This window comes from Eleutherodactylus coqui, chromosome 6, assembly GCF_035609145.1.
Source record: "Eleutherodactylus coqui strain aEleCoq1 chromosome 6, aEleCoq1.hap1, whole genome shotgun sequence".
Lineage (NCBI taxonomy): Eukaryota > Metazoa > Chordata > Amphibia > Anura > Eleutherodactylidae > Eleutherodactylus > Eleutherodactylus coqui.
This window is the reverse complement of record NC_089842.1, coordinates 208093642-208165730: the sequence shown is the minus strand read 5'-3', so window position 1 is coordinate 208165730 and position 72089 is coordinate 208093642. Positions and strand designations below refer to the sequence as shown.

General features: G+C 44.5%; 1 protein-coding gene across 2 annotated transcripts; it reads right to left on the bottom strand.

The window, feature by feature from the left end:
* Positions 1 to 17944: 17944 nt before the first annotated feature.
* LOC136631582 (embryonic protein UVS.2-like) lies at positions 17945 to 59095 on the bottom strand. 2 transcript variants are annotated; one of them, XM_066605864.1, is made up of 13 exons: positions 58990 to 59095; positions 57341 to 57368; positions 37206 to 37265; positions 31988 to 32122; positions 31783 to 31900; positions 29869 to 30047; positions 29713 to 29794; positions 29451 to 29578; positions 29194 to 29309; positions 27019 to 27244; positions 26097 to 26215; positions 25170 to 25377; positions 17945 to 18517 (listed from the first exon to the last, which is right to left on the bottom strand). In XM_066605864.1, the coding sequence occupies exons 1-13, from the start codon at positions 59068 to 59070 to the stop codon at positions 18513 to 18515; spliced, it is 1485 nt and encodes a 494-aa protein (XP_066461961.1). In that variant the 5' UTR covers positions 59071 to 59095; the 3' UTR covers positions 17945 to 18512. The 2 variants fall into 2 exon arrangements, with proteins under 2 accessions (XP_066461961.1, XP_066461963.1); XM_066605866.1 differs by lacking the exon at positions 31988 to 32122.
* Between the last annotated feature and the right edge of the window lie 12994 nt (positions 59096 to 72089).

The following is a 72089-nucleotide window of genomic DNA, read 5'->3' as shown; positions in this document are numbered from 1 at the left end:
TCTCCACACACCACACACGTACCCAGAACGCTGAGGACTGTCAGAGGCAGGCCAAATAGAATGTTTCCCTTTTTTTTTTTAAAGGGAAGGCCCACTGACTATATTAAATCAGATAAGATTAGAAATGTGTTCCACAGAACTGCAGTGTTATATGAAGTGCAGCAGAGCGGTGATTTTTCCCAGGCAGGAAATAAATTGGCGCAAGCCTGCAGGCCAAATAGAATGTTTCCCTTTTTTTTTTAAAGGGAAGGCCCACTGACTATATTCAATCAGATAAGATTAGAAATGTGTTCCACAGAACTGCAGTGTTATATGAAGTGCAGCAGAGCGGTGATTTTTCCCAGGCAGGAAATAAATTGGCGCAAGCCTGCAGGCCAAATAGAATGTTTCCCTTTTTTTTTTTAAAGGGAAGGCCCACTGACTATATTCAATCAGATAAGATTAGAAATGTGTTCCACAGAACTGCAGTGTTATATGAAGTGCAGCAGAGCGGTGATTTTTCCCAGGCAGGAAATAAATTGGCGCAAGCCTGCAGGCCAAATAGAATGTTTCCCTTTTTTTTTTTAAAGGGAAGGCCCACTGACTATATTCAATCAGATAAGATTAGAAATGTGTTCCACAGAACTGCAGTGTTATATGAAGTGCAGCAGAGCGGTGATTTTTCCCAGGCAGGAAATAAATTGGCGCAAGCCTGCAGGCCAAATAGAATGTTTCCCTTTTTTTTTTTTAACCCCTTAGTGACCAAGCCTGTTTGCGCCTTAATGACCAGGCCAAATTTTGCAAATCTGACATGTGTCACTTTAACATGGAAAAACACCAGAAAGATTTTGCATATCCAAGCGATTCTGACATTGTTTTTTCGCCACATGTTGTGCTTCATTTAGGCGGAAAAAATAGACCGATAGAAATTGTGTTTATTTATTAAAAGCGCCAAAATTGGGAAAATTTTGAAAAAATCGTCATTTTTTCACATTTCCAACTGCAATATCTTAAATATGTGCAAACATAATATAGAAATTTTTGCTAAGATTTATATTTCCACCCGTTTACTTTATTTTGGGCGCACATTGGAAAAACTTTTGTTTTTTTTTAACTATTTAGGAGACGTACAAATTTAACATTACTTTTTAGCATTTTGAGGAACACTTTGTTTTCCTATACCAAGCCGAGATTGGAAAGGCTCATGAGTGTCAGAATAATAGATACCCCCCCAAATGACCTCATTTTAAAAACTACACCCCTTAATGTATTCACTGAGGGGTGTCATGAGTATTTTGACCCCACAGTTTTTTTTCAGGAATTAATTCAATTTAGAGGAGAAAAAGTAAAATTTCATATTTTTGCAAATCTGTCATTTTAAAGACATATTTTTTGCCTATAGTTTACATGAAAATCAGGATTTACACCCCAAAATGGATACCCCTATTTCTCCCGTGTTCAGAAATATACCCATTGTGGCCCTATTGTTATATCTGAGTCCACAACGGGGCCCAAAATGAAAGGAGTAGTCAGTGTCTTTCAAAACAGAAATTTTGCTTGAAGTCCTTTTAGGCCCCATAGCACACATGTAGAGTTCTTGAGCGCCCAAAACCATAGAAAACCCCCACAAATGACCCCATTTTGAAAACTAGACCCCTTAAGGAATTTATCTAGGGGTGTACTGCATATTTTGACCCCACAGTTTTTGAATGAATTCAAACCAAGCAAAAGGAAAAAATTGTGATTTTCGTTTTTTCGGCAATTCTGTCATTTTAAAAACAGCTTTTTTTGTACAGCACACATATGAAGGAAGACTTGCACCCAAAAATGGATACCCCTGTTTGTCCCGTATTCAGAGACATACCCATTGTGGCCCTAATCTTATGTCTGGATACACAACGGAGCCCAAAATGAAAGGAGCGACCGGTGGCTTTCGGAACACAAATTTTGCTTGAAGTCCTTTTAGGCCCCATTGCCCACTTGTAGAGTTCTTGAGCGCCCAAAACCATAGAGAACCCCCACAAATGACCCCATTTTGAAAACTAGACTCCTTAACGAATTTATCTAGGGGTGTACTGCGCATTTTGACTCCACAGTTTTTGAATAAATTCAAGCAAAGCAAAAGGAAAAAATTTGGATTTTTGTTTTTTTGGCAATTCTGTCATTTTAAAAACAGCTTTTTTTGTACAGCACACATATGAAGGAAGACTTACACCCCAAAATGGATACCCCTGTTTGTGCTGTTTTCAGAAATATACCCATTGTGGCCCTAATCTTATGTCCGCATGCACAACGGGGCCCAAAATAAAAGGAGTAATCGGTGGCTTTCAGAACATAGATTTTGCTTGAAGTCCTTTTAGGCCCCATTGCCCACTTGTAGAGTTCTTGAGCGCCCAAAACCATATAGAACCCCCACAAATGACCCCATTTTGAAAACTAGACCCCTTAACGAATTTATCTAGGGATGTACTGCATATTTTGACCCCACAGTTTTTGAATAAATTTAAGCAAAGCAAAAGGAAAAAAATAGGATTTTCATTTTTTGGGCTATTGTGTCAATTTAAAAATAGTTTTTTTTGTACAGCACACATATAAATGAAGGCTTTCACCCCAAAATGGATACCCCTGTTTGTCCCGTGTTCAGAAACATACCCATTGTGGCCCTAATAGACTTACAGGACCCATGGCTAGGCCTACAATGAAAGGAATACCCGTTGGATTTCAGGGTACCACTGAATAAATTTCAGGCCCCATTGCCCACTTATAGAGCCATTGAGCGGCCAAAACTATAAAGAACCCCCTCAAATGACCCCATTTTGAAAACTAGACCCCTTAACGAATTCATCTAGGGGTGTACTGCGTATTTTGACCCCACAGTATTTGAATGAATCTAAGCAAAGCAGAAGGAAAAAGTTACGATTTTCAATTTTTTTGGCAATTTTTTCAATTTAAAAACAGTTTTTTTGTACAGTGCACATAGGAATGAAGACGTTCACCCCAAAATGGATACCCCCGTTTGTCCCGAGTTCAGAAACATACCCATTGTGGCCCTAATCTACTTACAGGACGCATGGCAAGGCCTATAAAGGACGGAACACCTGTTGGATTTTAGGGCACAACTGAATAAATTCCAGGCCCCATTGCTTATTTGTACAGAATAAAGATTGACTCCCTAAAAATTCCCCCCCTCCCCCTCCGCGCCCTTTTTGGCGTTCGCAAATCTTAGATAAAAGTAAAAATGTGAACTGTGTAGTATTTCCGAAGACAGGGGTAATTACGGAGGCTGGTTGGAATGGGCCCATGGGGCAATAAAACCGGGTATCCCCCCCCCCTCCTCTCATGCTTTTTGGGGGTATTTCATGACCTCAGTGGCGGGTATGGGGTGTAAAAAGTGGTGTTCCGTGAGTCTCCGTAAGCTTGATGAGGTGCGGCGGTCTCACACAGAAGGCGCTCAACAAGGTGCTCCTGGAACTGCAGGAAAGCGAGCGTTCCCGGGGCTTCTTGTAAAATACGTATCACAGGTAGCGGTCTCAATAACGCCGGGCTCACGCGGGTGCAGGCGGAATCCGCTTGCGGAGGCCCACAGCGGATCCCATCTGTGAGCCCGGCTGTGACCCTGCGTACGGCTGCGTAATGTACAGCGCATAACTGCGTACTCACACAGGCGGTCATGCACAGTACACCTTTGTTTGTATTTCCCGCACCATCGCTTAGCGATGACATGGGTACCCGCAGCCCGTATACAATGTAGTTGCGTATGGACTGCGGGTATATCCGCGACCATGGAGCACAATGGGCTCTATGTTGCCAATATCCGCAGTAAAATAGAACCTGCTGTGTTCTCTTTTCTGCGAGTGGATTACGCAATTCTGACCCGCTAATGTGAGCGGAATTGTGTAATCCAATGCGATTGATCTGCGTATTACCGCGGATCAGACGCATGCGGAATCCGTCATTCCTATCCGGTCATGTGAGACCGGCCTAAGGTAGATCGCTACCTTTTTATCACGTGACTGGGGACCGCTCAACGAGGCCACCCGTCACTGCTCCAGGCTCTCTGTGACCGTTGGTCGCCTGGGAGCAAGGAGATTTTAAGTTTCCTGGGCTCCCCGACTCCTGCGCATGTGTCCGGCTTTTTGCCGGCAATCGCATGTGCAGAATCCTGGAAGGTCCACGGAGGAAGATCGCGTCGGGATTCAAATACGCAGGCCTCCGGTAAAAAGATTCATCTCCTCTCACCGATCGCATCAGTGAGGGGAGATGAAACTTCAAATTTTTTTTTTAACTTTTACGTGATTGCCATTATTGGATAATGGCGAACACGTGACCAGGAACCGCTCACCGCGGACCCCCATTAAATCTCCATGCTCTTGGCTACGTTTTGTAGCCAGGAGCAGGGAGAATTTAAATTATCCTGGCAATCCACAGCTTTTGCGCATGCGCCCGCCATTTTGGCGACGGCGCGTGTGCAGAAGCTGTGGTAAGGTCCGCGGATAAATCTGGGGGCCTTAGGTACGTACTTTCATCCTCCCTCACGGATATGATCCATGAGGGGAGATGAAACGTACGCTTTTTAAACTTTTAAAAACTTTTTTTTACTTTTTTTTTTTTTTACTTTTTTACACTTTTTTCTCACTTTACATGATCACTGTCATCCATTGGATAACAGTGATCATGTCCCCGGTATAATCTCTCTGCTCCTAGATACACATGGCAGCCAGAAGCAGAGGGATTTTAAATTTCCCGGGGCTCGAGCCCGTCTGTTCACGCGCCCGATGTCAATCATCGGGCGCGCATGCGCAGACGGGGATTCGGGTCCCGGGACATCGGGACACCGCTGAGGACTGGGGGTGAGTATTTTCACCTCCCCTCATGGATCCGATCCATGAGGGGAGGTGAAACTGACTTTTTTAAAACTTTTTTTTAACTTTTTCGCGATCGCCGCTAACCATTGGATAACGGCGATCGCGGTACCGGGGACCGCTCACCGCAGTCCCCGCTGACATCTCCTGCCTCCCGGCTACCTACAGGAGCCGGGAGCCAGGAGATTTTAAATCTCCCGCGCCGCCGGGCCTTCTGCGCATGCGGCTGACGTAATGCCGCCTGGCGCGCATGCGCAGAAGACCGGCTTCGGGCCCCGGAGCGGCAGGAGAGCGGGGAGCAGCGTGCCAGACCTCGGTGAGTAATTTCAGCTGCTCCGATGGATCCGATCCATCAGAGCAGCTGAATCTTTAACTTTTATGTACTTTTATTTACTTTTTTGCGATCGGCGCTATCCATTGCATAGCGCCGATCGCAATGCCGGGGGGGGCTCCGAACAGCCCGGGATGACAGCTCCATGCTGTCAGCTACCTGCGGACACCGACAGCATGGAGCTGTCACGTCCACAGCCCGAGGGGCACTATTCTCTGCAGGAAGCATGTTTTTACGTCCTCAGAGAATAGAGCCCACTTCGGGAGGACGTAAAAACACTATGGGCTGGTCGTTAAGGGGTTAAAGGGAAGGCCCACTGACTATATTCAATCAGATAAGATTAGAAATGTGTTCCACAGAACTGCAGTGTTATATGAAGTGCAGCAGTGCGGTGATTTTTCCCAGGCAGGAAATAAATTGGCGCAAGCCTGCTGTTAAACGTAGCTGGCTGCGTATGATTTCTTTTTGTTCTCCACCCACCACACACGTACCCAGAACGCTGAGGACTGTCAGAGGCAGGCCAAATAGAATGTTTCCCTTTTTTTTTTAAAGAAAAGGCCCACTGACTATATTCAATCAATAATATATGTCTTCTGGCCCTGCCTACACAATTCTGTCCCTGTAGTATTACTGCAGGGCGCAATGCTCTGCACAGCCGATTTTGAAAAAAAAAAATGCAACACTGCTAACAGCAGCCTGCACAGTACTGCACACGGTTAAATGTGGCCCTAAGAAGGACCGTTGGGGTTCCTGAAGCCTACACTCACTCCTAACACTCTCCCTGCCTAACCACCACTTCTGTCCCTGTAGTATTACTGCAGGGCGCAATGCTCTGCACAGCCGATTTTGGAAAAAAAAAAATTGTGCAACACTGCTAACAGCAGCCTCCACAGTACTGCACACGGATAGATGTGGCCCTAAGAAGGACCGTTGGGGTTCTTGAAGCCTACACTCACTCCTAACACTCTCCCTACAGCAGCTCCAACACAACAGCACTTTCCCTCAGCTAACTCACAAGGCATCTGAGGCGAGCCGCGGGAGGGGCCGACTTTTATACTCGGGTGACATCTGATCTCCCCAGCCACTCACAGCAGGGGGGTGGTATAGGGCTTGAACGTCACAGGGGGAAGTTGTAATGCCTTCCCTGTCTTTCAATTGGCCAGAAAAGCGCGCTAACGTCTCAGAGAGGAAAGTGAAAGTAACCCGAACACCGCGTGGTGCTCGTTAAGAGTAACGAACATCCCGAACACCCTAATATTCGCCCGAGCATCAAGCTCGGACGAGTACGTTCGCTCATCTCTAGTTCAGAACTGTTGATTTGTTAAAGTTGATTTTAAAGTTTGAAAGGGTCCCAAAATGTTCCAAACTTGCAATCAGTTTGGGTATACCTCTCTCGGGGTTAGTGATTAGAAAAATGATGTCATCTGCGAAGGCTGTCGCAGAAAGCGTGCAGCCGCCAGCATTCAGTCCCCGTATCTCCTAATCCATCCTAACGCTCTGAAGTAGGGGTTCCAGGGCCAGTATAAACAGAGTAGGGGATAATGGGCACCCCTGGCGCATGCCATTTTTTATCTCAAAGGAGGGAGACAGGATATTATTTATTTTTAACCTGGCATATAGAGAGAAAATGGCCTCGACAAAGGGGGGAGGGAAATTGAAGTGGAGCAGGACAGATCTCATATATATTCAATCAACTCTGTCAAAAGCCTTTTCGGCATCGGTGCTTACTAGGGCTAGTGGGATTCCTTTTACATTCGCATAATGCATTGCATGTAGGATACGCATGCAATTGTCCCTCCCCTCCCTATCAACCAGATGCCGAATGTATTTCTCCATATGCTTGGCGAGTAGTTTGGCCCATAACTTAACATCGAGATTTATTAAAGAGATGGGCCTGCAACTACCGCACATCTCCGGGTCCTTGCCCTCTTTGTGTATTAAAGTAATATGGGCCTCTTGGGCCTGCTTTGGAAGAGAGCCGCCTTTCAGAAGATTACTAAACGTTTCCGTTAGGTGCGGAACTAGAGTGGAGCGAAAAGATTTATAATATATAAGAGAAAGGCCATCTGGGCCAGGGCTCTTTCCTGGGGGGGGGAAGAGTCGAGGACCCTGTTCACCTCCTCCTCCGTCGCCGGGGCTAAGAGTTCTTTGGCTGATTCTGTCTCTAGACTTGGGAGGTGGAGCTTGTTTAAGAACTCTGTTATCTGGCCGCTGGCTTTTGCGATGTCGTCTCGATCCCTATGGGGGCGCAAATTATATAGTTGGGAGTAAAATTGCTGAAATTCCGCCGCAATGTCGGGAGAGGACGTGACTTTCGCCCCTGCGCAGGTTTTTATTGCGTTAATCTGATTCTTGGTGTGGGCTTTTTTGATCATTGCTGACATATATTTACTGCCCCTGTTACCTTGGACAAAAACTAGATGTTTAAGATGGAGGCATCTTTTGTTGAATCTTGACTTCAAGCATAATTTCAAGCTTTTCCTATTTATGACATAATCAATACTTGTGCCAAATTTCACGTTTCTATGAGACAGGAAAGTGAGAAAGTTACATTCCGTACGTAAAATTTGGACGATAATTCTTTTGAATAATCGAGTTGAGACCCAGTAACTTTTCCTATTTGGGACATAATCAATGCTTGTGCCAAATTTCAAGTTTCTATGACATCGGGAATTGAGAGAATTAGATTATGTACGTAAAATTTGGACGCTAATTCTTTTGCGCATAGAATTGAATAATCGAGTTGGGACCCATTAGCTTTTCCTATTTATGACATAATCAATGCTCATGCCAAATTTCACGCTTCTATGACACCGGAAAGTGAGAAAATTACATTCCGTACGTAAAATTTGGACGCTAATTCTTTTGCGCATAGAATTGAATAATCGAATTGGGACCCATTAGCTTTTCCTATTCATGACATAATCAATGCTCATGCCAAACTTCACGTTTCTATGACACTGGAAAGTGAGAATACATTCCGTACGTAAAATTTAGACGCTAATTCTTTTGCGCATAGACTTTAATATTCGAGTTGGGACCCATTTGCTTTTCCTATTTATGACATAATCAATGCTCCTGCCAAATTTCACGTTTCTATGACATCGGGAAGTGAGAAAATTACATTCCGTACGTAAACATTGGACGCTAATTATTTTGCGCATAGAATTGAATAATCAAGTTGGGACCCATTAGCTTTTCCTATTTATGACATAAGCAATGCTCGTGCCAAATTTCCCGCTTCTATGACACCGGAAAGTGAGAAAATTACATTCTGTACATAAAATTTGGACGCTAATTGTTTTGCGCATAAAATTGAATAATCGAGTTGGGACCCATTAGCTTTTCCTATTTATAACATAATCGATGCTCGTGCTAAATTTCACATTTCTATGACACCGGAAAGTGAGAAAATTACATTCCGTATGTAAAATTTGGACGCTAATTCTTTTGTGCATAGAATTGAATAATCGAGTTGCGACCTATATGCTTATTCTATTTATGACATACTCAATGCTAGTGCCAAATTTTATGTTTCTATGATAACGGAAAGTGAGAAAATGACATTCCGTACGTAAAATTTGGACGCTAATTCTTTTGTGCATAGAATTGAATAATCGAGTTAGGACCAATTAGCTTTTCCTATTTATGACATAATCAATGCTCCTGCCAAATTTCACTTTTCTATGACACCAGAAAGTGAGAAAATTACATTCCATATGTAAAATTTGGACGCTAATTCTATTGCGCATAGAATTGAATAATCGAGTTGGGACCCATTAGCTTTTTCCTATTTATGACAATCAATGCTCCTGCCAAATTTTCACGTTTCTATGACACCGGAAAGTAAGAAAATCACATTCCGTACGTAAAATTAGGATGCTAATTCTTTTGTGCATAGAATTGAATAATCCAGTTGGGAACCATTAGCTTTTCCTATTTATGTCAATATCAATGCTCGTGCCAAATTTTAAGTTTATATGTGAGAAAATTATATTCTGTACGTAAAATTTTGACGCTAATTCTTTTGCGCATAGAATTGAATAATGGAGTTGGGTCCCATTCGCTTTTGCTATTTATGACATAATCAATGCCCGTGCCAAATTTCAAGTTTCTATGACGCCGGGAAGTGAGAGAATTAGATTCCGTACGTAAAATGTGGACGCTAATTCTTTTGCGCTTAGAATTGAACAATCGAGGGGGGACCCATTAGCTTTTCCTATTTATGACATATTCAATGCCCGTGCCAAATTTTAAGTTTCTATGTGAGAAAATTACATTCCGTACATAAAATTTAGACGCTGATTCTTTGCGCATAGAATTGAATAATCGAGTTAGGACCCATTCACTTTTCCTATTTATGACATAATCAATGCTCCTGCCAAATTTCGAGTTTCTATGACACCGGGAAGTTAATTTGATTCCGTACGTAAAATTTGGACGCTAATTCTTTTGCGCATAGAATTGAATAATCGAGTTGGGACCCATTAGCTTTTCCTATTTATGACATAATCAATGCCCGTGCCAAATTTTAAGTTTCCATGTGAGAAACTTGCATTCAATACATAAAATTTGGACGCTAATTCTTTTGCGCATAGAATTGAATAATCGAGTTGGGACCCATTAGCTTTTCCTATTTATGACATAATCAATGCCCGTGCCAAATTTTAAGTTTCCATGTGAGAAAATTGCATTCAATGCATAAAATTTGGACGCTAATTCTTTTGCGCATAGAATTGAATAATCGAGTTGGGACCCATTAGCTTTTCCTATTTATGATATAATCAATGCTCGTGCCAAATTTCACGTTTTTATGACACCGGAAAGTGAGAAAAATACATTCCGTACGTAAAATTTGGACGCTAATTCTTTTGCGCATAGAATTGAATAATCGAGTTGGGACCCATTAGCTTTTCCTATTTATGACATAATCAATGCCCGTGCCAAATTTCGAATTTCTATGACACCGGGAAGTGAGAGAATTAGATTCCTACGTAAAATTTGGACGCTAATTCTTTTGCACATAGAATTGAATAATCGAGTTGGGACTAATTAACTTTTCCTATTTATGACATATTCAATGCCCGTGCCAAATATTAAGTTTCTATGACATTGGGAAGTGAGAGATTTAGATTACGTACGTAAAATTTCGACGCCAATTCTTTTGCGCTAGAATTGAATAATCGAGTTGCGACCCAATTACTTTTCCTATTTTGGAGATAATCTATGCTCGTGCCAAAATTCATGTTTCTACAACATCGGGAAGTTGGAGAACTTTTGGCGAGTCAGTCAGTCAGTGATTCAGTCAGTCAGTGAGAGCTTTTGTCTTTATATATATATATAGACTAGCTGATATACCCAGCTTCGCCTGAGTTAATTTGGTACTGGTGTTTATCTGGTGTTCACACGGAAAATCTTATGAAGTCGTGGTTACTTTAGAGATACTGAGGAAAAACATATGTTCACCATTTTGCATAGTTCTCTGCGTTACCCAGGAAACACCACGTGGAGGTAACCATGCGACGTTTCCTTCATTGAAAATGAGATCAGGAAGTGAGAGAATTAGATTACGTACATAAAATTTGGACACTAATTCTTTTGCGCATAGAATTGAATAATCGAGTTGGGACCCATTAGCTTTTCCTACTTATGACATAATCAATGCCCGTGCCAAATTTTAAGTTTCTATGTGAGAAAATTGCATTCCAAACGTAAAATTTGGACGCTAATTCTTTTGCGCATAGAATTGAATAATCGAGTTGGGACCCATTAGCTTTTCCTATTTATGACATAATCAATGCCCGTGCCAAATTTTAAGTTTCTATGTGAGAAAATTACATTCCGTACGTAAAATTTGGACGCTAATTCTTTTGCGCATAGAATTGAATAATGGAGTTGGGACCCATTAGATTTTCCTATTTATGATATAATCAATGCTCGTGCCAAATTTCACGTTTTTATGACACTGGAAAGTGAGAAAAATACATTCCGTACGTAAAATTTGGACGCCAATTCTTTTGCTCATAGAATTGAATAATCGAGTTGGGACCCATTAGCTTTTCCTGTTTATGACATAATCAATGCTCCTGCCAAATTTCGAGTTTCTATGACACCGAGAAGTGAGAGAATTAGATTCCGTACGTAAAATTTGGACGCTAATTCTTTTGCGCTAGAATTGAATAATCGAGTTGGGACCCATTAGCTTTTCCTATATATGACATATTCAATGCCCGTGCCAAATTTTAAGTTTCTATGACATTGGGAAGTGAGAGATTTAGATTACATACGTAAAATTTTGACGCCAATTCTTTTGCACTAGAATTGAATAATCGAGTTGCGACCCAATTACTTTTCCTATTTTGGAGATAATCTATGCTCGTGCCAAAATTCATGTTTCTATCACACCGGAAAGTGAGAAAATTAGATTCCGTACGTAAAATTTGGACGCTAATTCTATTGCGCATAGAATTGAATAATCGAGTTGGGACCCATTAGCTTTTCCTATTTATGACATAATCAATGCTCCTGCCAAATTTTCACGTTTCTATGACACCGGAAAGTAAGAAAATTACATTCCGTACATAAAATTTGGACGCTAATTCTTTTGCGCAAAGAATTGAATAATCGAGTTGGGATCCATTAGCTTTTCCTATTTATGACATATTAATGTTCCTGCCAAATTTCACGTTTCTATGACACCGGAAAGTGAGAAAATTACATTCCGTATGTAAAATTTGGATGCTAATTCTTTTGCGCATAGAATTGAATAATCGAGTTGGGACCCATTAGCTTTTCCTATTTATGACATAATCAATGCTCGTGCCAAATTTCACTTTTCTATGACACCGGAAAGTAAGAAAATCACATTCCGTACGTAAAATTTGGACGCTAATTCTTTTGCGCATAGAATTGAATAATGGAGTTGGGACCCATTCGCTTTTCCAATTTATGACATAATCAATGCTCCTGCCAAATTTCACGTTTCTATGACATTGGGAAGTGAGAAATTTAGATTATGTACGTAAAATTTTGACGCCAATTCTTTTGCGCATAGAATTGAACAATCGAGTTGGGACCTTTTAACTTTTCCTATTTATGACATAATCAATGCTCGTGCCAAATTTCCCGTTTCTATGACATTGGGAAGTGAGTGATTTAAATTATGTACGTTAAATTTTGACGCCAATTCTTTTGCGCTAGAATTGAATAATCGAGTTGGGACCCAATTTCTTTTCCTATTTTGGAGATAATCTATGCTTGCGCCAAATTTCATGTTTCTACGACATCAGGAAGTTGGAGAACTTTTGGCGAGTCAGTCAGTCAGTGAGTGAGTGAGTGAGTGAGTGAGTGAGTGAGTGAGTGAGTGAGGGCTTTCAGCTTTATATATATAGATATATATTAGAGATGAGCAAGCACCTAAATGCTCGGGTGCTCGTTACTCGGGACGAAATTATCGCGATGCTCGAGGGTTCGTTTCAAGTAATGAACCCCATTAAAGTCAATGGGCGACTCGAACATTTTTGTATATCGCCGATGCTCGCTGAGGTTTCCATTTGTGAAAATCGGGGCAATTCAAGAAAGTGATGGGAACGACACAGCAACGGATAGGGCAGGCGAGGGGCTACATGTTGGGCTGCATCTCAAGTTCCCAGGTCCCACTATTAAGCCACAATAGCAGCAAGAGTGCCCCCCCCCCCCAACAACTTTTACTTCTGAAAAGCCCTCATTAGCAATGCATACCTTAGCTAAGCACCACACTACCTCCAACAAAGCACAATCACTGCCTGCATGACACTCCGCTGCCACTTCTCCTGGGTTATATGCTGCCCCCCCCCCCCCGTACGACCCAGTGTCCACAGCGCACACCAAATTGTCCCTGCGCAGCCTTCAGCTGCCCTCATGCCACACCACCCTCATGTCTATTTATAAGTGCGTCTGCCATGAGGAGGAACGGCAGGCACACACTGCAGAGGGTTGGCACGGCTAGGCAGCGACCCTCTTTAAAAGGGGCGGGGCGATAGCCCACAATGCTGTACAGAAGCAATGAGAAATATAATCCTGTGCCACCGCCATCAGGACCTGCACACGTGGGCATAGCAATGGGGAACCTATGTGCCACACACTATTCATTCTGTCAAGGTGTCTGCATGCCCCAGTCAGACCGCGGTTTTCTATAAATAGTCACAGGCAGGTACAACTCCACAATGGGAATTCCGTGTGCACCCACAGCATGGGTGGCTCCCTGGAACCCACCGGCTGTACATAAATGTATCCCATTGCAGTGCCCATCACAGCTGAGGTAATGTCCGATTAAATGCAGGTGGGCTTCGGCCCACACTGCATACCCCAGTCAGACTGGGGTTATTTAGAAGTGGACACATGTAGTTACAACTCCGTGTGGACCCACGGCATGGGTGGCTCCCTGGAACCCACCGGCGGTACATAAATATATCCCATTGCAGTGCCCAACACAGCTGATGTAACGTCAGCTGTAATGCAGATGGGCAAAAAATTAATTGGATTACACTGTAGGCGAGGGCCCCAAAAAATTGGTGTGCCAACAGTACTAATGTACCTCAGAAAAATTGCCCATGCCCAACCAAGAGGGCAGGTGAAACCCATTAATCGCTTTGGTTAATGTGGCTTAATTTGTAACTAGGCCTGGAGGCAGCCCAGTTAAAATAAAAATTGGTTCAGGTGAAAGTTTCAACGCTTTAATGAGCATTGAAACGTATAAAAATTGTTAAGAAAAATTATATGACTGAGCCTTGTGGGCCTAAGAAAAATTGCCCGTTCGGCGTGATTATGTGAGGTTTCAGGAGGAGGAGCAGGAGGAGGAGGAGGAGAAATATTATACACAGATTGATGAAGCAAAAATGTCCCCGTTTTTGATGATGATAGAGAACGATGCTTCCATCCGCGGGTGCAGCCTACGTACTGCTTAAGTATCGCTGCTGTCCGCTGGTGAAGAAGAGAAGTCTGGGGAAATCCAAGCTTTGTTCATCTTGATGAGTGTAAGCCTGTCGGTTGACAGGCGGGTATGCTTATCCGTGATGATTCCCCCAGCTGCACTAAACACCCTCTCTGACAAGACGCTAGCCGCAGGACAAGCAAGCACCTCCAGGGCATACAGCGCGAGTTCAGGCCACGTGTCCAGCTTCGACACCCAGTAGTTGTGGGGGGCAGAGGCGTCACCGAGGACGGTCGTGCGATCGGCTATGTACTCCCTCACCATCCTTTTACAGTGCTCCTGCCAACTCAGCCTTGACTGGGGAGCGGTGACACAGTCTTGCTGGGGAGCCATAAAGCTGGCAAAGGCCTTGGAGAATGTTACCCTGCCTGCGCTGTACATGCTGCCTGATCTCTGCGCCTCCCCTGCTACCTGGCCCTCGGAACTGCGCCTTCTGCCACTAGCGCTGTCGGATGGGAAGTTTACCATCAGTTTGTCCACCAGCGCCCTGTGGTATTGCATCATTCTGGAACGCCTTTCCTCCTCGGGAATGAGAGTGGAAAGGTTCTCCTTATACCGTGGGTCGAGCAGTGTGTACACCCAGTAACCCGTAGTGGCCAGAATGCGTTTAACGCGAGGGTCACGAGAAAGGCATCCTAACATGAAGTCAGCCATGTGTGCCAGGGTACCTGTACGCAACACATGGCTGTCCTCACTAGGAAGGTCACTTTCAGGATCCTCCTCCTCCTCCTCCTCAGGCCATACACGCTGAAAGGATGACAGGCAAGCAGCATGTGTACCCTCAGCAGTGGGCCAAGCTGTCTCTTCCCCCTCCTCCTCCTCCTCAACGCGCTGAGATATAGACATGAGGGTGCTCTGACTATCCAGCAACATACTGTCTTCCCCCGCCTCCGTTTCCGAGTGCAAAGCATCTGCCTTTATGCTTTGCAGGGAATTTCTCAAGAGGCATAGCAGAGGAATGGTGACGCTAATGATTGCAGCATCCCCGCTCACCATCTTGGTAGACTCCTCAAACTTTCCAAGGACCTGGCAGATGTCTGCCAACCAGGCCCACTCTTCTGTAAAGAATTGAGGAGGCTGACTCCCACTGCGCCGCCCATGTTGGAGTTAGTATTCCACTATAGCTCTACGCTGCTCATAGAGCCTGGCCAACATGTGGAGCGTAGAGTTCCACCGTGTGGGCACGTCGCACAGCAGTCGGTGCACTGGCAGATTAAACCGATGTTGCAGGGTCCGCAGGGTGGCAGCGTCCGTCTTGGAGTTGCGGAAATGTGCGCTGACCCGGCGCACCTTTCCGAGCAGGTATGACAAGTGTGGGTAGCTTTTCAGAAATCGCTGAACCACCAAATTAAAGACATGGGCCAGGCATGGCACGTGCGTGAGGCTGCCGAGCTGCAGAGCCGCCACCAGGTTACGGCCGTTGTCACACACGACCATGCCCGGTTGGAGGCTCAGCGGCGCAAGCCAGCGGTCGGTGTGCTCTGTCAGACCCTGCAGCAGTTTGTGGGCCGTGTGCCTCTTCTCTCCTAAGCTGAGTAGTTTCAGCACGGCCTGCTGACGCTTGCCCACCGCTGTGCTGCCACGCCGCGCAACACCGACTGCTGGCGACGTGCTGCTGCTGCTGACACATCTAGATTGCGACACAGAGGTTGCGTTGGAGGAGGAGGAGGAGGAGGAGGAGGGTGGTTTAGTGGAGGAAGCATACACCGCCGCAGATACCACCACCGAGCTGGGGCCCGCAATTCTGGGGGTGGGTAGGACGTGAGCGGTCCCAGGCTCTGACTCTGTCCCAGCCTCCACTAAATTCACCCAATGTGCCGTCAGGGAGATATAGTGGCCCTGCCCGCCTGTGCTTGTCCACGTGCCCGTTGTTAAGTGGACCTTGCCAGTAACCGCGTTGGTGAGGGCGCGTACAATGTTGCGGGAGACGTGGTCGTGCAGGGCTGGGACGGCACATCGGGAAAAGTAGTGGCAACTGGGAACCGAGTAGCACGGGGCCGCCGCCGCCATCATGCTTTTGAAAGCCTCCGTTTCCACAAGCCTATACGGCAGCATCTCCAGGCTGATCAATTTGGCAATGTGCACGTTTAACGCTTGAGCGTGCGGGTGCGTGGCGGCGTACTTGCGCTCAAACAGTGGCGCTAGCGACGTCTGGACGCTGCGCTGAGAGACATTGCTGGATGGGGCCGAGGACAGCGGAGGTGAGGGTGTGGGTGCAGGCCAGGAGACGGTAGTGCCTGTGTCCTCAGAGGGGGGTTGGATCTCAGTGGCAGGTTGGGGCACAGGGGGAGAGGCTGTGGTGCAAACCGGAGGCGGTGAACGGCCTTCGTCCCACCTTGTGGGGTACTTGGCCATCATATGCCTGCGCATGCTGGTGGTGGTGGCTCCCCAGCTGATCTTGGCGCGACAAAGGTTGCACACCACTGTTCGTCGGTCGTCAGGCGTCTCTGTGAAAAACTGCCACACCGTAGAGCACCTTGACCTCTGCAGGGTGGCATGGCGCGAGGGGGCGCTTTGGGAAACAGTTGGTGGATTATTCGGTCTGGCCCTGCCTCTACCCCTGGCCACCGCACTGGCTCGGCCTGTGCCCACACCCTGACTTGGGCCTCCGCGTCCTCGCCCGCATCCACGTCCTCTAGGCCTACCCCTACCCCTCAGCATGCTGTATTACCAGTAGTGCAGAAACAGAACGCTGTAATTAAATGTGCCACTTATTGGACTGTGGTTGGAGGCTGACTTCGCTTACGGAACGCACAGCAGAGCCAGGAAATAATTTTGCGCAAGCCTGCTGTAACACTTAGCTGGCTGCGTATGAATTAGGAGGACAACTACACCCAGCACAGACCCAGTACACTGAGGACAGTCACAGGCAGCCCAAATAGATTTTTTTTCCCAAATGTTTTTGGAAAGGCCCACTGCCTATATTCAATAAATATGTCTTCTGTCCCTGCCTCACCACTATTGGCCCTGGAGTATGTAAAATAACTGCAGACTCTTGCACTGTGGACTGGAATACAGCGGTGATGTAACAGCCAACACAGAGCCAGGAAATAATTTTGCGCAAGCCTGCTGTAACACTTAGCTGGCTGCGTATGAATTAGGAGGACAACTACACCCAGCACAGACTCAGTACACTGAGGACAGTCACAGGCAGATCAAATAGATTTTTTTCCCCAAATGTTTTTGGAAAGGCCCACTGCCTATATTCAATAAATATATGTCTTCTGTCCCTGCCTCACCACCACTACTGGCCCTGGAGTATGTATAATTACTGCAGGGTGCAATGCTCTGCACGGCCGTTATACAAAAAAAAAAGTGCAACACTGCAAAAAGCAGCCTCCACACTACTGCACACGGTTAGATGTGGCCCTAAGAAGGACCGTTGGGGTTCTTGAAGCCTAAAATACTCCTAACACTCTCCCTATAGCAGCTCCGGCACCAGCAGCACTGTCCCTGAACTATGTCAGAATGCATCTGTGGCGAGCCGCGGGAGGGGCCGATTTATATACTCGGGTGACACCTGATCTCGCCAGCCACTCACTGCAGGGGGGTGGTATAGGGCTTGAACGTCGCAGGGGGAAGTTGTAATGCCTTCCCTGTCTTTCTATTGGCCAGAAAAGCGCGCTAACGTCTCAGAGATGAAAGTGAAAGTAACTCGAACATCGCGTGGTACTCATCACGAGTAACGAGCATCTCGAACATGCTAATACTCGAACGAGTATCAACCTCGGACGAGTACGTTCGCTCATCTCTAATATATATACATTCAAAATAATTAAAATAAAACATGAGATACTGCATTAGAAATTTTATTTTTTTTGGCATACAAAGCAAGTGCACAAGAGAGAGAAAGAGATGAAAATAATTTCTTAATCTATAGACTGATTACATACAACGAATGGTAGGATAGCTCCTGGGGACTCGGGGAAGTACACAATAATGGCACCTCGCAACTGATCAGCAGTCAGTCATGCCCACACGGGACGAGCTGCTGGCTGCCGCAACCAACCACCAGAGTGGGGGAACCACGGGCAGAGCCGCCAGCTCGGACGTCTGCAGCTCCAGGACGAGCAGCCTGCACCAACTGGACACTGGCGCCCCCAGTGCATACATGGCCTTCTTGGGCATCCAGAGGGCAGAGAGTAACCTCTGTATCTGCTGATCTCCCTCCCTTCTGCCTGGTGAGTCCTTCTCCTCCCTCCTTGAGTTTGTGTCTGAGTGCAGTTACTTTATTTGCTTAGACTGATTAAATGTAATTTTCTAAAGTAAAAGAAAGTCAAGAGATTTAGGTTGTCTTCTGCTATGATTTTAAGTCATTTCCAGAATGAACTGATAGAATTATATTGCATTCCGGTCTGCTGAGCTCCAGTTAAACTGTAGAGAGAAACAAATAAAAGATGTATTTAACAACAAAATATATGCAAGGTTATTAAGCAATTGGGATGCTTTTCTGGATTTGGTATCTGGGTTTTAATTTCATAGGTGCGTACTAAACCGCGTTTCCAAGTACGTACCTAAACACGGATGGATGAAGGTAAGTTCCCATTGCTTTTAATGGGGCCGCAGTTGCTGCCGACAGCCCCATTGAAAGCAATGGGCTCCTGGCAACCCCTGCTGTGATTTTTGGGGCTTAAAATATAAGCCCTTCCCTTAAAATCACCCCTAGCATGTGTAAAAAAAAAAAAAAAAAAAAAATTATATATATATATATATATATATATATATATATATATATATATATATATACACATACATACTCTGCTCTGTTGCCGAGGCTCTGGGCGTCTAGCTGCTTCTCTCCCTGCACTGCTCTGAAGCACTTTAAGCAGCTGGGGATTTAAAATCCCTGTTTGCTGAAAAGGCTATGTCTGATTGGCTTAGCGCTGAGCCAATTAAAGGCAGTGTTCAGCCATTCATTAAATGACAGCTGAGCGCTGCCTGTGATTGGTCACAGTGTTCAGCCAATCACAGGCTGCACTCAGCCATTCCGAACACTGCCTGTGATTGGCAGAGAGCTGTAACCAATCACAGGCAGTGTTCAGCTGTCATTCAATGAATGGCTGAGCACTGCCTGTGATTGACTGAGTGCTCAGCCATTTTAAATCACGGTCTGCTGAAAGAGCTTCAGAGCAGCGCACCGAGAGAAGCTGCAAGACGCTCCAAGCCCCGGCAGTGGCGGAGAGGTGAGTATAATTTTTTTATACATACTAGGGATGATTATAAAGGAAGGGTTTATATTTAAAGCCCTTCCCCGAAAATCATTGCAGGGATTGCTGGCAGCTCATTGCTGTCAGTGGAACCATCGGCAGCAGCGATGGCCCCATTGAAATGAATGGAAGTACATCACAATCCTTTGCCACAGCTGTCACAGCTGTGACAGGAGATTCCTTACTCCCCATGGGGAGGGTCATCAACACTGAACACTGTGACAGTCACAGTGTTCAGTGATGAGGGGACTCCCAGCATGGTATATTTACAGGCACCATGGAACTATGCGGTGCATACATGTCCTATCTTTTGCAGGTGTGCATATTTCCATGCCTGTAAAACATGGACATGTGAACACATCATAGGGAGACCAATGGTTCAAATAAATGTGCAGTTTTGTGCGCACCTATGTGCACCCAAACACACGCTTATCTGAATGAGGCCTTAGGATATAGGTAATTTATGCGTGAGCTATTTATCTGTATTAAGCCCCAAAGCTTCCTTTAATTATTTTTTTGTGTAGATTTTAACCAATGTACCTCTTTGAAAATGTTACCCTTTTTAGAGAAGTATAAGAAAGGTAAAGATCTGGTGCAATGTTGGCTTGTCTATGGCGGCACAAATAAATCTTATTAAGATGGATATTCTTCCCAGGTCTATTCCTTGGTCCCCAATAGCTCTATTTGGATGGGGAAAGAGGTATTCAAAGTTTGTATTGTATTTGTAAAAATTTGATTTGTAAATTTAAGACACCACAAACTAAAATCAAGAATTTTTTTAGATTTGTTTCTAAATATTTTATTTAGTCTTAAATGTTGTATAGCTTAATGGGTAAAGAATAGAGATGAGTGAGCGTACTCGGAAAAGCACTACTCGCTCGAGTAATTTGCTTTATCCGAGTATCGCTGTGCTCGTCCCTGAAGATTCGGGTGCCGCTGCGGCTGACAGGTGAGTCGCAGCGGGGAGCAGGGGAGAGCGGGCAGGAGAGAGGGAGAGAAAGATCTTACCTCCGTTCCTCCCCGCTCTCCCCTGCAGCTCCCCGCTCCGTGCCGGCACCCGAATCTTCAGGGACGAGCACAGCGATACTCGGATAAAGCAAATTACTCGAGTGTGTAGTGCTTTTCCGAGTACGCTCGCTCATCCCTAGTAAAGAATATGATTATGTTGGATGATTGGCAAATCACTATCATAAAGCATATCACAGGGATCTATTCTATGTTCTGAAAGTAGGATATGGGAGTTTTGACTCTACTGTATTTTAGCCCACAAGTAGATAGTTATGACTTCATTTATTTTATAAGGATGGTGATGTCAAAATTTTTCAGAACCTCCAAAGAAAATTTGGTGTAAGGGATCAGGATTACTTATACTATATTTATATATTTCATATGTAAGCAAATGCAAGGATTGTCATATTGAGATGCACCTTCTTTTCATTGGGGATTTCTGTCACAAGAGAATAATCTACGGTAGAAAACTTTGCCTAAAGTGTATACTAAAGAACCTTTCCCAGGTTTTCAAATTAAATAAAATTTGGATACCGGGGGCTGTAGAGTTAATTTTAGCTATAGAATTTCAGTTATTTTTCGTACACAGATAGAATTATACCCCCTCAAGACTTTGCCCGATAGGTTATAGATCTTCAGATTTAGGTCACAAATGTAAAAAAAGTGAACTGGTTCATTTGTATTTAATAACTCATTTAAATTACAGAACTCTCTTGTTCTAGGAAAAAAAGATCTCTATACCTAAATCTCTTTTTTTCCCCCAAGTAATTTAATTCTGAGAAACCAGATAAAGATAAAGTCCTCATGCTTACTTAGAGTGTGGGTCAAAAGCATGGATTGGGTAATTCTCTTGAGATGTATTCAATATCATGGAAATTACAAACTTTGTAAATCGTATATATTTCGGGCATGTTGGCCTAAACTATGGAAAATTATAAACAAAATTTAGCATAGTGAAGAGGGTGGAGCTGCAGTGGAGGAGCAACTTGGGCAGTGAATCCCTTCTTATATATTATGGGGGTGGAGTTGCGTCTTATTTATCTCCCTAGTTGTTTTTGAAAGTTTACTTATTATATTGCCATGGCTTGTATTTTGGATGCTTCTAAATTCTAGTAAATACATTTTTTTGCAAAAAAATAAATAAAATCTCACTAATTCTTTGCATGCTTTTCTCCTCATTATTATTAATGGAAGTACAATGAGGTAATAATCAATTATGTAAAACATGTAAACTATTTTACTTAAAAAAAGGGGTCTTCATAGGTTTTGTATGATATATATAAAAAAAACATACAACATTTTTTTTAAATGAAGAGAGGGCTGACATAAATACATACATATTAGCAAAAGTGGAGAAAAACTACATAGATCATCTCTCATTCTGGATGACCCAGAGCAGTATAATGACAGCCTGTAAATTTCAATAGGATCTATGTAATTTCCACAGTGATGGCCCCATCAAGAACTTTTTACCATATAACTTCATATTATCTACATTCCGATCTAACAAAAAAGGATTGTGCAAAGGGACCACCCATTTAAAAAAGTCTAGTTTAGGAAACAAATTTGTATCTACCCTAGTAGAGAATTTTGAGATATTGTAAAGAGGGAATGATCCTCATTTCATGGACTGAGTTCAAAGCAGTTACAAAACATATCTCCTGTGTGTCTTGCAGTACATAGTTAATAAATTGATTTAAAGGAGATGTCCCGAGGCAGCAAGTGGGGTTATACACTTCTGTATGGCCATAATAATGCACTTTGTAATATACATTGTGCATTAATTATGAGCCATACAGAAGTTATAAAAAGTTTTTTACTTACCTGCTCCGTTGCTAGCGTCCTGGTCTCCATGGTGCCGACTAATTTTTGGCCTCCGATGGCCAAATTAGCCGCGCTTGCGCAGTCCGGGTCTTCTGCTGTTCTCTATGGGGCTCCGTGTAGCTCCGTGTAGCTCCGCCCCGTCACGTGCCGATTCCAGCCAATCAGGAGGCTGGAATCGGCAGTGGACCGCACAGAAGAGCTGCGGTCCACGAAGATAGAGGATCCCGGCGGCCATCTTCAGCGGTAAGTATTGAAGTCACCGGACCGCCGGGATTCAGGTAAGCGCTGTGCGGGTGGTTTTTTTAACCCCTGCATCGGGGTTGTCTCGCGCCGAACGGGGGGGGGGTTTAAAAAAAAAAAAACCCGTTTCGGCGCGGGACATCTCCTTTAATTGAGCACTATGTGAGATACTTTCTCCTGTAATGGTGCTGAAAGGTAATTGGGCTCTTACTGACCAGTTTCCTCACAGATTATAGCTGCTTATTATGTATGGCATGAGGGGGATATGTTGTGATTTGCTTATTGTCAAGGGACCTTTCACTAAAAATAGATTATCCAAAGTCAACAATCCCTTTAATTACTTCTGCAAATAGATATTTAAGAAAGCTAATTCTATGTGTCATATTAAACTGTATTTTGGATTATAAAATAAAAACTAGTCTTACGGTCACAAAGTGACTTTTCATCTAGCCCAGGACTGGGGGCAGGTGAACCCGCTTGAGCAAGCAGTGAATCGTGAGATATATGAAGTGAGCAAGCTGACAGCACAGCACACCATTTTCAAGTGTCTGTTTCTTTTTCATCTAAACCTATTCTGATATAGCAATCAACTCAATAAACACCTCCTAATACCTTTTATCTTGTTTTTTCATGTCTTACTGCTATCTCTTGATCCTGCAGCCTGATGCTTGTTTGTTTACATGCTCAATAGAGATGAGCGAACGTACTCGGTAAGGCCGATGTCGCAATCGAGCACCGCGATTTTCGAGTACTTCACTACTCGGGTGAAAAGTACTCGGGGGCGCTGTGGGTGAGCGGGGGGTTGCAGAGGGGAGGGGGGGAGAGGGAGAGAGAGCTCCCATCTGTTCCGCGCTGCTACCCCTCGCTCCATCACGCCATGCCCTGCCACACAGCGCCCCCGAGTACTTTTCACCCGAGTAGTGAAGTACTCGAAAATCGCGGTGTTCGATTGCGAAACCGGCCTTACCCAGTACGTTCGCTCATCTCTAATGCTCAACCTCCATAAAGTCACTTCCTCCTGCTTTCCTCTTCAGTTCCCATGAGCCCTCAGTTTACACACTGGTCAGACACACGCCCCTTCCTCCCCAGAGCTACACACCCTCTCCTCCCCAGACCTGCACACCCCCTCCTTCCCAGATCTCTGTTTGCAAAAACTGCATATCCCCTCCTTCACCATCTTTCTAGGGCTTCGCAGGGAGGCATATGCGCATGAGACACCCTTCATTGCTCTACAAGTGCTGGGCATAAAGGGTGTAACACTGGACATGCGCAATCTTTCCGACCCTGCATTCTGACTGAACATTCCCAGATTGTGAAGAGACTTTCTGCATCTGTAGCGCTGACAGGAGTGAAGCTCGAAGCCTGTAGAGAACCCAAACCTCCATGTATGTGATCTCAGAGGTCGGAAGAAGCCCTTAAAATGCGGCTTCTTGGGTCATATGATGGGCGTGGCAGGGAGACAAACAGCTGCATCTTCATAGGGTAAGTATATTGTAAGGTGTCTTGTATGTGAATGGTTGTATATAACATGAAAAATTACATTTTGCCTGGAATAACTCTTTAATGAATACTTAATTGTACAGCACTACTCTATTTTTGTAAGGCTGAATAGGCAAAAGTAGCTATTTTTGCCATTTTTTTCATGGTGCGCACTGTGTGGGTTAAACAATGAACTAACTTTTTCTGTCTTTTTTGTCTTTTTTTCTCTATGTTTGTCTAAATGTATCACAGAAAGGCAGTTTGGCATTTGACTGCTTGCATGCTGAGGTGGTGCACATATTTACCCTCCTGTATCAGTAAGTATATGGCCGTTTTCAGTGATTGTTTTTTTTTTAAATTTCTCTTTCTGTGATACATTTTTATTAGTGTAGGAACTCAAAAAATTTTGGCCAAAATCCAACTAATACCTCACATTAATTATGTATTATTCACATGCAGTGCGGCTTTTAAATGTCCGGGGGAGCCCAGAGTGACAGTACCAATGTGGTTCACTTTTTGAGGTCCAGGGCAACTCGCCGAACTATTATGGCGTCATTAATAGGTTGCTAGTCTGCACGGTACACTACATGTATCAGAATGGTCTGGCACTTTGCATCTACTCTGTGTAGGAGTATACACTAAACAGCCACCTACTCTATATTAAGAGGTTGTATGAGTGGCTGTCTCATTGGTGTCTTCCACAGGTGTAACTGGCTCCCTTATTTGGCAGTATGGCTGCCTGCATGCTGAGGTGATGCACATATTTGCCCTCTTGTATCCGTAAGTATATGGCCGTTTTCAGACATTGTTTGTTTTTATATTTCCCTATCCGTGATTCAGTTCATGGATTGAGTTCAAAGCAGTTACAAAATTAATCTCCAATATTGGCAAATCTGTCTGTCTTACAGTACACAGTCAATACATTGATTTAATTGAGCACTATATGATATATTTTTCCACTGTGATGGTGCTGAATGGAAATTAGACACTTATTTTTAAGTTTCCTCATACATTATAGCCGATTGCTATGTATTCCATGAGGGGGGATTGTCAAGGGACCTTTTTAAAAAATGAATTGTCCATAGTCAACAATCCTTTTAATTACCTCTGTAAATACATATGTTAGAAAGCTTATTCTATGTGCCATATTAAATTGTATACTAGATCATAAAATTATTAATAAATACTTAACTGCACTGCCACAATCTATCTGCAAGTATGTGCTATTTGAGGAATGCAGTATATCAAGATGAGACTGTAGTACTCACTGAAGGTATATTCCGCTAGAAAGCCTTTCAGCTGATGGCTGCCATCACTAGTAAATGTCAGCTGAATGGAATTCCCAGCAGAGATAAACTTAGGGGCGCCTTCACCACAAAATGGACCTCGTAGATTGACATCATCCGTGATACTTAAACCATCATATATACAACCATAATACCACTCCACATGAAATTCAATAAAAGTCAAGGAAACCTGTAGAGATCAAAATCATACATGGTAATGTTATTATAACACAATTTTGGTACATTACATTAAATTACTCAATTATATTCTATGTAAATAATCAATAAGGTATGCAGCATGTATGATAATATTACATTGTGTATGTTGTGGAGAATCAAGTGGATAATTCATGCATCAATTTTTGACTTGGCACTGTCTAACAAAAGATAATATAGAATTCACTGGTCAAATTACTTTAGACAGACAGACAGATAGGCAGACAGACGGACAGATCTCTTTACACAGGAACAATCATCGCTAATGAATGGAGCTGGAGTGGGTTGAGGATTGTTACAGCATGCCCACCTCCTTTACAGAAAACAAACAGTCGTTCATAGGTCAACGACTGCCTGTTCTCATGGGATGATTCAGCGTTTATTTTTTATGCAGCATAGACTGAATTTCTGCTTGCATTTACACTGAACGATTTATCGGTGCATATTAAATGACCGTTAGACACCTATATATCTAGCAATTTAATTGTTCAATCTAATTTTTTCATAGTGTGATCCATTTCAGTTTTAACCATAAAGAAGCTATCGACTGGTAGCACCTGATATCAGTTTCAGAGGCAATTGGGCAAAATGTGAACTTTGTAGAGTGTATATTTCCAGAACGTAAACCGCAGTGATACTTTGAAATTCCTTTGTGGGATCTTTAGACAAATCAAAAAAAAAAGAAAGCCTTACCCTCTTTCCAACAGGACCTGTAATTGTGTAGATACAATTCATGTTTGGGCCATAGTTATTGGGGTAATTTGGGGAAGATACTTTTCTTTGGGGTGTAAAGTAAGTTCCTCCACATTTCACTGTAGGAAGTAAATTTCAATGTATTGAATAAAATGCCTCATACACATACGTAATTTACTTTAAAATTAATTTTGATTGGCCATCATATTCCTTAAAGGAATTATTCAGTTGCGAAATATTCATTGGTTATCCTCAGAATAAAGGCCCATTTAGATAAAATGATTAACGCTCAAAATTCGCTCAAAAGCTGTCTTTGGAGCGATAATTGTTGTGTGTAACTGCACTGACATCGTGCAGTTTTCGTTATGCTGTCGCTCATCATTGTCTTTCAGCTTGCTGAAGGAAAAAAATTAGTCTTATCAGGGATTCACAGCGGGATACAGCTGATACTTTTGTTTCAGCTGTATCCCGCTCCCTTATGACAGCTGGATATGAAGAACAGAGCGGCCCAGCTCTGTTCTCCATACCCGGCATGGAGCACTCGGCTGTATAACAGCCGGGCCCCCGTGCAGAAAACAGCTGGATGCAGGAGGCAGTAGGGGGCACCCCTCTTGTCTTCTGCATCCTCCGCTCCAAGCGCTCAGCTGTATAACAGCCAAGAGTTCGGAACGGGAAACAGCTGGTTGCAGAAGACAAGCGGGGACACCCCGCTTGTCTTCTGCATCCACTGCTGGCAGCGCCAGGTGATCGCTCATCTTGAGTGATCATCTTGGGCTGCAAATAACACAATGATTATCGCTCAAAAGTCGCTTGAGCGACATCTTTTGAGCAATAATCGTTGTGTCTAAATGGGCCTTTACTCATCAACAATAGATCAGGAAAAAAAAGCTATATAGTAAATTATAATTTAAGAATACTGTACCTGTGCTGTATAAAGCTTTGAAGCCAGCCCCAGTGACACTGCTATCACTGGAGAACTCCACCAGTAATTGGCTAGTGGATGCAATAATTGGAGGTACCAACCCAGACCCACAGGTTCTGTCCAAAATCAGGGGATAATTCTTAGTGGGACCATCATAAATCCTGATATAGTCAGACATACAATTTGGAGTTGACTGGACGTCAAAGGCAATAAATTTCAAAGTAACCTAAAAATAATGAAAAAAATTAGATGCTAAATCAGTTGAATGAACCACCTACAAAATTTAATAGTTAACATATATGATTGTGCATATGTCCATGATGTAATGATAGTGTTGACTAAACAGTAATAGTAATAGTAGAATCTATCTGATACAGGGGGAATAAAGTCCAGTTTTTTACTAACTCTTTATCCACAACTGCCTTGCAACCAGCTGCACTTAGGCCGCCTGCAGACGGGCAGAAAAAAACGCAATCCTATGCAGACGGCTGCGATTTGGCCGCGTGAAATGTCGCGTGGCAAACAAATCGCGGCATGCTCTATTTCTGTGCGGGGCTCGCAGAAACGTCACTCACCAGCTGCATGAAAGAACCGGGGCCGCGGGAGCAGGTGAGTGTTACGCTGCTCTCTGCAGATGCTTTAGTCGGGTCCCGCTGCGAGAATTCTCGCAGCCGGATCCGACCTGGCCTCACTGCAAGATTCCTATCTTTTAGGCTTTTGGGGTTCCAGATAAACTCACTCTAACCTCTATCTGGTTGTTTGTGTCTAGCTGGTCACCTCCACTGCAAACACTCAGATCTCAGGAAATGGTGATGCATATTATAGGAAACCTCTCAGGTCCCATTAGCTGCCAGGGCTGTAGGTAGCAGGAGACAACAGGCACACTGATTTCAGCGGTCTGTCACTTAGACCTCATTCCCACGGACATGGTTTTAGTGCAGAATAGGTGCATGGAAAAATTGTGCCTATACTGCACTAAAAGTCACGTAAACGGGAAAGGTTTAATGTGAAGAAGACTTAAAGGAGATGTCCCGAGGCAGCAAGTGGGTCTATACACTTCTGTATGGCCATAATAATGCACTTTGTAATGTACATTGTGCATTAATTATGAGCCATACAGAAGTTATAAAAAGTTTTTTACTTACCTGCTCCGTTGCTGGCGTCCTCGTCTCCATGGAGCCGACTAATTTTTGGCCTCCGATGGCCAAATTAGCCGCGCTTGCGCAGTCCGGGTCTTCTGCAGTCTTCTATGGGGCTCCGTGTAGCTCCGTGTAGCTCCGCCCCGTCACGTGCCGATTCCAGCCAATCAGGAGGCTGGAATCGGCAGTGGACCGCACAGAAGAGCTGCGGTCCACGGAGGAAGAGGCCATCTTCAGCGGTGAGTAGAGAAGTCACCGGAGCGCGGGGATTAAGGTAAGCGCTCCGGTGAGCTTTCTTTACCTCCCTGCATCGGGGTTGTCTCGCGCCGAACGGGGGGGGGGTTGAAAAAAAAAAAAACCCGTTTCGGCGCGGGACAACCCCTTTAAGCTTTATGCGTGTGAAAAACGTCAATTCACTGGAGCAGAGTGCTGCTTAAAAAATGTGCAGCCGCTCCAGGAAGAAAGAGAGATAAAGCCGCACAGGTCTTCAGGATTCCTCCATAGCAGGGAGAGAGAGAGATCAGGGCTATGGGGGATTACCCCATTTTATACCTGGAAGACCCCTTTAAACGGGGAATTCATGCAAGAAAAAATCTCCAATATAGCCAAATTCTGGAAAAAAGGTTTAGCCAAATTTCCTCAACAGCAGTTGAAAAGACTTATCACAAATTATTACAAACAAATAATAGCAGCTGTTACTACCAAGAGTGACACAACCAATTAATAAGTTTAAGGGGGGCAATTACTTTTTACATGAGTGATACTTGTTTTGAATATATCTTTATCTTGAATAAATAAAATGATCATTTAAAAGCTGCTTTTTGTGTTTATTCATTTTGTCTTTTATATTAAAATTAGTTGGATAATCTGAAGCATTTAAATGTGACAAATTAAAAGAAATAAAAGAAATTTGGCGAGGGACAAATAATTTTCATAGCACTCTATGCTAGACATTGAATTTTGATAGAGAAAATGGTCTATGCAAAAAAAAGTACATTGTTTCTATATGAGTAGTTCTGCTTCTACAATACTGTACCTGATTTGATTGTGTTCTGATCAACCAAACACAGTTGGCATTATTGGAGTAGGCTGATGGGTAATTGGCTGAAGTCAGAGTTCCATTGTTATCGTAAAGTAAATTAGAACAGACATCTAAAAGATAAAATAATTGATACATTGAATGTGTGTATGTAAGGAAAATGTCCTTATTGGGCCATTATGGCTGCTGTAGGGATGTGATAATTTTTAGCTACAACTTTTTGAATACTTCAGTATACACCTGCAACAACTTACCACATTGATACAATTTGTTGATCTTAGAAGCATCTAAAACACTCAGTCCATATCTTTGTCCAATTTCGACATTTGGGTCAGGTTTGGGTACAATAGTGGGTTGTCCTGAAGTGTTACTGAATGCCCACCTGTCAGATACAGGAGACAAAAAGGAATCTTGAGATCGTGATGCAACAACAGGACATAATATTCCACATTTTTTGAATTATTTGTGGTTTCTAGTAACCATATTAGTACTGCTGTCAGTAATCAATGAACTTACTTGTCATAATGCATTACTGATTCATAGTCATACTCCAGACCTAGGTTATTGGTGTCCAATTTATTAAAATTTGCTGTGTCACCTATCAAGTAAATCATTTCTATTAGACTAATTATTATAAAGACAACAACATAAACTATATGAGTTCAACATTACCTGGTGATATATACTGGTACATGATGTTGACATAGTCATCACGGTCACTCCTCATATGTTCATGGTAGAACCCCAGGGCATGGTTTAGCTCATGTTGTATAATTCCAAAATTCATGCAACCAGCTGTACTTACTGAAACTGACTGACCTCCACCAACGCGTCCCACATATCCTGAACACCTGAATATATTGACAATAAGGCTTTATTATGGTACTCATATCAAGAGAGGGGTCAAATGAATGATGAAGAATAAAACTGATATTAAAGTAGATGAAATGTTCAAAAAAAATTACTGATATTCTGATTAATATCATTGTACACATAGGATAAGCCATTGTATACTGTAGCACTATAAGCTGATTGTTTCAGTATTATTATATTGCTACAAGTGTGTTCATCACTGTATTTATTACATATTATATTACTAAATATGACACATTGAGACCTCCATAGAGAAGTAATAATAGTACAAGATCCTAATTAATAGAATAAGTGACCATGCAAATATAGCAACATTAAGTCTGCCAACACAAGTTATTTTGAGTATTAGATATTCACTGTGCTTTATAGAAAAGGCCTGGAGGGGATCCATATGACAAACATATACAGTCAAACCTCTAGTTTCATTGGTAATCTGTCCGAAAACAATCGGGTAAACTAGAAACCAATGAAACTAGAAGCAATTTTTTCCATAGGAATCAATATGAATCCAATTGATTCATTCTAGACATTCCAAAAAACACACCATACCCCACTATGTACAGTGTTTAGCATTGCCTTTTCAGTGAAGCGCTAAAAGCTGTACAATGCTCCCATTCAGCCCTAGCTACACTGCTTGAAAAAAAAAATCAATATACTCCCCTTGCAGGTGCCGCCAGTGTCCCGGGGTCTGCTCTCTGGAGCTTCATGCAGGCATGTCAAGCTGGCAGAGCATCTTGCTAGTGACAGGGGATTGAAATCCCCGCCTCCAGGCACAGCAATCCATTAATGGCTGTGACGTCAGCAATAACGTCACATTTGCCGCGTCAGCAGGGAGGTCATGTGGGCCGTGTCAGCAGGGAGATCATGTGGGCCGCGTCATCAGAGAAGTCACGTGGGCCAGCGGCCGGCAGTGAAACTAGAAGCAGACGGTGAAATAAGAGGCAGAATTCTGCCAGAAAAAAATTGGTGAAACTGGAAACCGACGAATTGTACTCTAATTGGATAGATCAGCACGGTTCTACTAATATATCAACCCATTAAGAGTTACCCTCTGGTCCCTGGACAAACTTTTGTCCTGAGATCAAAGGGGGGTTTATTGCCTGATGCTGTTCTCTTCTGTCAATGTGCCTCCAGTCTGCTTGTTCAAGGTCCCATTTTTGGCTGTGGAAGATGGTTGCAACAATTTTCTAACAATTTAATGCACTCCTTTCTGATTAGCCAAAGTGATCACACGAGCAGTGCTGCCCAAACAAAGGACAGTTCTAGTGCTTTGGTAGTCTAAGATTCCTAATGCACTGTGGGGATTAGGTAGTACTAAGGCTGAATGGACCATCTTGGAAGATTGAAAGCAAGACCCCGAACCAGCAGATTGGAGGGGCATCAGTACAGAAAACGAACAGCAATTCATATAACTGCCTCCTCTGACCCAGAGAATAACATTTTGTTCTAGGACTGGAAGGTCACTTTTAATATAAAGATAAGCATATTTTACTATAATTATAGGTCAGGATTTACATGTGAAGTATATTCTTGACAAATAACAGGGTTTTAATTATAAACTGTTTAAATGCTGAAAGATGATAAAACTCCAAAGGCAGAATTCTCATTGCTTTACCTCATTTACAGCTTTAGTAGTGGATTATAAACTGGTGCATGAACTAGCATAAGATTTTGGTCAACTGAACTTGATGAAAACTGAATAATAGAACCTACCCTCGTCCAGAGACAATGTTGATATAGTCCTTGTGGTCTGTCCGATTCACAAACCTTATACAGGTAAGTGATTCATATTCAGCCATGGCTATTGTAAACAAGTACCGTTGCCAATCATCTAGAGGCAAAATAATATGAAAGATGAATGCATTGTTGGACAATTAGCATGGCCACCTGAGGTATTAAATGTTTAAGAAAACCTCACTGTAATCAGATGAAAGATTGTAGGGCACATTGACCGTCCCATCTGCAGATTTGGGCCACAAGCATTGTGTACAGTTGATAGCACTGCGTCCAGGTGTTATCATTATGTCGCCATCATGTACAGGCATGGTATTTCCTACAGTAAAACGATTACGCCATTATAAATGCTATATCTGTATGGATCTTATATGACAGACATTCATGTCAAACAGATGTCTAATTTACAGTGTGATATTATGAAGTCTTTCACAGTTATGGGCAACACAGAAATATGAGGCAATGGTTGAACTTTAACTTCAACTTATGAACAATTATATAGATTTTATAATGGAGCAACCAACTTATAAAATCCTGCTTTGCATCCTATTCCATTATGTGTTTTATTAAAAAGCAATACCATATAGATACAGTATGTTATCTCAAGGTTGTCTGCAATCTGGTAATGTTCTCTCCATATTGTTGGAATAAATACAAGATACGATGGTGGTTAAAATGCCTGTATACATTAGGAGGTCAGTGTTTTAAGAGAAACTGCACTAAAAGAACTTTTGATGCATCATAGCCATATGTAAAAACTAGCTGATATACCCGGCTTCGCTCGAAGTTAATCTGGTACTGGTGTTTATCTGGTGTTCACACGGAAAATCTTATGAAGTTGTGGTTACTCTAGAGATACCGAGAAAAAAAATATGTTCACCATTTTGCATGGTTCTTTGCATTACCAAGGAAAAAACACGTGGAGGTAACCACGCAACGTTTCCTTTATATACAATGACATCAGGAAGTGACAGAATTAGATTACGTACGTAAAATTTGGATGCTAATTCTTCTGCATTTAGAATTGAATAATCGAGTTGGGATCCATTAACTTTTCCTATTTCAGACATAATCAATGCTTGTGCCAAATTTCAAGTTTCTATGACATCGGGAAGTGAGAGAATTAGATTATGTATGTAAAATTTGGACGCTAATTCCTTTGCGCTTAGAATTGAATAATCAAGTTGGGACCCATTAACTTTTCCTATTTATGACATAATAAACAATGCTCGTGCCAAATTTCAAATTTCTATGACATCGGGAAGTGAGAGAATTAGATTACGTATGTAAAATTTGAACGCTAATTAGTTTGCGCTTGGAATTGAATAATTGAGTTGGGACCCATTAACTTTTCCTATTTATGACATGATCAATGCTCGTGCCAAATTTCAATTTTCTATGACATCGAGCCTATCACCGAGGGAATCACTAAAATATAACTTTTATTAGGTAAAGATAAAAATAAAAATGTATAAAAGGCGTGGACTCTTATTCCAGTTACACTCCTACTGGACAAGTAGATATTCTAACAGTAGTAAGTCCATATAAGTATATACCAGATGATGCGCTAGGTTCTAACTCCACAACCACAATGACCCAATCTATATTGTTGGTGCATGGGTCGAGATATATATTATGGTTGTGTACAGCTCCATGTGTATAAATGGCCACAAGGGCTAACAAAGCACAATGTAGGTTATATTTTTTGTATTTATACGTTGGAGCCGATAAATGGGTAAAGGCCAGAATAATAAATGTAACCCCCGTCTGGCAGAGTATTGAGGCAGTCTATTTGCCAGCTTTTATATAAACTAGATAAACACGCTAAATGACGTCAGTCAAGCGAGTCACTATATAGATGAAATTAGTGACCGTGTTTACTATAGCTGGTTATCGCATCAGGGTATAATCCACCATAATAGGGGATATACCACATAGTATATACCTGATTGATGCTATATTTCCTGGGCATTAATATATGCCTCAATACTCTGCCAGACGGGGGTTACATTTATTATTCTGGCCTTTACCCATTTATCGGCTCCAACGTATAAATACAAAAAATATAACCTACATTGTGCTTTGTTAGCCCTTGTGGCCATTTATACACGTGGAGCTGTACACCACCATAATATATATCTCGACCCATGCACCAACAATATAGATGGGGTCATTGTGGTTGTGGAGTTAGAACTTAGCGCATCATCTGGTATATACTTATATGGACTTACTACTGTTAGAATATCTACTTGTCCAGTAGGAGTGTAACTGGAATAAGAGTCCACGCCTTTTATACATTTTTATTTTTATCTTTACCTAATAAAAGTTATATTTTAGTGATTCCCTCGGTGATAGGCTTGTTGACACACAGGGTTTTCCTTTCTGTCACGGTGACAAATTCTATGACATCGAGAAGTGAGAGAATTCAATTCCGTACGTAAAATTTGGACGCTAATTCTTTTGTGCTTAAAACTGAATACCCGAGTTGGGACCCATTAACTTTTCCTATATATGACATAATCAATGCTCGTGCCAAATTTCAAGTTTCTATGACATCAGGAAGTGAGAGAATTAGATTACGTACGTAAAATTCGGACGCTAATTCTTTTGCGCTTAGAATTGAATAATCAAGTTAAGACCTATTAACTTTTCCTATATATGACATAATCAATGCTTGTGCTAAATTTCAAATTTCTATGACTTTGGGAAGTGAGAGAATTAGATCACGTATGTAAAATTTGGTTGCTAGTTCTTTTGCTTTAGAATTGAATAATCAAGTTGGGACCCATTGGCTTTTCCTATTTATGACATAATCAATGCTTGTGCAAAATTTCATGTTTCTACGACATCGGGAAGTGAGAGAATTAGATTCCATATGTAAAATTTGGACGCTAACTCTTTTGCGCTAAAATTGAATAATGGAGTTGGAACCCATTAGCTTTTCCTATATATGACATAATCAATGCTCGTGCCAAATTTCATGTTTCTACGACATCAGGAAGTTGGAGAATTAGTGGCGAGTCAGTGAGTCAGTCAGTCAGTGAGTCAGTGAGGGCTTTCGTCTTTATATATATAGAGATGCGTGATCCGTGGGGTCTGGATGTTGCACCCCTCCTGAAATAAAGTGGCTTAGGTGATCAGCAGAGCACTATTCCCCTTTGGCTGTGACTATTTTTTTCTGCCTCTTCTCAGCAGCTGAAGATGGATGCACAGACTTCTATGCACTCATCTTCTTCTGCCAAAGAGGGGACAAATAAAAATCACAGCTGAAGGGATACAGCACTCTGCGGAGCTCTTCTGCCCCTTCAGTTAAATTATCAGTGAGGGTCTTAGCAGTCAGACCACACTGATGAAAACTTTGGACTTGTTGCTATGATATGTCAAATGTTTCTTAAAAGTACAGTTACTCTTTCATATGCTTCATAGCTGTTTGAATTCTGTAGGTTAGCATAATTGCTTACTGTTTAATGTCTACATATTGATTTCTTTAGCAATTTGAAGTCTGGGAAGTGTGGACATCTCACTAGGAAGTGTACAGTAATCGGTACAGGAACATGATACAGGGAAAATCAGTTCCTCTACAAAATTCTTGTTGACATTTTTTAATGATGATCAACAAAATTGTTCATATTAGGAGCTATAATTTCAGCTATAATTTACTTTAGTGAGAACAATGGCTTGGTGCAAACAACTTTGAGAAGACATCAAGAGATGTGTCAAAGAAATGCACGAAATTGTAAAAGGTCACAAGAGCATTGCAAAAGCCCTTGGTGTATATCACTCCATGGTTATACAACCTATCAACAAGTAGAAAAAATCAGAACTTTCCTTTGAAGTCGTCATTAATATCACTCCAAGAGTATAAGAAGCAATCCTGAAAGATGGGAGAAAGAACACAAAGGTAACAGCAAAACATCTATGAAGACTCTAAAAACTGCAAAAGCCACAGTTCATGTCTGCTGATTACACGGGCTACTCTCTAGATTGTTCTGCCCCTTAAAGGAACACCCTGGACAGCCATTGTTTCAAGCATTACAGAGAGATGTTCATACACAAATGTAAAATCTATATATATAAAGCTGAAAGCCCTCACTGACTCACTGACTGACTGACTCGCCAAAAGTTCTCCAACTTCCCGATGTCGTAGAAACATGAAATTTGGCGTGAGCATAGATTATCTCCAAAATAGGAAAAGAAATTGGGTCCCAACTCGATTATTCAATTCTAGCGCAAAAGAATTGGCGTCAAAATTTAACATACATAATCTAAATCACTCACTTTCCAATGTCATAGAAACGGGAAATTTGGCACGAGCATTGATTATGTCATAAATAGGAAAAGCTAATGGGTCCCAACTCGATTATTCAATTCTATGCACAAAAGAATTAGCGTCCAAATTTTACGTGCGGAATGTAATTTCTTCACTTTCCGGTGTCATAGAAACGGGAAATTTGGAACGAACATTGATTATGTCATAAATAGGAAAAGCTAATGGCTCCCAACTCCATTATTCAATTCTATGCGCAAAAGAATTAGCGTCCAAATTTTACGTACATAATCTAAATCTCTCACTTCCCAATGTCATAGAAGCATGAAATTTGGCACAAGCATTGATTGTGTCATAAATATGAAAAGTTAATGGGTCCCAACTCGATTATTCAATTCTAAGCGCAAAAGAATTAGTGTCCAAATTTTATGTATGTAATCTAATTCTCTCACTTCCTGATGTCATTTTATATAAAGGAAGCGTCGCATGGTTACCTCCACGTGGTGTTTTCTGGGTAACGCAGAGAACCATGCAAAATGGTGAACATATCTTTTTCCTCAGTATCTCTAAAGTAACCACGACTTCATAAGATTTTCCATGTGAACACCACATAAACACCAGTACCAAATTAACTCGGGCGAAGCCGGGTATATCAGCTAGTTTACTCATATGGGTGAGTGGCTGTAGTTTTGCCTATTGAAATATTGATTTTTTTTCTGTGAGCAGTCAGCTCCCTGTTATAACCCATGCTTGAGAAGTACAGTAGGTTCATAATTAGAGATGAGCGAACGTACTCGGTAAGGGCGATTTCGCAATCGAGCACCGCGATTTTCGAGTGCTTCACTACTCGGGTGAAAAGTACTCGGGTGCGCTGTGGGGCGTGGCGTGATGGAGCGGGGGGTAGCAGGGCAGAACAGGTGGGAGCTCTCTCTCCCTCTCCCCCCCACTCCCCGCTGCAACCCCCCGCTCACCCACAGCGCACCCGAGTACTTTTCACCCGAGTAGTGAAGTACTCGAAAATCGCGGTGCTCGATTGCGAAATCGCCCTTACCGAGTATGTTCGCTCATCTCTATTCATGATGTGTATATATATCACTTATATCCACTGGTATGCACTCTATGAATAAGCTGTTACCTTTGTTTGCCTTGATAATCTTGCTAAAGATTCCTTTGGGTTCTTCTGCTTCCTTTATGTCTATAAATTAAAAAATGTATATAATGTGGTGTGTAACTTTGCATGTGCATATCTTTAGTACTACAATTCATAATGCTACAGTTGTAATAGTATCATTCATTAAGTATATTTACTAAACTTAATATCAATTGTAATGGTTAAAGTGTCCCAACAATATTACTTACTTGCCTCGTCTTAAGATCCAATGTGGAGAAGCACAAATAGCCTCATCACTGTGGCTGACAACAACAGATGGGGGGGTTCGCTACTTTCCTCAAGTGTTGCAAGACAGTTTTGACATAAAAACGCCTTACATCCGCGGGAATATTGCATGTTGGCAAATGCAATATTGAGCTATGTTTCACAGCACAATATTGCACTCCCCCATGTGATGTTAGTCTAACTTATTCAAGACCAGAGATTTTTTTTTCAATTTTCTTCCTTGGCTTCCAAGCATCATGACTAGAGATGAGCGAACATACTCGGTAAGGACGATTTCGCAATCGAGCACTGCGATTTTCGAGTACTTTACTACTCGGGTGAAAAGTACTCGGGGGCGCTGTGGGGTGGGGGGAGGTGTGATGAAGCGGGGGGTAGCTGCGCAGAACAGGTGGGAGCTCTCTCTCTCTCCCTCTCCCCTCCACTCCCCTCTGCAACCCCCCCGCTCACCCACAGTGCACCCGAGTACTTTTCACCCGAGTAGTGAAGTACTCGAAAAATCACGGTGCTCGATTGCGAAATCGGCCTTACCGAGTACGTTCGCTCATCTCTAATCATTACTTTTATTTTTCCAGGTATATGCAGTCGATCCCCAGCAGCACTTTTTCTCATGACAGCTGGGGGCCTTCTGAGAGCCCCTATGTCTGCCATGTATTTCTGTTTATTAAGTTGAGCCTGTGGCTTGTGTTAATTTTATGTCAAAAGAAATACCATATACTGCAAAATTTCAACATTGCACTATATGGTATAAGTGTTCAAATGATCGCAAGTTCAGTCCCATGTACAAAGCACAGGAAAAGTGAAAAACGTGAAAAATGTGATTTACTATGTTGAAAAAAATAAAGGATATTAAAAGTAAAAACAAAAACCTTCCTATACTTATGGTAAAAATTAAATCAGAACATAAAACTTGAAAATATTTGGTGTCTCCGCATCCATAAAAGTCTGATCTATCAAAATAATTTATCCCACATGGTGAATATCAGAAAAAATATGCAATGCCAGAATTGCACTTTTTAGGTCACCATGCCTCCAAGAAAAACCTTAGTAAAAAGAGATCAAAAAGTCACATATGGTACAATAAATAGGAACAATTAAAAAATATAACTCATCTCACAAAAAACAAACCCCAAGCTATGTCAAAGGAAAAATAGGAGTTATAATCATTTGACAATGGGGAGGAAAAACTAAAAATTAAAAAAAAACTGTGTCCTTGAGGGTTTTTTCTTGTAAAAATTTTTTTTATATATATTTAGATTTTTGTCACTCAATTTTAAAACGCATAAGCGTTTTTTTATTTCAATTATTTTATTTTTTTACATTGGGCTCTGTGAGGGTTCTTTTGCAGGATGATCTGTAATTTCTATTAGTACTATCTTCAAGTACACACAGTTAACTAGAAAACCCTAAAATTCTGCCAATCTGTCCTTTTGTTCTACTATTTATCATGCAGGATAAATAACACAATATTTTAATAGCTCAGAATTTTATGAACATGGTCACCCTGCAGGCCACTCTTGATCCACAGATAGGACACTGTTCACCATGTTTTTGTGTTGGTCTGTATCTTTCCCTGCATTACAATATGACGAAGATGCAAAGACCTGAAGATATTGATATTCAGGCACCTCAGTTCCCCAGGACATTGATAAAGTAGCCTTTATAGTTTCCCTAAGTCCGGAGAAGTCTTGTCATGGGTAAGAGTGGTGATTCCATTACCAACAGCAATTATAACTTTCTGGTTGCTTTTTCAAAGGGTTTTTGAGCAACTAGGTTACATCTCATCTGCTGTTTTGTGCCTATTCCACCTATGCCAGAGTGCCATGACAGTAAAACAGTACTCCATTCAGTTCCACACCTTGACTTTACATAGGCCGACTGATATACCCTGACTAATATAATCAGTCTAGCAGATCGCATCGATATCTGATTCAGAAAGGGATGCAAGGAGCCATACTCTGTCAGAGAAAATTACCTCGATTGGTACCTTCTTTCCGAAGGGTTCCTTAATCTTCAGCTCAATTATCTTTTGAGGAGTCCATGCAAGTTCAAAGAATGAAGTTGTTACAGGAGGAGCATCAAAGAAAATGCACAAGCAACCTATGTCTCTACTGTGGTGGCCATAGTCATTATGTATATATGTGTGTGGCCAAACAGGGAAAATTCCAGGATCTAGGGTCAGTTGGATAGCCTACTCTTGGTGTGAGAAACTTTTCTCTAAAACTTACCCTGCCTGTGTTCATGTCCTAAGTTAACATCCTTTTTTCTCAACAGGCCTCTCAAGACTGGTTCTGCAGGGAATTTTTTACATTGGGGGAAGTAAATTAGTATCAGATACCCACCCTACGATGAAAAGTCTAAATACAATCTCTTTAATTAATGTAGAACCTGTTCCTGACCTGGTCCTGTACAATACTATTCCTCTGACTATGCAGGTCGAAGTCGTGCATTCAGAGGAGAGCTCATTGTATATCCTGCCAAAGATGCTTAGTACTCCTGGAACAGCACTGGCTATGTAAGCACACACTTAAGAGTCATCAGAGTACAAGGCCAGCCACTCTCTGGAGACTGTATTGTCATTCCCAATGTCGGTCTACAGTGGGTCCTGTCCAGAAGGTCTCTGCACCTCAAAATCTGGAACTTCTCAACAGCAATATACCCCTTGAACAAGAGAGGAATCTACCAAGGGAGTCAGTCATCCAGTCACCATTTGTACTGATCAGAAGAATCTGATATATCTTCAATTCGCTCAGCGCATGAACCGATGACAGACAAAATGGTCACTCTTCTTCATCTGCTTCCTCCTTCACTTCTGTCCCACAGATATAAATGTCAAAGCAGATACTCTCCTGATTCTTTGATTATTCTAAAAAAGGATTGTCCCTGTGAACCCATTGAAGTTAGGGACATGCCTTCTGGTAAGATTTTTGCTCCAGTGGACAGCAAAAATCAATTCTGGCCCGGGGTAGATTAATCAGAGATACAAAAGACTCAGTACTTCATTTAGCATCATAATTGTTAGTAAAGATGAGCGAACGTGTCCGTTACGGACACATCCGCACCCGGACACCGGCTTTGCCGAACACTGCAGTGTTCGCGCGTAAAGGTCCGGGTGCCGCCGGGGGGCAGGGAGATGCGCGGCGGCGCGGGCGGCAGTAGCGGAGAACAGGGGGGAGCCCTCTCTCTCTCCCTCTCCCCCCCACTCCCCGCCGCACCCCCCCGCGCTGCCACGGCGGCCCCCGAACTTTTTCGCCCGAACACTGAAGTGTTCGCAAAGTTCGGTGTTCGGGCGAAAAAGGGGCGGGGCCGAACGTGTTCGCTCATCTCTAATTGTTAGTCATTTCTATTGAAAGTTGTTCATGGGTTTGTCACAAAATGCCAGGTCTGTACCAGAGACAAATTCTCTCACCAAAAAACAGCCACTGTTTCATTACTGCAACCTGTTGCAGGTGTTCCTAGTGGATTAGAAAAGCTTTGTACTGTTCATTCATGCATAAACTCTGCTTGCCCTGAGCTCAGTCAGTGCTCTTGACTATGTTTCTACCTGTCTCTCGTATACCAACCTAAAGTGACTCTGACCTGCTTGTGTCAATTGCCACCACTCTGAAACCACTCATGGTGTAGAGGTCTAGGGAACTTTGCAGCAAAAACTATTTCCACTTGAAAGGGGAAAAGAGTGGGAATCAGGGTAGGTGCTGGCTCAGAAGAAGCCTAAAGTCAAATTAGTCAGTGGCAAAGTAGATTCACACATGTTGTGTGACAATTTTGTCATGCTTGAAAAAGACCGGTAGGAGACTGGTCGAAATGTTGCAGCCAAATTTTATGACGAAGGAATAAAGTTTGTTGTATTTTACTGCATCTGAGTGCTGCCTCTACACCTCACTTTCTCCTTGTGTGACAATTTGGTGAACCTTCCATGTGTTATACATTTTTGGTACAACAGCTGTGCATACAGCCTGACCTGCATCATATTCCAACCTCATTTGTTTGGAGACCTGTGTAAAGACTTGATACATCATAAATCCTCCAGCTTCCATCAAGCACTGTACTGCTACCTTATTTCCTCAAGATCTGGAGCCCATGCATAACTCATGCACACCCACAATTGTCAACTGCAAGGCGTTTGCTTGGGTAGTCCCCCAGCATACCAGTGCAATGCTTGCCCCTGTTTTTTTCTTTCAATATCTTTCATTCTCTGTTCTATCTTTAATGTCTTATCACCTTCTTTGTTCTACTGCTAAATTAAGCTGTGGCTAACCATTAACATAAATGTGAAATACAGTATGATGTGACAGGATTAGAGATGAGGAGCACCAAAATGCTCGGGTACTTGTTACTCAAGCTGAGCTTTTTGTAATGCTCAAGAGCTCGTTTCAAGTAACGACATCCCATTGAAGTCAATGGGACACTCGAGCATTTTTAAAGGTGACCCATGCTCTGCATTGTTTTTAATAAAGCTGCGGCTTAGGCCGGCGGCTCCATTGAAAACAATGGTCTGCTGGCACCCCTGAATTGTTTTTCGTGGAAGGGCTTTACATATAAGCCCTTCCCTGAAAAACAGTCATTTTAGTGTAGAAAAAACAAACAAAAAAACGTACCCTCCGCCGCTGCTGTGTCCCCCGTGGGGATGAAGAACACATCTGCTGCATGCAGCAAATGTTTCCTTCACCCCTGCTAATAAAAATAATTCCCTGCTGCTACAATATATAAATATAAGCCCTTCCCTGAAAACCTGGAGAAATAGTGTAAAAAAAAAAAAAAAAGATACTCACCTCCCTTTAGCTGCTGGGGCTCAGCTGTGTCTTCTCTGCGCTGTCCCCGGCTCTGTAGTGCTGATCTATCAGCAGGCGGGGATTTAAAATTTAAGGCGCTTAGCCAATCACAGGCAGCTCTCGCCGAATGAATGACAGACAAGAGCTGCCTGTGATTCGCTGAGCGCCTCAGCCAATCACAATCAGTTCTTTCAGCAGGCTGGGATTTTAAATCCCCGGCTGCTGATAGATCAGCACTACAGAGGCGGGGACAGTGCGGGGAAGACATGGCTGAGCCCCAGCAGCTGAAGGGAGGTGAGTATTAGAGATGAGCGAGCACCAAAACGCTCGGGTGCCTGTTGCTCGAGTCAAACTTTTCGTAATGCTCGAGAGCTCGTTTCGAGTAACATACCCCATTGAAGTCAATGGGAGACTCGAGCATTTTTCAAGGTGACCCAAGCTCTGCAGAGGGGAGATTGTGTGAATCACCTGAAAACATCAGAAAGTCATGGAAAAAACCACAGAAACGGATAGGGAATGGCAGGGGCAGCATGCATGGATGCATCTGAGGCTCCCAGGTCACATTTTTAAGCCAAATTGGGGGCAAGAGCCTGGTGGTCACCACCCTAACAATTTACTTGGGACAGACCATAATCAGCACAGCACACACATTGGCACATCTTAGCTAAGCACCACACTAGGTGCAACGAAGGCCAATCACTGTCTGCGGGTGACACCACTGCCTCTTCTCCTGGGTTACATGCTGGCATTGCTGCCCAATCCCCCGCATGAGCCTGCGTCCACAGCGTACTCAAATTTTTCCCAGCGCAGCATTCAGCTGTCCTCATACCACACACTCACTTGATAGCCACACCACCCTCATGTTTATTTATGTGTGTCTGCGATGAGGAGGAACAGGAGACACACAATGCAGAGGGTTGGCAGGGCCTGCCAGCAACCCCCTTTGAAAGTGTAGCCGATAGCCCACAATGCTGATGAGAATTGATGAGAAATTAATGTACGATAAGAATTCCAATCCCATGCCACCTCCGTCACAATTTCATGAACCACAAACATTGCCATAAAGCGGACTCAGATGCTAGTACTTCTACACATATCTACAATTCCGCAATACATTCTAAAACCAAAGATTGGTTTAAAGCAGGAGGTGTAGCAAAAGTAGCCACCACAGGTCTACAGTGAAACTGTCAATGTCTCATGAAATCAGTTACACTTCCTTGGATTGCTACGAGGACTGGGTGATCTACGCATAAATTTGAGTGGCCAAAGCAGGACCCCACACTTGGCAGCAGTTCTGGAGCAGATTGTACATACCGACCACCGCTGACCCCAGGAATGTGTGCATTTATCAGGCCTAAACCAATCCGGCTGTTTACCATTCAGGATATTACACGTCCGCAGACATCCAAAAACAGATAGTGTGCAATGAGTTGACTTGTTATACAGTGCAGATCAGAATTGCAATCCCATGCCATCTCCGTCAATAAATTCTCAGGAGCCAGTGGCCATAGCGGACTCGGATGCTAGACCTTCTAACCAACTGCACAATTCAAGAACCCATTCTAAAACCAAAGATTGGTTTGAAGCTGGAGATGTCACAAAAGATGCCACCACAGGTCTACAGTGCAACTGTGAAAGTCTCATTAAATCAGTTACGCTTCCTGTGTATGCTCCAATCCAGTACCTCAGATAACTGTGGTAAGATGAGAGATAATACATGGTGACCAGCGCAGACCCCCTCAAATGGTTAACCCAATGTGCCATCAGTTACTGTTCCTTTCATCGCTCCAAAGACTGCATGAACCACGAAGAAATGCTAGTGGCCAAACCTGGCTTCTGCCTCTGCGCACACCCTCAACCAACCTGGGCATAAAGCAGACTCGGATGCTAGTACTTCTGTGAAAATCCCATTAAATCAGTTACAGTTCCTTTCTTCGCTACAAGGACAGCATGAACCATGAAGAAATTGGAATGAGCAAAGCAGGGCAATTCATTCTGTGTATGTGTCAGATAGCTGAACACCACGCTGGTAAACCTTTGCGTACTCAGAGTATAGGCGAGCCCCTGAAACATTGGTGTACCAAGAGTATAGGCGAACCCTTTAAACATTTGTGTACAAAGAATATAGGCAACCCCCTGAAACATTTGTGTGCCAAGAGTATAGGTGACCCCTTGAAACATTTGTGTACCAAGAGTATAGGCGAACCCCTGAAAAATTGGTGCACCAAGAGTCTAGGCGAACCCTTGAAACATTTGTGTACCAAGAGTATAGGTGACCCCTTGAAACATTTGTGTACCAAGAGTATAGGTGACCCCCTGAAACATTTGTGTGCCAAGAGTATAGGTGACCCCTTGAAACATTTGTGTACCAAGAGTATAGGTGAACCCCTGAAAAATTGGTGTACCAAGAGTCTAGGCGAAGCCCTGAAACATTTGTGTACCAAGAGTATAGGTGAACCCCAGAAAACTTGGCGTACCAAGAGAATAAGTGAACAGCTGAAAAAAATTGTTTACCAAAAGTATAGGCGAAGCGCGGACAAATTTGTTTTGCTAAGAGTATAGGCAAGGCCTGAAAAATTGGTGTACCAAGAGTATAGGCGAAGGCCTGAAAAAATTTGTTTACCAAGAGAATAGGCGAAGCCCAAAAAAATTAGTTTGCTAAGAGTACAGGTGAAGGCCTGAAAAATTGGTGTACCAAGAGTATAGTCGAACCCCTTGGAGAGTGTTCCCCTGCCTGTACTTGACATGCTGCCCGATCCCCGCGCCTCCCCTGCCAGTTGACCCACAGAAGTACATCCTCTACCGCTACCGTTGTCAGATGGGAACTTTAGCATCAGCTTTTCTACCAGGGTCTTGTGGTATTGCATTACTCTCGTACCCAGTTTCCTCTTCGGGAATGAGAGTGGAAAGGTTCTCCTTATACCGTGGGTCGAGAAAGCTGAACACCCAGTAATCATGGTTGGCTAGAATGTATCTAACGTGAGGGTCACGGGAAAGGCAGCCTAACATGAAGTCAGCCATGTGTGCCAGAGTCCCAGTACGCAACACAGTACGCTGTCCTCACTAGGAGGATGACTTTCATGATCCTCCTCCTCCTTCTCCTCTTGAGTCCATACATGCTGAACAGATGTGAGGAAAGTAGCATGGGTACCCTCTGCAGTGTGGGCAGCAGTCTCTTCCCCCTTCTTCTCCTCCTCCAATACATGCTGAGAAACAGGCGTGATGGTGGTCTGGCCATCAATCAACATACTGTCATTCCCCATCTCCTGTTCTAACCGCAAAGGGTCAGCCTTTATGCTTAGCAGCAAACTTCTCAGCAGGCAAAGCAGTGGGATGGTTACACTGATAATGGCCGCATCACCGCTCACCATTTGTGTGGACTCCTCAAATTTTCCTAGGACCAGACAAATGTCTGCCATCCATGCCCACTCCTCTGTGAAGAACTCCGGAGGCTGCCTACCACTCTGCCGGCCATGTTGCAGCTGGTATTCTACAATGGCTCTACGCTGGTCGTACAGCCTGGGCAACATGTGCAACGTAGAATTCCAGCGTGTGGGCATGTTGGACAACAGTCAGTGCACTGGCAGCTGGTAGCAATGTTGCAGTGTCCTGAGGGTGGAAGCATTTGTGGTGGACTTCCTGAAATGGGCGCACATGTGATGCACTTGCTGAGCAGGTCAGACAAATAGGGGAAGTTTTTCAGAAAACACTGAACCACCAGATTGAACACGTGGGCCAGGCATGGCACGTGTGTTAGTCTGCCAAGCTGCAGAGCCGCCACCAGGTTACGCCCCAAGCCGGAGAAACCTTCACCAAGGTAGGACCCACAATTCTCGGTGTAGGTAGCACGTGAGCGGACCCAGGGTCAGACTCGGTCCCAGCCTCCACCAAGTTCCCTCAATGTGCCATCATGGAGATGTAATGTCCTTGCCAGCCAGCACTTGTCCACGTGTCCGTGGTTAAGTGGACCTTCCCAGTAACCGCATTGTTGAGAGGACGGTTTATGTTCTGTGAGACATGCTGGTGTAGGGCAGGAACGGCGCACCGGGAAAAATAGTGGTGACTGGGGACCAAGTACCAAGGGACAGCCGCCACCATCAGCTTGCAGAAAGCCTCTGTTTCTACTAGCCTGTATGGCAACATCTCCAGGCTGAGTAGTTTTGCGATAAACACGTTTAAAAATTGTGCATGCGGGTGGGTGGCCGCGTATTTCCACTTGTGTTCCAACGCTTGGGTTAGCGACCGCTAAACACTGCACTGGTACATATTGGTGGAGGGAGTGGAGGACTGTGGAGGTGAGGGTCTGGGTGCAGGCTGGGAGGCGCTCGTGACTGCATCCTGGGAGGGGGATTGCATTTCTGTGCCAGGTTGTGACACTGGGGAAGAGGCAGTGGTGTGACCTGCAGGTGGTGAATGGTCTTCGTTCCACCTTGTGGGGTGCTTGGCCATCATATGCCTGCGCATGCTGGTGGTGGTCAGGCTGGTAGTGGTGGCTCCCCGGCTGATCTTGGTGCAGCAGAGGTTGCACACCAATGTTTTTTGGTTGTCCGCGCTCTCAATAAAAGACCTCCAGACCTTCGAACACCTAGCCCTCTGCACGGAGGCTTGCCGCGAGGGGGTGCTGTGGGGAACAATTGGTGGATTATTTGCTCTGGCCCTGCCTCTTCCCCAGGCCACCCCACTGCCTCTTCCAACCTGTTCTGCTGCTGGTCTTGCCTCCCCCTCTGAAGCCCTGTCTTTAGTAGGCTTAGCAAGCCAGTTGGAGTCAGTCACCTCATCGTCCACCAGCTCTTCCTCTGAACCCTCTGTCTGCTCCTCCCTCGGACATAATGCCCTAACGACCTCACTGACAGACAACTGTGTCTCATCCTCATCATCCAGAAATACCTCTTGAGACACTACTTGGAAGTCCCCATCCTCATCTCCCTGAGTCTCTGAAAGTTCCAAATTTTGGGAATCGGTAACGACAAACTCCTCACGTGGCTGTGGAACCGTTTTTTTGGACTCAGGGCAGGGACCTGAGAAAAGTTCTTGGGTGTATGCCTGGTCACTTTTCCTGGAGTGACCAGGCTGGGGGGAAGGAGGAGCAGCCTGGGGATTCAGAGGTGCAGTGCCTTGGGTGGCATGAGTGGACTGCGTGGAAGACTGGGTGTTGGATAAAGTACTGGAGGTGTTATCTGCTATCCACGTCAGCACCTGAATGTACTCTTGTGCTTTTAATAATGGTCTAGCAATGTGAGATGAAGCTGGGGAAGGGACATACTCGGAGCTCCACTAATCCCTCAGCAGCAGGCACTGTTTCACCCCACCCAGGACCTCGGCCTCTGCCTACACCTTCATTCGGACGCCTGCGTCCACAACCTCGACCCTTATACCCTGGTCTTCAATGTGTTGAGCAGGGCCAGAAAAAATTACACCACTGTATACCACTGATATCTAGGGCTAATTCACCGCCCACAGAGATTGGTAGATTTAAGAGGCTCTGAGCAGGGCCAGAAAAAATTACACCAAGGTATACCCGGATGCCTTGGGCTAATTAACCTGATGCGCATAATGAGAGGAATAGTCCTAATAAGGACTGTTGGGTTCTTGTAGTCAGGATCACTGCCTAACCACAAACTAACCTCTACCCTAAGGCTTTCTCTATCGCAGCAGCTCTATCCCTAAACTCTGCCAGCATGCGTCTGAGGTGAGCCGCGGGCGGCAACAGTTTAAGTACACGGTGGTCACCTGATCCGGCCAGCCACTCACTGCTGTAGACGTGCATAGGGTTGGTACATCACAGCAGGAAGTGGTAAAGCCTTCCATGCATGTTTAGTGGCTAAAAAAATGGCACTAAACATGTGGGGAGGGGAAGTTAAATTTACTCGAGAACCGCGTGATGCGCTGCTCGAGTAACGAGCATCTCGAGTAGTCTAATACTTGATCGAGTATCAAGCTCGGACAAGTGTGCTCGCACATCTCTAGTGAGTATCTATTTTTCTTTTTACACTATTTCTCCTGTTTTTTCAGGGAAGGGCTTATATTTAAAGCCCTTCTTTGAAATCCAATTACTGGGTGTCCGGCAGCTGGATCTTCCACCGCAGCTATCATGTGTGACAGATGCGGTAGGGAATTGAAGAATTCCTCTGCTGCATCTGTCACAGTAGTGGCAGATGTAGCAGCAGGGAATTATTTTTACTAGTGGGGATGAAAGAAACATCTTCTGCATGTGGCATATGTGTTTTTAATCCCCGCAGGGGACATGGCAGAGGCGGAGGGTACGTTTTTTTTTTTACACTAAAATGATTGTTTTTCAGGGAAGGGCTTATATGTAAACCCCTTCCATGAAAAACAATTCAGTGGTGCCGTCAGACCATTGTTTTCAATAGAGCTGCTGGCAGCAGCCACGGCTCCATTGACAGCATGTGGGGAAAACAGGGTGAAATTTTTTAGAGCACTTGAGCACCGCGTGGTGCACGGCTCGAGTAACAAGTATATTGAGCATGCTCGCTCATCTCTAAACAGGATCTTGAGGTAAGTGAGAAATGTATGCTTTTTTTTTTAAATGCAATATTACTGATGTGGCAACTGTAATTTGTACTTTCAAAGAATCCCACTATGTTCCACAATAAAACATTTTGGATGCAGGATTTCTGCTGCTAGATGCCAAAGTTTTACATTAATGGACTTGCAAGCTCTTCATGTCAATGAACGTTATTAAAGGGGTTGTCCCGAGGCAGCAAGTGGGGTTATACACTTCTGTATGGCCATAATAATGCACTTTGTAATGTACATTGTGCATTAATTATGAGCCATACAGAAGTTATAAAAAGTTTTATACTTACCTGCTCCGTTGCTAGCGTCCTCGTCTCCATGGTGCCGACTAATTTTCGCCCTCCGATGGCCAAATTAGCCGCGCTTGCGCAGTCCGGGTCTTCTCCTCTTCTCTATGGGGCTCCGTGTAGCTCCGTGTAGCTCCGCCCCGTCACGTGCCGATTCCAGCCAATCAGGAGGCTGGAATCGGCAATGGACCGCACAGAAGCCCTGCGGTCCATGAAGACAGAGGATCCCGGCGGCCATCTTCAGCAGGTGAGTATGAAGACGCCGGACCGCCGGGATTCAGGTAAGCGCTGTGCGGGTGGTTTTTTTAACCCCTGCATCGGGGTTGTCTCGCGCCGAACGGGGGGGGGGGGGTTTAAAAAAAAAAAAACCCGTTTCGGCGCGGGACATCTCCTTTAAGACCATGAAGTTTATTTTAACTTCATTTTGATCATTTCAACTAGAGCTATTCTCCATGATCATGGGAGTGCCATAGCATCATGTGGATTTCGTTTTTTGCCAGCTGTAGTTCTGCTGTGTGCCACTGGTGAGCAAATTACTTGAATGTGTTCCCAAGACCAAAAACATTTAATTGTAAGTTATACTAGAGTAATGACCATATCACTCAGTCATATCTGTATCTTTATACACCTTTTTTCCTTTCAACACTCAATGTGGTCCTATGACGTGTTTTATTTGAATGTATTGCAGTAATATTATTGATACATGACCACCTCTGGACTAGGTGGTCATTCATCAATAATGTCTCACCAGTTATATTAATTAGTAACATTATAAAATTAGCATATAGCATAAACGTTGGTGAATTTCTAAATGTTGTTTACTTTTCTTTTTCTTAGACAATTGTCATTGAACAACACCAGAAGACACCTAACATATTTAGTAAGGAGGACTAGAGATGAGCGAGCACCAAAATGCTCGGGTGCTCGTTACTCGAGACGAAATTTTCGCGATGCTCGAGGGTTCGTTTCGAGTAACATTTTTGTATATCGCCGATGCTCGCTATGGTTTTCATTTGTGAAAATCAGGGAAATTCAAGAAAGTGATGGGAACGACACAGCAACGGATAGGGCAGGCAAGGGGCTACATGTTGGGCTGCATCTCAAGTTTCCAGGTCCCACTATTAAGCCACAATAGCGGCAAGAGTGCCCCCCCCCCTCCCAACAATTTTTACTTCTGAAAAACCCTCATTAGCAAGGCATACCTTAGCTAAGCACCACACTACCTCCAACAAAGCACAATCACTGCCTGCATGACACTCCGCTGCCACTTCTCCTGGGTAACATGCTGCCCAACCCCCCCGCACGACCCAGTGTCCACAGCGCACACCCATGTGTCCCTGCGCAGCCTTCAGCTGCCCTCATGCCACACGCTGGCCTCATAGGCAAACCACCCTGATGTCTATTTATAAGTGCGTCTGCCATGAGGAGGAACTGCAGGCACACACTGCAGAGGGTTGGCACGGCCAGGCAGCGACCCTCTTTAAAAGGGGCGGGGCAATAGCCCATAATGCTGTACAAAAGCAATGAGAAATCCAATCCTGTGCCACCTCCATCAGGAGCTGCAAACGTGGGCATAGCAATGCTAAACCCATGTGCCACACACTATTCCTTCTGTCAAGGTGTCTGCATGCCCCAGTCAGACCGGGGTTTTTTTTAAATAGTCACAGGCAGGTACAACTCCGCAATGGGAATTCTGTGTGCACACACAGCATGGGTGGCTCCATGGAACCCACCGGCTGTACATAAATGTATCCCATTGCAGTGCCCATCACAGCTGAGGTAACGTCCGATTAAATGTAGGTGGTCTTCAGCCCACACTGCATGCCCCAGTCCGACTGGGGTTTTTTAGAAGTGGACACATGGAGTTACAACTTTGTGTGGACCGACAGCATGGGTGGGTCCCAGGAAGTCACCGGAGGTACATAAATATATCCCATTGCAGTGCCCATCACAGCTGAGGTAACGTCAGGTTTAATGCAGGTGGGCTTCGGCCCACACTGCATGCCCCAGTCAGACTGGGGTTCTTTGGAAGTGGACACATGCAGTTACAACTCTGTGTGGACCAACAGCATGGGTGGGTCCCAGGAAGCCACCGGCGGTACATAAATATATCCCATTGCAGTGCCCATCACAGCTGAGGAAACGTCAGGTTTAATGCAGGTGGGCTTCGGCCCACACTGCATGCCCCAGTCTGACCTGGGTTTTTAATACATAGACACTGGCAGGTACAAATCCCTAATGTGAAGTCCCTGTGCACCCACAGCATGGGTGGCTCCCTGGAACCCACCGGCGGTACATAGATATATCCCATTGCAGTGCCCAGCACAGCTGAGGTAACGTCAGCTTTAATGCAGGTGGGCTAAAAATTACTAGGATTACACTGTAGGTGAGGGCCCAAAAAATTGGTGTACCAACAGTACTAATGTACCTCAGAAAAATTGCCCATGCCCAACCAAGAGGGCGGGTGAATCCCATTAATCGCTTTGGTTAATGTGGCTTAATTTGTAACTAGGCCTGTAGGCCGCCCAGTTAAAATAAAAATTGGTTCAGGTGCAAATTTCAACGCTTTATTGAATTGAGAATTGAAACGTATAAACATTGTTTACAAAAGTTATATGACTGAGCCTTGTGGGCCTAAGAAAAATTGCCCGTTCAGCGTGATTACGTAAGGTTTCAGGAGGAGGAGCAGGAGGAGGAGGATGAATATAATACACAGATTGATGAAAAAAGGTCCCCGTTTTTGATGGTGATAGAGACCGATGCTTCCATCCGCGGGTGCAGCCTACGTATTGTTTAGGTATCGCTGCTGTCCGCTGGTGGAGAAGAGAACTCTGGTGAAATCCAGGCTTTGTTCATCTTTATGATTCTAAGCCTGTCGGCACTGTCGGTTGACAGGCGGGTACGCTTATCCGTAATTATTCCCCCAGCCGCACTAAACACCCTCTCTGACAAGACGCTAGCCGCAGGACAAGCAAGCACCTCCAGGGCATACAGCGCGAGTTCAGGCCATGTGTCCAGCTTCGACACCCAGTAGTTGTAGGGGGCAGAGGCATCACGGAGGACGGTCGTGCGATCGGCTACGTACTCCCTCACCATCCTTTTACAGTGCTCCCGCCGACTCAGCCTTGACTGGGGAGCGGTGACACAGTCTTGCTGGGGAGCCATAAAGCTGTCCAAGGCCTTGGACAGTGTTCTCCTGCCTGTGCTGTACATGCTGCCTGATCTCCACGCCTCCCCTGCTACCTGGCCCTCGGAACTGCGCCTTCTGCCACTAGCGCTGTCAGATGGGAATTTTACCATCAGTTTGTCCGTCAGGGTCCTGTAGTATAGCAACACTCTCGAACCCCTTTCCCCTTCGGGTATGAGAGTGGAAAGGTTCTCCTTATACCGTGGGCCGAGCAGTGTGTACACCCAGTAATCCGTAGTGGCCAGAATGTGTCTAACGCAAGGGTCACGAGAAAGGCATCCTAACATGAAGTCAGCCATGTGTGCCAGGGTACCTGTACGCAACACATGGCTGTCCTTACTCAGAAGATCACTTTCAGGATCCTCCTCCTCCTCCTCAGGCCATACATGCTGAAAGGATGACAGGCAAGCAGCATGGGTACCCTCAGCAGTGGGCCAAGGTGTCTCTTCCCCCTCCTCCTCATGCTCCTTCCCCTCCTCCTCAACGCGCTGAGATATAGACATGAGGGTGCTCTGACTATCCAGGGACATACTGTCTTCCCCCGCCTCCGTTTCCAAGCGCAAAGCATCTGCCTTTATGCTTTGCAGGGAACTTCTCAAGAGGTATAGCAGAGGAATGATGACGCTAATGATTGCAGCATCGCCGCTCACCATCTGGGTAGACTCCTCAAAGTTTCCAAGGACCTGGCAGATGTCTGCCAACCAGGCCCACTCTTCTGTAAAGAATTGAGGAGGCTGACTCCCGCTACGCCGCCCATGTTGGAGTTGGTATTCCACAATAGCTCTACGCTGCTCATGGAGCCTGGCCAACATGTGGAGCGTAGAGTTCCACTGTGTGGGCACGTCACACAGCAGTCGGTGGACTGGCAGATTAAACCGATGTTGCAGGGTGCGCAGGGTGGGAGCGTCCGTCTTGGACTTGCGGAAATGTGCGCTGAGCCGGCGCACCTTTCCGAGCAGGTCTGACAAGCGTGGGTAGCTTTTCAGAAAGCGCTGAACCACCAAATTAAAGACGTGGGCCAGGCATGGCACGTGCGTTAGGCTGCCGAGCTGCAGAGCCACCACCAGGTTACGGCCGTTGTCACACACGACCATGCCCGGTTGGAGGCTCAGCGGCGAAATCCAGCGGTCGGTCTGCTCTGTCAGACCCTGCAGCAGTTCGTGGGCCGTGTGCCTCTTCTCTCCTAAGCTGAGTAGTTTCAGCACGGCCTGCTGACGCTTGGCCACCGCTGTGCTGCCACGCCGTGCGACACCGACTGCTGGCGACGTGCTGCTGCTGACACGTCTTGATTGCGAGACAGAGGTTGCATAGGAGGATGAGGAGGAGGGTGGATTAGTGGAGGAAGCATACACCACCGCAGATACCAGCACCGAGCTGGGGCCCGCAATTCTGGGGGTGGGTAGGACATGAGCGGTCCCAGGCTCTGACTCGGTCCCAGCCTCCACTAAATTCACCCAATGTGCCGTCAGGGAGATATAGTGGCCCTGCCCGCCTGTGCTTGTCCACGTGTCCGTTGTTAAGGCTGATCAATTTGGCTATGTGTACGTTTAACGCTTGAGCATGCGGGTGCGTGGCAGCGTACTTGCGCTTACGCTCAAACACTTGCGCTAGCGACGGCTGGATGGTGCGCTGAGAGACATTGCTGGATGGGGCCGAGGACAGTGGAGGTGAGAGTGTGGGTGCAGGCCGGGGGACGGTCGTGCCTGTGTCCTGAGAGGGGGGTTCTCAGTGGCAGGTTGGGGCACAGGGGGAGAGGCAGTGGTGCAAACCGGAGGCGGTGAATGGCCTTCGTCCCACCTTGTGGGGTGCTTGGCCATCATATGCCTGCGCATGCTGGTGGTGGTGGCTCCACGGCTGATCTTGGCGCGAGAATCCTTGCACACCACAGTTCGTCGGTCGTCTGCACTCTCAGTGAAAAACTGCCACACCTTTGAGCACCTCGGCCTCTGCAGGGTGGCATGGCGCGAGGGGGCGCTTTGGGAAACAGTTGGTGGATTATTTGATCTGGCCCTGCCTCTACCCCTGGCCACCGCACTGCCTCTTCCAACCTGCCCTGCTGCTGCACTTGCCTCCCCCTCTGAAGACCTGTCCTCAGTAGGCTTAGCAAACCAGGTGGGGTCAGTCACCTCATCGTCCTGCTGCTCTTTCTCCGAATCCTCTGTGCGCTCCTCCCTCGGACTTACTGCAATTACTACTACCTGAGTGATAGACAACTGTGTCTCATCGTCGTCCTCCTCCTCACCCACTGAAAGCTCTTGACACAGTTGCCGGAAGTCCCCAGCCTCATCCCCCGGACCCCGGGAACTTTCCAAAGGTTGGGCATCGGTCACGACAAACTCCTCCGGTGGGAGAGGAACCATTGCTGCCCATTCTGGGCAGGGGCCCGAGAACAGTTCCTGGGAGTCTGCCTGCTTCTCAGAATGTGTCATTGTAATGGAGTGAGGAGGCTGGGAGGAAGGAGGAGCAGCAGCCAGAGGATTCAGAGTTGCAGCAGTGGACGGCGTAGAACTCTGGGTGGTCGATGGATTGCTGGATGCACTTTCTGCCATCCACGACAGGACCTGCTCACACTGCTCATTTTCTAATAAAGGTCTACCTCGTGGACCCATTAATTGTGAGATTAATCTGGGGACGCCAGAAACGTGCCTCTCTCCTAATCCCGCAGCAGTCGGCTGCGAAACACCTGGATCAGAAGCTCGGCCTGTGCCCACACCCTGACTTGGGCCTCCGCGTCCTCGGCCGCGTCCACGTCCTCTAGGCCTACCCCTACCCCTCAGCATGGTGTATTACCCGTAGTGCATAAACAGAACGCTGTAATTAAATGTGCCGCTTATTGGCCTGTGGTTGGAGGCTGACTTCGCTTACGGAACGCACAGCAGAGCCAGGAAAGAATTTTGCGCAAGCCTGTAGTGAGACGTAGGTGCGTATGACTGAGCTAGTGGAATTCACAGTGCAGAAGCAGTCAAGTGTCCCCAAAGGCCACTAGTAGGCCTTAAGTATTTTGCTTCTATTTTTTTAAAGGCTGAGCTGAGACAGCAGACAGATACTGTAGGCAGCGTATATATGTATACTGTTTCCCTCTGGGCGGGATGACGACGGTGATGTAACGGGCAATGCAGAGCCAGGAAACAAGTCTGCGCAAGCCTGCTGTAACACTTAGCTGCGTATTAATTAGGACTACTACCCCCAGCAGAGACGCAGTACACTCAAGACGGTCACAGGCAGCCCAAAGATAGTATTTTTCCCAAATTTGTTTGAAAAAGCCCACTGGCTATATAGACAGCATATCTTTTTCACCTTTCCCACTGTCCCTGCCTCACCACTACTGGCCCTATACTATGAAAAATTACTGCAGACTGTTTCCCTCTGGACGGGATGACGGCGGTGATGTAACGGGCAACGCAGAGCCAGGAAAAAATTTTGCGCAAGCCTGCTGTAACACTTAGCTGCGTATTAATTAGGACTACTACCCCCAGCAGAGACGCAGTACACTCAAGACGGTCATAGGCAGCCCAAAGATAGTATTTTTCCCAAATTTGTTTGAAAAAGTCCACTGCCTATATAGACAGTATATCTCTTTCTCTGCCTCACCAGTACTGGCCCTATACTATGTACAATGACTGCAGACTGAGGACGCAATGCTCTGCACGCCCGATATACTGTACAAAAAAAAAAAAGTGCAACACTGCTAAAAGCAGCCTCAACAGTACTGCACACGGTCAGATGTGGCCCTAAGATGGACCTTTGGGGTTCTTGAAGCCTAAAATACTCCTAACACTCTCCCTATAGCAGCTCCGGCACCAAAAGCACTTTCCCTCCTCTATGTCAGAATAAATCTGTGCCGAGCCGCGGGAGGGGCCGATTTTTATACTCGGGTGACACCTGATCTCACCAGCCACTCACTGCAGGGGGGGTGGTATAGGGCTTGAACGTCGCAGGGGGAAGTTGTAATGCCTTCCCTGTCTTTCTATTGGCCAGAAAAGCGCGCTAACGTCTCAGAGATGAAAGTGAAAGTAACTCGAACATCGCGTGGTGCTCATCTCGAGTAACGAGCATCTCGAACACCCTAATACTCGAACGAGCATCAAGCTCGGACAAGTACGTTCGCTCATCTCTAATGAGGACTTAAAGGGGTTGTCTCGCAGCAGCAAGTGGGGTTATACACTTCTGTATGGCCATATTAATGCCCTTTGTAATATACATCGTGCATTAATTATGAGCCATACAGAAGTTATTCACTTACCTGTTCTGTTGCTAGCGTCCTCGTCTCCATGGTGCCGTCTAATTTCGCTTTCTTCTGGCGTTTTTAGACGCGCTTGCGCTGTGCTGTCTTCTTCCTGGTGAATGGGGCCGCTCATGCCGGAGAGCTGGTCCTCGTAGCTCCGCCCCATCACGTGTGCCGATTACAGCCAATCAGGAGGCTGGAATCGGCAATGGACCGCACAGAGCCCACGGTGCACCATGGGAGAAGACCTGCGGTGCATCGTGTGGGAAGAACCCGGCGGCCATCTTGGTGAAGGAAGAAGAAGGAAGAAGGAAGACGTCGCAGAGCGGGGATTCGGGTAAGTAATGAAATTTTTATTTTTTTTAACACATCCTTTGGGGTTGTCCTGCGCCGAACGGGGGGCCTATGGGAAAAAAAAAACCCGTTTCAGCGCGAGACAACCCCTTTAAATAATTCAGCCTTCAATCCACTGCCTCACAGACTAACAAACACCTCAACTGGTGCTCCAGTTTTAATAAATAGCTCTTTTTGAGTAAACAGGTAAAAAGATGTACATAGGTAGCAACTTGGTAGGGCCTAGTCAATAGATTTTGTCTATACTTTGAGGGGAAAATCTCCTTTTTTTCAAATCCAAGCTTACTTTTGGCTGTTTTTTTTAAAATTTCATATTAATAAATCACTACAATTAAACTGAATATTTACCAATAAAAGTTAAAAATGGTTATGATAAATAATTTAGAATATGTTTTTCTCTTTTTATTTTAAAGAGTTAATAAATCCAGTATAGCAGAGGCTGATAACATATTGGGAGAGTAAAGAGAAGTATGGACACTGAGGAATAGCCTAAATAACAGTCAGAGATATCTTACCATATTCAATTAAGCCAGATACAGAAAGCTGTAGAAGAAATAAATATAATCATCAGCAACATTGAATAAATGTGTCATAGAAACAAATCTATGCAGAAATTGTTCATATAGGAAAATAATTTAGCTACCAACATTTCTTTGATACTAATTAAATCGTGGATTTTGACACATTGCAATCCTCATTATGAACTATTCATTTATTGTAAAGAAATTTCTTCAATAAGGTGAGAGGATTAAAAAATGCAGGCTTATATTTGCCGGTAGGCACTGAAGGTTCAATGCTTAGGATTGCAATTTGTAGGGTTTGACACCAGCAGACGAGGGAAAACATAATGCATTGTTTATTCAGAACCCTTCCTCTGCTTCTAATGCATATTAACACAAAAATACCTACTTTATTTTTATATTTTTTTTTTTGGGGGGGGGGGGGGGCACAGAGAGCATAGCGTGGAGGCACAGATGGCAGGGGCACATAGCTGAAGGATGGACTGAGAACGCAGGAGAGGAGTAATGCACCTGATTGGTGGAGCAACAGTCAGTAGGCTTCTTTCTGCTTTGCTGCTTCACGAATCAGAGCCTGAACCTACACATACAGAAGTGTTGCTCAGCTTTTTTAGACTTGTAACTCTGATCATAATTTAAGTTTTACAAAAGAACTTACACTGAAGATATTCTTCTGAGTAACATAGATAATAGCTGATATTGTCATCATGAGAGGAAAGGAGTGTACATATGACAGGCCTCAGTTTGTGCACATTATTGCACATTAGGTCTGATAAATGCAGTATATCCTGTAATGCTCTATTGTGGTCCCAGATAATTAAAAGATTGCACTATTGTGCAGTGTGTCTGGAATGAATGACTCTCTGCCTGTAGCCCCCCAGAATTATGGCACCCAGCATCCATAGGAATGCCCTTTAGTGCTTTTTACCATACATAAACTATGTAGATATTGCCCATCTAACCCTCTGATGGCATTTTCCAAAGTGAATGCAGCATTGGAGTAATTAGACAGAGGTTGGATAGGATTCTGGGGTGCTGATAGGTTCCATGGCAGCCAAGGGCCTAATGACGTTCCCTGTGTCTGCCATCTTTGCACTCCTAAACAATGGCATGGTTAAATAAAATGTTACAAATATTAAAACTACACTCTGGCTGACAGCTCTCTGAAGTTTATAGTCCGCTTTAATCTGTCTCACCAAAAAGGGTGTGAGCACTAAAAGTATCTCTAAGCTGTAAATTCTATTTATAGGGTGGGCTGGGATTTTCCAAATATAAAAGAAGCTATGAAGCCCAGGAATTCTGCTCACTTGAGGCGAGGGAAAGAACTAGAGATCCTTTCTAAATCTGAAATAAAACACATAATAACTCAAATATACACATCTCAACGGCATGAAAAATTATCTTATTTGAAAGTTAAAATTTTCTTTCATCCTGTTTTATGTATTTTGAATGTCTCAGCATTGCCAAGAAACGGCAAACTCTTCTTGCTGCCCATGTATCTGTCAATTGTAGGCAAAAAAAACTTTACATGACTCAATTGTATTTACAATATTTAGTCAACGAATAAAGAAGAAGCTTGGAATTTAATAAAACGTTGAAGAACATATGAAGTCATTTTCTAATATGGATACAAGAGGTTAACTTACTTGCAATGTTGGAGATAGAGGTACACTTGTCACAAGTTCTGCTACAAATAGCAGGAGAAGGAAGTAAATCTTCTCACCCATGTTGTTGAGGTATATCTACTGAATCGGAAGGATTTGTCCCTTACCTAGATTAATACTAACATTCATGTCAGGACTGCCTTATATACTCGCAAATGAGAGAAATCTAGCCAATCGCGTAGCAGAAATAATGATAAAATATAACCCTGAAAACAAGAGCCTGGAACACGTGTATGCTTGTTAAAGATATATAAACATCTTTAGCTATAACAGCCTGGTGACTGCCACAGAGATGTTCTACAATTTGTTCAGCAAGTTATTTCCATGGTCAGTGTTTATGTTATGTCATATTGATAATTTTGTGTACGTATGTCAAATCTGAAAAAGAAATGAACAAAAAAAACAGTTTTAGACATGATCTTAGCCACTGTAGTCTTTTTTTGCTTTTTACTTTGTTATTTTTCAGGTGACGTTAATTTAGTGCTACCATTTAACTTACTGTATAATGTAATGGAAAACTTCATTTTTTTATTGTCATCATTTTTGCAGCTTTTGGGGTTGTTTGTACATCATTCACTGTGCAATAAAAATTACATGCCTTTAAAAAAAATAGCTTTCTCTTACCATCTTCTGACCCTCATTAATTTTTATTTCTCATTTGTGGCATGGCATAAGGTTTTTTACTCTTGTGGGGTAAACTGTATTTTTTATCCGTACCATGTTAGAAAATACATGACTCTGATTGCTTTTTTTCCCTTTAAGTTGAGGTGACCAAAACAATGTTATTCTGGTATTTTTTTCACCATGTGAGATTTATAACCTAAGGCCTCATAGAGCCGCATAATACTGTGTGTCTATTTGAACCATTGGTTTTCCTATGCTGTGTTCCCATGTCCATGTTTAAAGGCATGCAAACACGCACAGCTACAAAACATAGGACATGCATGCATTGGGAATGTTCGTGCTGCGCATCAATATTGCCCGCGGGGAGTCCCCTCATCACTTAAAGAGGTTGTCCCGCGCCGGAACGGGTTTTTTTTTTTTTCAATAGCCTCCCTGTTCGGCGCGAGACAAACCCGATGCATGTGTTGAAATAAAAAAACGGATAGTACTTACCCGAATCCCCGCGCTCCGGTGACTTCTTACTTACCTTGCGAAGATGGCCGCCGGGATCTTCACCCTCGGTGGACCGCAGGGCTTCTGTGCGGTCCATTGCCGATTCCAACCTCCTGATTGGCTGGAATCGGCACACGTGACGGGGCGGAGCGACGAGGAGCAGCTCTCCAGCATGAGCAGCCCCATTCAACACGGAGAAGACCGGACTGCGCAAGCGCGTCTAATCGGGCGATTAGACGCTGAAAATTAGACGGCACCATGGAGACGAGGACGCTAGCAACGGAACAGGTAAGTGAATAACTTCTGTATGGCTCATAATTAATGCACAATGTACATTACAAAGTGCATTAATATGGCCATACAGAAGTGTATACCCCAACTTTGTTTCGCGGGACAACCCCTTTAACTCTGTGACAGCACTGTCATAGTGTTCAGTGACAAGGGGACTCCCCAAGGTGAGTACATTATTCCCTGCCACAGCTGTGACAACTGTGAAAAAGGATTGTGATGTCCTCCCATTTATTTCAATGGGGCTGTCGTTGCCAGAGGCCCCATTGCAAGCAATGGGATGCAGGCAAGCACTGCAGTGATTTTCGGGTAAGGGCTTTAAATATAAGTTTGCTGTAGGGGGGCATTTTTTCAGCCCCTACCCTCTATCAGACCATTCAAATACTGCTGTCAGCACTGACATCAGTGTCATAATGACTAAATAGACAGCATCAGAGTTATCTCTAATCCAGGCCATTCCTGTACGGTGACAGCTATCAAACAGTCAACACCCACTACTTATAGAGTGGCCTTAGCTCCTGAGCCTGCTCTATACACTGACAGACAGCATCTGTCAGGCGGAGGTAAGTAACTATCATTTTATATATTTCTTTGTTACAATTAGTCATTAAGAAGTAAGTTATGAAACATATCTGTCCTTTAGGTGGCATGCGGTAATTTAGTCTGTGAAAACAAATCTTATAGTGAAAGTGTGGGATTTCAAAACTATGGCTTATCAAGAAAATAGAGGTGCATTGTCAAAATGGTTCTTGGCAGCATTGCTTTCTAGCTGGCATCAATAAAGCTATATACTCACTAAGCTCCAAAAACAATCTGGCGAGGATTATTCAACCCTACGCACACCTTCAAACACTGACCCCCTAAAGGACCAAGCCTTCAGAAGCTTCTTATGTTGTACACTGAGTAAGACACAGAAAAGAGCATTTCATGAAATAACTGATTGCAAACTAGAAACATCTACCCCTGCAAAATGAAACTCTAGTACATCAGATTTTTTTAATAAGCCAGTGATAGAGACTTCTATAAAAAATTCGACTGATAATACAGTAGAAAAAAAGGAGAGATAATAAAATAGCAGATTGGAGGTTCTATCTAAGCATAGTAAACTTCAAACACTAGGGGGCTTATTTACAATTACTGTCTGAAAGACTGTCTAGTCTAAGTTTAAAAATACATAACAAAACATTATCTTCATCTGATAAGTAAATAGTATTTACCTCAGTTAAGTTTGCAGGTTTTCAGGTGTTCAGGCTGACTGTGAGTCAAAGTACTTAAATAACAACAACAAAGGGGGAAAATGGCTCCTTTAAAATACATTTTATTCCTTTTTTATTCCAAAAAAATCCATAAAATTACCAATGGTAGGTACCGTGTAACACCATGTTTATGGTCAGAAGAAATACCCTTCTTTCTTGACAACAGTTTGGACCATCTATTACTTGGCTTATTTTGCACCAATAATTGTACCACAATTAAAGAAATGAGAAAAATTCTTATAAAATTAACAACAAAAATAAACCACCAAAGACAGGTGCTATCAAAAATATCAAGCTGCTTCAAATTTCTGAATATGTCAGGGATTGTTATTACTCAGTAAAGAATTCATCTGATGGCATCACTACACCACAGCCCTCGCTGGAGGTGACTATCCCTTTTTTTCCACTCATTATATTTGATGTCTTTGACTAATCAACAATTTTAAACTGTCTGTATAATTTACCATTAAGAACATTTTCAAAAGCCATTAAATTTCATAAAACAACATAATTCACCAGATAAAATTTGAAATGCCTTTTGTGAAAATTGTGTTAAGATTTTAACTGTCTACATGATCTAAACATTCAGCCAACCAGGTTGGAGCAGGTTTCTAAAGCAGATGTTAGTAGTCATAGATATAACATTACTATGTAAAGAAGTTCCTGGTCCAGAGAACTTTACGTCAATACTTAAATAGATGTGTGTCATATTGTTCCATTATGCAGTCCTGAATATCATGGCTGCACAACAATATGAAACAAAACCATTGATTTCATTGGTTTCCTTATTAGAGATGAGCGAACGTACTCGGATAAGCACTACTTGTCCGAGTAATGTGCTTTATCCGAGTACCTCCCCGCTCGTCCTGAAAGATTCGGGACGCGCTGCGGAGCGGGGAGCTGCAGGGGAGAGCGGGGAGGAACGGAGGGGAGATCTTTCTCTCCTTCTCTCCCGCCCGCTCTCCCCTGCTCCCCGCTGTGACTCACCTGTCAGCAGCGGAGCGCCCCGAATCTTTCAGGACGAGCGGCGAGATACTCGGATAAAGCAAATTACTCGGACGAGTAGTGCTAATCCGAGTACGTTCGCTCATCTCTATTCCTTATCATGAGTGGTATCCCCACCTGTTAATAGTATGAGTGACAAGAGATAGGACATGCCCTATCTTTCTCGTATGTAGTTAATATTGCGTGCAGAATAGATAGAGCAGGACCTATCTTCACGATTTTTTTTCAAACTCATGCTGAATGCACGCTATGCTCTCTCATAAAATCCCCTCCCCATGGCTCCCCCTCTAATGATTGCTCCCCATTATTTCTGCCTCACTCTCACAAACTGCTTCCTATGTCACACTTTATAATACAGACTACTCCTGATGTTCTCACTAGAGGTGAGTGAGCACCAAAATGCTTGGGTGTCGTTGCTCGAGTTGAACTTTTCGTAATGCTCGAGAGCTCGTTTCGAGGAGCGTAGCCCATTGAAGTCCATGGGCGACTTGAGCATTTTTGTATGGGACCGATGCTCCGCATAGGTCATGACTTGTCAAACACCAGAAAACATCAGAATGTCATGGAAACACCACAGAAACGGATAGGGAAGTGCAGGGGCAGGCTCGGTCCCAGCCTCCAACTCATGTGACCCAAGGTGCCACGAGGTACATAGCAATGGGAAATCACTGTGTCCCCGCACACTTCATTCTGTGTAGGTGTCAGATAGCTCAACACCGCAATGGGAAGTCTTTGAGCTCCTGGGGCTCGCCTATGCTGTGGGTGCACAAAGATGGTATTCACCAGAAAGCAATCAGAGTGCCGAAACATGGCAGAGTTTCACCCCGCCAAGGACCTCGGCTTTAGCCCACATTTCTGCCCAAGTCAGTCAGTCAGTGTATTTGTGCCAGATGGGTAAAACACCGCAATGGGAAGTCTTTGTGCACCCATAGCATAAGCAGACCCCAGTAACACTTCTATAGAAAGAGTATAGACGGACCCCATTAACATTTCTATAGCAAGAGTATAGGGAGACCCCAGTAACATTTCTGTAGCAAAAGTATAGGTAAACCCCTCAAACCATTCAGTAGTAACTGCATAGGCGGACTCCAGTAATATTGCTGTAGCAAGAGTATAGCAGGATCCCAGTATCATTTCTGTAGCAAGAATATAGGCAGACACTAGTAACATTTCTGTAGCCAAAGTATAGGGAAACCCCTGTAACATTTCTGTAGCAAGAGTATAGGCGGATCCCAGTAACATTTCTGTAGCAAAAGTATAGGTGGACCCCAGTAACATTTCTGTAGCAAAAGTATAGGCGAACCCCTCAAACCATTCAGTAGAAACTGCATAGGCGGACCCCAGTAACATTTCTATAGCAAGAATATAGGCAGACACTAGTAACATTTCTGTAGCCAAAGTATAGGGAAACCCCTGTAACATTTCTGTAGCAAGAGTATAGGCGAAGCCCTTAAACAATTCACTAGAAATTGCATAGGAGGACCCCATTATCATTTCTGTAGCAAGAGTATAGGCGGACCCCAGTAACATTTCTGTAGCAAAAGTATAGGCAGACCTCTGTAACATTTCTGTAGCAAGAGTACAGGCGGACCCCAGTAACATTTCTATAGCAAGAATATAGGCAGACACCAGTAACATTTCTGTAGCCAAAGTATAGGGAAACCCCTGTAACATTTCTGTAGCAAGAGTATAGGCGGACCCCAGTAACATTTCTGTAGCAAAAGTATAGGTGAGGCCCTTAAACAATTCACTAGAAATTGCATAGGTGGACGCCAGTAACATTTCTGTAGCAAGAGTATAGGTAGACCCCAGTAACATTTCTGTAGCAAAAGTATAGGCTGACCCCTGTAACATTTCTGTAGCAAGAGTATAGGCGGACCCCAGTAACATTTCTGTAGCAAAAGTATAGGCAAACCCCTGTAACATTTCTATAGCAAGAGTATAGGCGGACCCCAGTAACATTGGTGTACCAAGAGTATAGGCGAACACCTGTAAAAATTTGTATACCAAGAGTTTAGGCGAAGCCTGGAAAAATTAGTTTGCTAACAGTATTGGCAATGGCCTGAAAAATTGGTGTACCGAGAGTACAAGTGTACCCCTGAAAAAGTACCCAACCACAAGGGCAGGTGAAACCCACAAACTTTTTTTGAAGATATAGCTCGTTATTGGTTAATTTGTATCAGAGCCTGGAGGCAGCCCTCCGCAAAAATTGGTTTAATTTTAACTTTTAAAACTTTAAAAACTGATAAAACTTTTAAAAGTTTTAAACAGAGCATTTTAGGCCTTTTAGAAATTGGCAGTTCAGCATGATGACATGCTGTTTTAGGAGAAGGAGGAGGAGTAATGATATCCGAGAGGCTAATTCTCCCTTTTTTGGGGTGATAGAGGATGCATTTTTCTCCTGTTGCAGCGAAAAGATTCTTTAGGATCTGCTGCTTTCCACTGGTGGAGAAGAGAAGACTGGGGAAATCCAGCCTTTGTTCATCTTTATGAGGGTAAGCATGTCGGCACTGTCAGTTGACAGGCAGGTACGCTTATCCGTGATTATTCCCCCAGCTGCACTAAACACCCACTCTTTCAAGACGCTAGCGGCAATGTAGGCCAGCACCTCCAGGGCGTACAGCGCAAGTTCGTGCCACGTGTCCAGCTTTGACACCCAATAGTTTTATGGAGCAGAGGCATCATGGAGGACGGTGGTATGATCGGCTATGTACTCCCTCACCATCCTTTTACAGTGCTCCCTTCGACTCAACCTTGACTGGGAAGTGGTAACACAGCCTTGCTGGGGAGCCATAAAGCTGGCAAAGGCCTTGGAGAGTGTTCCCCTGCCTGTGCTGGACATGCTGCCTGATCCCCGCGCCTCCGCTGCTAGTTGGAACTCTGAACTGCGTCTTATGCCACTAGCGCTGTCAGATGGGAACTTTAGCATCACTTTTTGTGATGCTTCTCGAGGCAAGTCAGGGGTCTAGTCGATTTGTATTGGGTAAGAAAATTCTTAAAGACTTTGGTCATATGTGCTGACACTAAAAAAGGAAGTGAGTGGTTAGGTAGGAGTTCTGCTAGAATGTCTGAGGGGGGTCTGTGGGCCCTGGAGTAGACTTCTGAAATTTTTTTATCAGAGAAAATCTGCCAGGTGCCTGCCGAACATGGGTCTAGACGGAGATCTAATGTTTTATGAGGGGAGATGGGCAGGGAGCCAGCACTCCTCCTAGTTTATGCCGGGTCTCCAGGGACCCTCTAATGAGGGGATTCAAACCCCTTCTTCTCCGTAGAATCTGGTTGGGGAACCATAGATCCTGGAGGAGGGTGGGGCCATGCGAACCCTTTGCGAACGCTTGGACTAAGTGGTCTTTGGATGGGTGAACCCACTCCATCCAGTGACTTAATTGGGTAGCCAAGTAGAGGTCTCTGGGACAGGGCATGACAGTGAGCTAATCTCGGTCTCTTTCCCCTCCAGACATATTTCGAGAAGATTAGACGTAGTGACTTAAAAAAGGAAGTCGGGATAAAAATTGGGAGAAGTCGGATTTTATAAAGAATGATTGGTAGGACATAGGATTGTAAAATGTTCTTTCTCCCTAGCGAGGATATAAATGGTAAGTCGTAGGATCGTAGCAAATTTTTTTATCTTGGCTAGGAGAGGCAAAGTTTGCAGAGAAAAGGCCTTCGGCTTTTTTAGTGAATTTTATGCCCAAAAAATCTATGTCCGAGGTGGACCACGTGAATGGGGGGGTTGGTCTTCAGGGCATTGCACCGAGTAGAAGGGATCAAGATATTAAGGACAGTAGATTTAGAATAATTTATTTTAAAATGGGAGAGAGCTCCAAATTCATCCAGGAGGCTAGTAAGGCGCGGCTGTTTCTTCTCTGGGTTTGTGACCAGGAAAACAATATCGTCAGCATAGGCCGCTAGTGAGAGGACTGCTTGACTGATCTTCAGTCCCTGTATGTTGGAGTCAGTCCGAATTATCTGAAGAAAGGGTTCAAGGGCGAGGATAAATAGAGAAGGGGAAAGAGGGCAACCCTGTCGGGTGCCATTGCTTATATTAAAGGGAGGGGATAGAATATCGTTTATTTTGAGCCTGGCATAGGGCGCAGTGTATAGGGAGGAGATTGCAGTAATGAAAGTGGGGGGGGGTAGTTTGAAATGCGAGAGGACGAGTTGCATATACAGCCAGTTCACCCGGTCAAAGGCTTTTTCGGCGTCTGAGCCTACTAGAGCTAGCGGGATGTTGTGGACCTGGGCATATCTTACTGCATGGAGTAGCCTGATGCAATTGTCTTTGCCCTCCCTGCCTTTGACCAAACCAGTCTGCTCAGAGTTGATTAGGGTTGGGATATATTTTTCTAGTCTTTTTGCTAGAAGTTTCGCCCATAGCTTTACGTCGTAGTTAATTAGGGATATTGGCCTGTAGCTTCCGCAGGCTTCTGGATCTTTATTGTCTTTATGCATCAGGGTTATGTGGGCTTCTTGCGCTTGTTTGGGAAGGGGTTCCCCTTGCATTAGGGAATTGAATAATTCTGCTAGATGAGGGACTAGACTAGATTTGAAGGTTTTATAGTATATTACCGGAAGGCCATCTGGGCCTGGGCTTTTGCCCGATGGAGAGGAGGCTATAAGATCTTCAACTTCTTGAGAGGAGACTGGTCTCGTCAATGATGCTACTGCGTCCTCATCCAAACTGGGGAGATCTAACTCTTCCAGGAAGGTGCGGATTTGCGTCTGGGCGTTATGCTGCTCCTTAGGAGTTAAGGGTTTGTGGATATTATAGAGTTGGGAGTAAAAGGACTGAAACTCTGTTGCTATGTCTACAGATGAGATGGCCGGGGGGCCAGCGCTGGTTTTGATGGCGCTTATATAGTTCCTCGCACAAGCTTTTTTAGTGAGAGCTGAGGTCAGCTTGCTGTCCCTGTTGCCTTGGACATAGACTGCATGCTGGAGATATAGTTGTTTTTTATAGTATCTGGTCTCAAAGTCCCGTTTTAATTCTTTTCTAAGGGAAATCAGTTTTTCAAGTGTGGCCTTGCTCTGGGAATGTTTTGCAACCTGTTCTAATGTAGAGATTTGGTGAAGCTTCTCATCTATTGCTTTTTCTTGTCTTTTCTTTATTCTGGACCCCAGAGCGATCAAAAGGCCTCTTGAGAAGGCCTTATGGGCTTCCCATATCAAGGGAGTAGAGACATCTTGGGTTTTGTTTAGCTGAAAATATTCGTCTATAGCATTTTTTAATTGTTGTCTGTCTTCCTCCGAGTCGAGAAGCGAAGGGTTTAGTTTCCATCTCCACTCCCGTGGGGGGGGGATGTGAGATTGATGTTGATGTGGAGTGGGGCATGGTCAGAGATCAGAATGGGGTCAATGTTGGCTCCAGTAACTGACTCTAAAAGGGAGGAGGATGTAAAGATGTAGTCGAGGCGTTGAAAGGAGAGATGTACTGGGGAGTAGAAGGTAAAATCTTTTACCGATGGGTTCATGTATCGCCAAGCATCTACAATACCCATCTCTGATAGGCTACGACTCAATCTCTTGAGTTTCACCTACGAGATATGGGATTTTCCCGCAGAGGAGTCCAAAAGGGGGCAGAGAGTCAAATTTAGATCTCCCCCCAGGAGAATCGAGCTGGCGGCAAATTGTTTTAAGGTCTCCAGGTGTCTGATTAACCAAGACATTTGTCCAGTGTTTGGTGTGTATAAATTAGCAAGGGTCATTTTGCGATTGTGTAGGGAACCCCTTAAGAATAAGACTCTTCCTTCCTCATCTGAGTGTTGAGCCTCACATGAGAAAGCGATAGAGTTATGAAAAAGTATTGAGACTCCCTTTGAGGCGGAGGTCGGGTGCGAGCTGTGGAACCCCTGAGTAAATTGTTTTCCCGGGAGGGCCAGACGCCTATTGCCCCTGAAGTGGGTCTCCTGTAAGAAAGCAATTTTAGTGCCATACCTTTTCAGCAGTAGCGAAATGTGATGTCTCTTGGAGGGGGAGTTCAACCCTCTCACATTGAACGTGGTTATTCCTAAGGGTTCGCCCATGCTGAAGGAAACTGGTCCGCTAGGAGATATCTAAAATGTGTAGGAAGATAGGAGAGCATTAGACGTTAATGAGTAGTTACCTGATACTACTCGAATCTCATGGTTTGTCCAGCTGGAGGTACGAGATTTAGAGGGAGGGTTGGTAGGTGGGATAGGAAAGCAAAGAGGGGGTGGGGGTGGGGAGGGGGTAGACTCACATAAGGGAAAGGGAAGAACAAACTCTGTTCGCACAGAAAGAGTGCTGAGCTTTTCTCCAAGGGAGAAGTCGGCAGAGCCCCGTAACGTGGGTCCGCCTGTGGGTGCGGTGGGGCGAGTTGCCTGGTCTATAAGATGTTAGGGACCGGTCAACCGTGTACAGCCTGAACTGCCAGGCGTCCACCGAGGTCTCCAAGTGTGGGAGACAGACAGGAGGTTTGAAATATCAGCTCAGATCATAGGTTAGTCAGGAAAGGAGCATATCAGCCAACAAGAGAAGACATAAATATACAACAATGAAAAAAGAAGGATGTGCAGAACCGTTCCGAGAGAGGGGTCAGCAAGGGTGTGCGGGACCCCTAGGTTGCCTCAGTGGACTTGGTGGTCAGCCTCTCGGCGGAGAGGGGGGGCCGCTGACCCAAGGCAAAAGGAGGAGTTAGAGCGAGCTAAGCTGCTCAGCGCTTCAGGTGTCCATATTGTTGGTGGCCTCCTTTGCCTTCTTTCTTTTCCCTCTCGGTGATTTCGGGTTAGCAGCTTGTTGCCATGCATCTGGTGGAGGGAGTTTCGGCAATCCGGGGAACTCCGGGAGTGGGAGCCAGCACGGCAAGTCCATGGGGACTATCTCCAAATGGGGCCATGCATTGTGCAGGTCTTCCGGGGAGCGTATTGTGAGCCTGCGCCCCTTCACGGAGACTCCCAGACCGAAGGGGAACAGCCAAGAGTATTTCAAATCTTTTGCCCTCAGGGCCTCAAGGAGAGGTCGCGGGAGTCTCCGTTTATATAGGGTGGAGGGGGCAAGATCTTGGTAAATCTGTAAGGAATGTCCATCATACCTCAAGTCCTTATGCGCTCTTGCAGCTTTTAGGATAGCTAGGGCATCCTGATAGGACAGCAACCTACAGATGATGTCTCTTGGTGGTTCGTTCGCTGATGGAGGAGGTCTGAGCGCCCTATGAATGCGCTCGATGCTAATGTGGGGGGCTTTTTCGGCGCCAAGCAGAAGCTCAAATATCTCTGCGCCCACCTTAAATAGGAAAAAAATCACCGCTGCAGAGGACCAGTGTATACTTTCAGTAGTGTCACAGACTGTAATCCTAGTTTTATTTCTTTTCTTATAAACAACTTTTAAATTAAATATTATACTCTAAAATCCTATACGGAAGAAAAGGCTTTCATAAAAAGAACTTTTTATTAAGTATGCAGATGATGCATCTCATTAGTCCCTGTATATCTCATGGGCCACCATCATCGGTGTTTTAATAAAGAAAATCTGCTAAAAAGTGTTTGCAGACTCTTATAGATTTCAAAATTGGCTTCACACCAGTTTTTGTAAATAAAAGCGCACCAAATGATGTTTATGCGCTTTCTTATGCTGGTTTATGGATATACAGAGATATAGTATCAATCACTCTGATCCTTTGGAAAATATTGAAGATATCAGAGAGAGATAAATGATCTCGTTTTGGTTCTATTCTACACCCAGTGCTCGAAGATATCAGAGAGAGATAAATGATCTCTTTTTGGTTCTATTCTATATACAGTGCTCAACGCATTTCCTCGCTCACGCGATTCATCAGGAGCAGTGTTACCAAACGATTAGAACCGGATAGCGAAACCAGGATCAAAAAACACTCTATTATAGGTGCCCTAATCCCATGAGTTCTTAGATCACACATGGGATCTCTTGGTTGGATTTTAGAGTATAATATTTAATTAAAAGTTGTTTTATAAGAAAAGAAATAAAACTAGGATTACAGTCTGTGACACACCTTAAATAGGGAATCTGCAGCAAACGCCTCGGAGAGCCCCTTTATGCGAACGTTACAGAGCCTGTTGGGTTCTCCAGGTCCTCTTGGGATATTAGGGCGCGATTTAGGTGTCCGTGCTGCTCCATTAAAACTTGCGCCATAGCCAGAGCATGGGAGGTAATGGAGGCAGAGGACGACTCCAAGTCCTCCACTCTGCGCCCTAGGTGCTTAATGTCCTCTTTGATTTCAGTTAGGCCTGACATCAGGGGCTGAAGAGCATTAGTTAGGAGCTGTTTCATAAAGCCCTTAGATATGGCTTCACTGTCCTCATCGTCCGAGGAAGACTCCCCCTCTGTCTCCTTACTGTGTGCAGAGGAAGAAGCATCGTGGGCCGGCGCCATCTTGGCCGACGGGTGAAGGGAGCGGGAGCCGCGGTCTTTCAGGAAGCGCTGCATTCCCACTTGATTTTTCTGAGAGCGAGGGGTGCCCAGCTGCTCACTGCTCTTCTCTTTGGCGATTCTCCTCATGTTCGCTGCTGCTAGCTGCTGATAGAGCCTCTTATGGACGCCTCACAGTCGGAGGTCAGGCTCCGCCTCCATGCTCACACTTCTTAATTGAGAGGTAGACATGGCAGAGGAGGGGGAGGGTTTAGAGGAGGTGGCATAAAATGCCGCAGATACCAGCACCGAGGTAGGACCCGCTATTCTGGTTGTGGGTAGGACGTCAGTGGTCCCAGGCTCTGACTCGGTCCCAGCCTCCACCAAGTTCACCCAATGTGCCGTCAGGGAGATATAGTGGCCCTGCCCGCCAGTACTTGTCCACGTGTCCGTGGTTAAGTGGACCTTCCCAGTAACTGCGTTGGCAAGGGCACGGTTTATGTTGCGGGAGACGTGCTGGTGTAGGGCAGATGCTGTACGGCAGCATCTCCAGGCTGATTCATTTGGCAATGTGCACGTTTAAAGCTTGTGTATGCGGGTGGGTGGCGGCGTATTTCCGCTTTTGCTCCAACGCTTGTGTTAGCGACAACTGAATGGTGCGCTGAGAGACATTGCTGGATGGAGTCGCTGGGAGTCGCTCGTGCCTGTGTCCTGGAAGGTGGATTGGATCTGTGTGGCAGGTTGGGGCACAGGGGAAGAGGCAGTGGTGTGACCCGGAGGCGTTGAATGACCTTCGTCCGACCTTGTGGGGTGCTTGACCATCATATGCCTGCACATGCTAGTGGTGGTTAGGCTGGTAGTGGTGGCTCCCTGGCTGATCTTGGTGCGACACAGGTTGCACACCAATGTTCGTCGGTCGTCTGTGCTCTCACTAAAAAACATCCACACCTTTGAACACCTAGCCCTCTGCACAGAGGCTTGCCGTGAGGGGGTGCTTTGGGAAACAGCTTGGGGATTCTTCACTCTGGCCCTGCCTCTACCCCAGGCCACTCCACTGCCTCTTCCAACCTGTCC

Coding starts and splice junctions, on each gene's coding strand:
- LOC136631582 (XM_066605864.1), bottom strand. CDS start 59,070: ATGGGTGAGAAGATTTACTTCCTTCTCCTGCTATTTGTAGCAGAACTT. Junction 31,901..31,987: donor CAATCTTTCATCTGATTACA/GTGAGGTTTTCT, acceptor TTTTGCCTCTAG/ATGATTGGCAACGGTACTTG. Junction 30,048..31,782: donor AACATTGTCTCTGGACGAGG/GTAGGTTCTATT, acceptor CAATATATTCAG/GTGTTCAGGATATGTGGGAC.